Source organism: Somniosus microcephalus, unplaced genomic scaffold (genome assembly GCF_052327205.1).
Source record: "Somniosus microcephalus isolate GS21.2 unplaced genomic scaffold, FLI_Smic_1.0 unresolved_chr9, whole genome shotgun sequence".
Taxonomy (NCBI): Eukaryota; Metazoa; Chordata; class Chondrichthyes; order Squaliformes; family Somniosidae; genus Somniosus; species Somniosus microcephalus.
In genome coordinates this window covers 20,826,371-20,898,043 of record NW_028225187.1, presented here as the reverse complement: position 1 = coordinate 20,898,043, position 71,673 = coordinate 20,826,371, and the positions used below count along the sequence as shown (strand labels likewise).

Genomic DNA, 71,673 nt, shown 5'->3' with positions numbered 1-71,673 from the left:
CTATTCTCTATAATATACACAGGGGCTGCTATTCTCTATAATATACACAGGAGCTGCTATTCTCTATATTATACACAGGGGCTGCTATTCTCTATAATATACACAGGGGATGCTATTCTCTATGATATACACAGGGGCTGCTATTCTCTATATTATACACAGGGGCTGCTATTCTCCATAATATACACAGGGGCTGCTATTCTCTATAATATACACAGGGGCTGCTATTCTCTATAATATACACAGGGGCTGCTATTCTCTATAATATACACAGGGGCTGCTATTCTCTATATTATACACAGGGGCTGCTATTCTCTATAATATACACAGGGGCTGCTATTCTCTATAATATACACAGGAGCTGCTATTCTCTATAATATACACAGGAGCTGCTATTCTCTATAATATACACAGGAGCTGCTATTCTCTATAATATACACAGGGGCTGCTATTCTCTATAATATACACAGGGGCTGCTATTCTGTATAATATACACAGGGGCTGCTATTCACTATAATATACACAGGGGCTGCTATTCTCTATAATATACACAGGGGCTGCTATTCTCTATAATATACACAGGGGCTGCTATTCTCTATAATATACACAGGGGCTGCTATTCTCTATAATATACACAGGGGCTGCTAATCTCTATAATATACACAGGGGCTGCTATTCCCTATAATATACACAGGGGCTGCTATTCTCTATAATATACACAGGGGCTGCTATTCTCTATAATATTCACAGGGGCTGCTATTCTCTATAATATACACAGGGGCTGCTATTCTCTATAATATACACAGGAGCTGCTATTCTCTATAATATACACAGGGGCTGCTATTCTCTATAATATACACAGGGGCTGCTATTCTCTATAATATACACAGGGGCTGCTATTCTCTATAATATACACAGGGGCTGCTATTCTCTATAATATAGACAGCGGTTGCTATTCTCTATAATATACACAGGGGCTGCTATTCTCTATAATATACACAGAGGCTGCTATTCTCTATAATATACACAGGGGCTGCTATTCCCTATAATATACACAGGGGCTGCTATTCTCTATAATATACACAGGGGCTGCTATTCTCTATATTATACACAGGAGCTGCTATTCTCTATAATATACACAGGGGCTGCTATTCTCTATAATATACACAGGAGCTGCTATTCTCTATATTATACACAGGGGCTGCTATTCTCTATAATATACACAGGGGCTGCTATTCACTATAATATACACAGGGGCTGCTATTCTCTATAATATACACAGGGGCTGCTATTCTCTATAATATACACAGGGGCTGCTATTCTCTATAATATACACAGGGGCTGCTATTCTCTATAATATACACAGGGGCTGCTATTCTCTATAATATACACAGGGGCTGCTATTTATAATATACACAGGGGCTGCTATTCCCTATAATATACACAGGGGCTGCTATTCTCTATAATATACACAGGGGCTGCTATTCTCTATATTATACACAGGAGCTGCTATTCTCTATAATATACACAGGGGCTGCTATTCTCTATAATATACACAGGAGCTGCTATTCTCTATATTATACACAGGGGCTGCTATTCTCTATAATATAAACAGGGGCTGCTATTCCCTATAATATACACAGGGGCTGCTATTCTCTATAATATACACAGGAGCTGCTATTCACTATAATATACACAGGGGCTGCTATTCTCTATAATATACACAGGGGCTGCTATTCTCTATAATATACACAGGGGCTGCTATATTCTATAATATACACAGGGGCTGCTATTCTCTATAGTACACACAGGGGCTGCTATTCTCTATAATATACACAGGAGCTGCTATTCTCTATAATATACACAGGGGCTGCTATTCTCTATAATATACACAGGGGCTGCTATTCTCTATAATATACACAGGGGCTGCTATTCTCTATAATATACACTGGGGCTGCTATTCTCTATATTATACACAGGGGCTGCTATTCTCTATAATATACACAGGGGATGCTATTCTCTATAATATGCACAGGGGCTGCTATTCTCTATAATATACACAGGGGCTGCTATTCTCTATAATATACACAGGGGCTGCTATTCTCTATAATATACACAGGGGCTGCTATTCTCTATATTATACACAGGGGCTGCTATTCTCTATAATATACACAGGGGCTGCTATTCTCTATAATATACACAGGAGCTGCTATTCTCTATAATATACACAGGAGCTGCTATTCTCTATAATATACACAGGAGCTGCTTTTCTCTATAATATACACAGGGGCTGCTATTCTCTATAATATACACAGGGGCTGCTATTCTCTATAATATACACAGGGGCTGCTATTCTCTATAATATACACAGGGGCTGCTATTCTCTATAATATACACAGGGGCTGCTATTCTCTATAATATACACAGGGGCTGCTATTCTCTATAATATACACAGGGGCTGCTAATCTCTATAATATACACAGGGGCTGCTACTCTCTATAATATACACAGGGGCTGCTATTCTCTATAATATACACAGGGGCTGCTATTCTCTATAATATACACAGGGGCTGCTATTCTCTATAATATACACAGGGGCTGCTAATCTCTATAATATACACAGGGGCTGCTATTCCCTATAATATACACAGGGGCTGCTATTCTCTATAATATACACAGGGGCTGCTATTCTCTATAATATACACAGGGGCTGCTGTTCCCTATAATATACAAAGGGGCTGCTATTCTCTATAATATACACAGGGGCTGCTATTCTCTTTTTTATACACAGGAGCTGCTATTCTCTATAATATACACAGGGGCTGCTATTCTCTATAATATACACAGGAGCTGCTATTCTCTATATTATACACAGGGGCTGCTATTCTCTATAATATACACAGGGGCTGCTATTCACTATAATATACACAGGGGCTGCTATTCTCTATAATATACACAGGGGCTGCTATTCTCTATAATATACACAGGGGCTGCTATTCTCTATAATATACACAGGGGCTGCTATTCTCTATAATATACACAGGGGCTGCTATTCTCTATAATATACACAGGGGCTGCTATTTATAATATACACAGGGGCTGCTATTCCCTATAATATACACAGGGGCTGCTATTCTCTATAATATACACAGGGGCTGCTATTCTCTATATTATACACAGGAGCTGCTATTCTCTATAATATACACAGGGGCTGCTATTCTCTATAATATACACAGGAGCTGCTATTCTCTATATTATACACAGGGGCTGCTATTCTCTATAATATACACAGGGGCTGCTATTCCCTATAATATACACAGGGGCTGCTATTCTCTATAATATACACAGGAGCTGCTATTCACTATAATATACACAGGGGCTGCTATTCTCTATAATATACACAGGGGCTGCTATTCTCTATAATATACACAGGGGCTGCTATATTCTATAATATACACAGGGGCTGCTATTCTCTATAATATACACAGGGGCTGCTATTCTCTATAATATACACAGGAGCTGCTATTCTCTATAATATACACAGGGGCTGCTATTCTCTATAATATACACAGGGGCTGCTATTCTCTATAATATACACAGGGGCTGCTATTCTCTATAATATACACTGGGGCTGCTATTCTCTATAATATACACTGGGGCTGCTATTCTCTATAATATACACAGGGGCTGCTATTCGCTATAATATACACAGGGGCTGCTATTCTCTATAATATACACAGGGGCTGCTATTCTCTCTAATATACACAGGAGCTGCTATTCTCTATATTATACACAGGGGCTGCTATTCTCTATAATATACACAGGGGATGCTATTCTCTATAATTTCCACAGGGGCTGCTATTCTCTATATTATACACAGGGGCTGCTATTCTCTATAATATACACAGGGGCTGCTATTCCCTATAATATACACAGGGGCTGCTACTCTCTATAATATACACAGGGGCTGCTATTCTCTATAATATACACAGGGGCTGCTATTCTCTATATTATACACAGGGGCTGCTATTCTCTATAATATACACAGGGGCTGCTATTCTCTATAATATACACAGGAGCTGCTGTTCTCTATAATATACACAGGAGCTGCTATTCTCTATAATATACACAGGAGCTGCTTTTCTCTATAATATACACAGGGGCTGCTATTCTCTATAATATACACAGGGGCTGCTATTCTCTATAATATACACAGGGGCTGCTATTCACTATAATATACACAGGGGCTGCTATTCTCTATAATATACACAGGGGCTGCTATTCTCTATAATATACACAGGGGCTGCTATTCTCTATAATATACACAGGGGCTGCTATTCTCTATAATATACACAGGGGCTGCTATTCTCTATAATATACACAGGGGCTGCTAATCTCTATAATATACACAGGGGCTGCTATTCCCTATAATATACACAGGGGCTGCTATTCTCTATAATATACACAGGAGCTGCTATTCTCTATAATATTCACAGGGGCTGCTATTCTCTATAATATACACAGGAGCTGCTATTCCCTATAATATACACAGGGGCTGCTATTCTCTATAATATACACAGGGGCTGCTATTCTCTATAATATACACAGGGGCTGCTATTCTCTATAATATACACAGGGGCTGCTATTCTCTATAATATAGACAGGGGTTGCTATTCTCTGTAATATACACAGGGGCTGCTATTCTCTATAATATACACAGGAGCTGCTATTCTCTATAATATACACAGGGGCTGCTATTCTCTATAATATACACAGAGGCTGCTATTCTCTATAATATACACAGGGGCTGCTATTTTCTATAATATACACAGGGGCTGCTATTCTCTATAATATACACAGGAGCTGCTATTCTCTATAATATACACAGGGGCTGCTATTCTCTACAATATACACAGGGGCTGCTATTCTCTATAATATACACAGGGGCTGCTATTCTCTATAATATACACAGGGGCTGCTATTCTCTGTAATATACACAGCGGCTGCTATTCTCTATAATATACACAGGGGCTGCTATTCTCTATAATATACACAGGAGCTGCTATTCTCTATAATATACACAGGGGCTGCTATTCTCTATAATATACACAGGAGCTGCTATTCTCTATAATATACACAGGGGCTGCTATTCTCTATAATATACACAGGGGCTGCTATTCTCTATAATATGCACAGCGGCTGCTATTCTCTCTAATATACACAGGAGCTGCTATTCTCTATAATATACACAGGGGCTGCTATTCTCTATAATATACACAGGGGCTGCTATTCTCTATAATATACACAGCGGCTGCTATTCTCTATAATATACACAGGAGCTGCTATTCTCTATAATATAAACAGCGGCTGCTATTCTCTATAATATACACCGGGGCTGCTGTTCTCTGTAATATACACAGGAGCTGCTATTCTCTAATATACACAGGGACTGCTATTCTCTATAATATACACAGGGGCTGCTATTCTCTATACTATACACAGGGGCTGCTATTCTCTAATATACACAGGGACTGCTATTCTCTATAATATACACAGGGGCTGCTATTCTCTATAATATACACAGGAGCTGCTATTCCCTATAATATACACAGGGGCTGCTATTCTCTATAATATACACAGGAGCTGCTATTCTCTATAATATACACAGGGGCTGCTATTCTCTATAATATACACAGGGGCTGCTATTCTCTACAATATACACAGGAGCTGCTATTCTCTATAATATACACAGGGGCTGCTATGCTCTATAATATACACAGGGGCTGCTATTCTCTACAATATACACAGGGGCTGCTATTCTCTATAATATACACAGGGGCTGCTATTCTCTATAACATACACAGGGGCTGCTATTCTCTATAATATACACAGGGGCTGCTATTCTTTATAATATACACAGGGGCTGCTATTCTCTATAATATACACAGGGGCTGCTATTCTCTATCATATACACAGGGGCTGCTATTCTCTATAATATACACAGGGGCTGCTATTCTCTATAATATACACAGGGGCTGCTATTCTCTATAATATACACAGAGGCTGCTATTCTCTATAATATGCACAGGGGCTGCTATTCTCTATAATATACACAGGGGCTGCTATTCTCTATAATATACACAGGGGCTGCTATTCTCTATAATATACACAGGGGCTGCTATTCTCTATAATATACACAGGGGCTGCTATTCTCTATAATATACACAGGGGCTGCTATTCTCTATAATATACACAGGGGCTGCTATTCTCTATCATATACACAGGGGCTGCTATTCTCTATAATATACACAGGGGCTGCTATTCTCTATAATATACACAGGGGCTGCTATTCTCTATAATATACACAGGGACTCCTATTCCCTATAATATACACAGGGGCTGCTATTCTCTATAATATACACAGGGGCTGCTATTCTCTATAATATACACAGGGGCTGCTATTCTCTATAATATACACAGGGGCTGCTATTCTCTATAATATATACAGGGGCTGCTATTCTCTATAATATACACAGGGGCTGCTATTCTCTATAATATACACAAGGGCTGCTATTCTCTATAATATACACAGGGGCTGCTATTCTCTATAATATACACAGGAGCTGCTATTCTCTATAATATACACAGGGGCTGCTATTCTCTATAATACACACAGGGGCTGCTATTCTCTATAATATACACAGGGGCTGCTATTCTTTATAATATACACAGGGTCTGCTATTCTCTATAATATACACAGGGGCTGCTATTCTCTATAATATACACAGGGGCTGCTATTCTCTATAATATACACAGGGGCTGCTATTCTCTATAATATACACAGGGGCTGCTATTCTCTATAATATACACAGGGGCTGCTATTCTCTATAATATGCACAGGGGCTGCTATTCTCTATAATATACACAGGGGCTGCTATTCTCTATAATATACACAGGAGCTGCTATTCCCTATAATATACACAGGGGCTGCTATTCTCTATAATATACACAGGAGCTGCTATTCTCTATAATATACACAGGGGCTGCTATTCTCTATAATATACACAGGGGCTGCTATTCTCTATAATATACACAGGAGCTGCTATTCTCTATAATATACACAGGGGCTGCTGTGCTCTATAATATACACAGGGGCTGCTATTCTCTACAATATACACAGGGGCTGCTATTCACTATAATATACACAGGGGCTGCTATTCTCTATAATATACACAGGGGCTGCTATTCTCTATAATATACACAGGGGCTGCTATTCTTTATAATATACACAGGGGCTGCTATTCTCTATAATATACACAGGGGCTGCTATTCTCTATCATATACACAGGGGCTGCTATTCTCTATAATATACACAGGGGCTGCTATTCTCTATAATATACACAGGGGCTGCTATTCTCTATAATATACACAGAGGCTGCTATTCTCTATAATATACACAGGGGCTGCTATTCTCTATAATATACACAGGGGCTGCTATTCTCTATAATATACACAGGGGCTGCTATTCTCTATAATATACACAGGGGCTGCTATTCTCTATAATATACACAGGGGCTGCTATTCTCTATAATATACACACGGGCTGCTATTCTCTATAATATACACAGGGGCTGCTATTCTCTATCATATACACAGGGGCTGCTATTCTCTATAATATACACAGGGGCTGCTATTCTCTATAATATACACAGGGGCTGCTATTCTCTATAATATACACAGGGACTCCTATTCCCTATAATATACACAGGGGCTGCTATTCTCTATAATATACACAGGGGCTGCTATTCTCTATAATATACACAGGGGCTGCTATTCTCTATAATATACACAGGGGCTGCTATTCTCTATAATATACACAGGGGCTGCTATTCTCTATAATATACACAGGGGCTGCTATTCTCTATAATATACACAAGGGCTGCTATTCTCTATAATATACACAGGGGCTGCTATTCTCTATAATATACACAGGAGCTGCTATTCTCTATAATATACACAGGGGCTGCTATTCTCTATAATATACACAGGGGCTGCTATTCTCTATAATATACACAGGGGCTGCTATTCTTTATAATATACACAGGGGCTGCTATTCTCTATAATATACACAGGGGCTGCTATTCTCTATAATATACACAGGGGCTGCTATTCTCTATAATATACACAGGGGCTGCTATTCTCTATAATATACACAGGGGCTGCTATTCTCTATAATATACACAGGGGCTGCTATTCTCTATAATATACACAGGGGCTGCTATTCTCTATAATATACACAAGGGCTGCTATTCTCTATAATATACACAGGGGCTGCTATTCTCTATAATATACACAGGGGCTGCTATTCTCTATAATATACACAGGGGCTGCTATTCACTATATTATACACAGGGGCTGCTATTCTCTATAATATACACAGGGGCTGCTATTCTCTATAATATGCACAGGGGCTGCTATTCTCTATAATATACACAGGGGCTGCTATTCTCTATAATATACACAGGGGCTGCTATTCTCTATAATATACACAGGGGCTGCTATTCTCTATAATTTTCACAGGGGCTGCTATTCTCTATAATATACACCTCCTCCAGCCCTACAATTCTCATCCTCCTGTTCAAATCCCTCCATGGCCCCTCGCCCACTCCCTATCTCTGTAACCTCCTCCAGCCCTACAATTCTGATCCTCCTGTTCAATCCCCTTCATGGTCCTCGCCCCCTTCCTATCTCTGTAACCTCCTCCAGCCCTACAATTCTCTTCCTCCTGTTCAAACCCCTCCATGGCCCTCGCCCCCTCCCTATCTCTGTAACCTCCTCCCTTTCTCTGTAACCTCCTCCAGCCCCTACAATTCTCATCCTCCTGTTCAAATCCCTCCATGGCCCTCGCCCACTCCCTATCTCTGTAACCTCCTCCAGCCCTACAATTCTCATCCTCCTGTTCAAGCCCCTCCATAGCCCTCGCCCCCCTCCCTATCTCTGTAACCTCCTCCAGCCCTACAATTCTCATCCTCCTGTTCAAATCCCTCCATGGCCCTCACCCCCTCCCTATCTCTGTAACCTCCTCCAGCCCCTACAATTCTCATCCTCCTGTTCAAATCCCTCCATGGCCCCTCGCACCCCTCCCTATCTCTGTAACCTCCTCCAGTCCCTGCAACCTTCCGAGATCTCTGCGCTCCTCCAATTCTGCCCTCTTGAGCATCCCCGATTTCCATCGCTCCACCATTGGCGGCCGTGCCTTCAGCTGCCTGGGGCCCTGAGCTCTGGAATTCCCTCCCTAAACCTCTCCGCCTCTCTCTCCTCCTTTAAGACGCTCCTTAAAACCGACCTCTTTGACCCAGCGTTTGGTCACCTGTCCTAATATCTCCTTATGTGGCTCCGTGTCAAATTCTGTTTGATAATCGCTCCTGTGAAGTGCCCTGGGGCGTTTTACTATGTTAAAGGCGGGGTATATATGCAAATTGTTGTTAATCTTCAAGTTCTGTTGATGCCCTCCCTCCCTGACAGTGCTGAGGGAGACCCACTCGCTACACGGTTCAAGAAGGTGGCTCACCACCACCTTTTCGAGGGCAACTAGGGATGGGCAATAAATGCTGGGCCTCGCCAGCGATGCCCACACCCCACAACTATAATTCCACATCGCTTGTGCCCGAGACTGATTCTCTCTCTCTCTCTTCATTCTTCCGCAGAGATGAACGCGGTCGATATCCGTCGGAGGTCCGCTCTCTGCCACTCGACGATCTGGCATCAAGGATTGGTGCAGACTTTTATGCCACTGCTTTGAAGATTCCCCGTCATTGATTTTACTGCCATTTAAGTGCTCTGAATTAAAGAGCAAGATATTATTGAAAGTCAGTGCGGCGTGTCTCAAATCATTGCACGCGCGACTTTGAAGGAGGCAGGGCAGGTTGAGAAAGCGGTTAAAAAGGCACACGGGATCCTGGGCTTCATGAATAGAGGCATCGGGCAGGATTTTCATCGGGCCCTGGAGGCGGGATTGGAGGCGTGTGGGGGGGTTTATAATCCCCAAATCGGGGGTCCCGACACCATCCCGCCCCCAACCCGCCTTCATGCCAGTTTCAAAGGAAGCGGGTACCCGCCCCGCACTGGGACCCGCCTCCCCGTGGCAGGAAGGGGATTAGTGCCAATTAACTGCTTGTTAACAGGTAGTTTTTAGCCTAATCCCTATTTTTATCCCGGAAGCGTGGGATTCCCGACGGCTCCAAACCACGCCAAGTTAGCGAGGCGGACCGTCGGGCTGAAGGGCTTGGAGGGTTCGAGATGTCCGGTGTTCGGGTGAGTGATGGGTGCATGAGTGCAGAGGTTGTTGAGTCTGTGCTTTCAAATGTAGTTATGCTGAATAACTGGACACAGACTACAGAAATAATTAAACAGGTCTTTAGTAACTGAGGGTCAGGGCTGAACTGGAATACACTTTGCTCCACAGGGTTTATATACCGGTGTGGTCACCACCGGTACTACAATGTGCAGGAGCCATCAAAAAGTAGTCCATCACCTTAAGGTATCCTCTTAAGGTGGTACAGGTTACATACACTGCAATTCCTCCCCTTTTAGCTTAACAGTGCACACCCCAATTTAAACATTACATGGATAACATATATACAACTTTCACACAAAACTGTTCAAAGATTCAGTCTCTGAGGAGGCCTCCTGATCCGGGCCGGATAATGCCTTTCAGGGGTCTCTGGTTCTCGTTGCTGGGGTGACTCATTCATTTGATCTCCTATGGATTGAACATCATCATGTACGTTCGAGTCTGAGGTAGATGCTACAGGCTCAATAACTTCTTCAACTGGTGTCTCTGCCGTAGACATGGGGTCGACCCTTGTTCTCGATTCCACAAGTTGGTCAGCATGACGTCGTATTACGTTCTCTCCAACGTCTACCGTGTACATCAAGGGTCCTTGTCGGGCACGAATTGTTCCGGATTGCCATTTATCATCCCTATAGTCCCTGGCCAACACTGGTTGTCCTATTTCGAAACTCCGAGTGGCCTTGTTATTTACGTGCTGGAATTGCTTGTTTTCGACTTCCCTACGCACATTGGGTTTTAACAAATCCAACCGGGACCGCAACCTCCTGTTATAAAACATTATGGCAGGGCTTTGGTTTGTCACTGCATGCGTGGCGTTTCGATATGCCATCAGGAAATTGTCCACCTTGTGTTGTAGTGGAATATGGTCTTCGCTCATGGCCTTTATCGCCTTTTTGAACGTTTGTACAAATCTCTCGGCCAACCCATTGGTAGCCGGATGATATGGGGCAGATGTATAGTGCTTCACCCCATTCTTTTTCATGAATTTCTGGAATTCTTCTGACACGAACTGTGGTCCGTTGTCTGAACATATTTGTTCCGGCAACCCATTCCTTGCAAATATGGTTCTTAGAACTGCGATCGTCTTTTCAGAGGTAGTGGTCGACATCTTAATCACTTCTGGCCATTTAGAATGTGCGTCTACCGCTATCAAAAACATGGAATCCATGAATGGACCTGCAAAGTTGATATGCACACGTTGCCATGGGGTTGACGGCCATTCCCACGGATGCAGCGGTGCAATTGGAGGTGCATTTTGAACTTTTTGGCACCCTGAGCAGCTTTTAGTCAGATCCTCTATTTGTTTGTCGATACCTGGCCACCACACATAAGCCCTAGCAAGGCTTTTCATCTTGACTCCCCCCAGATGACCTTCATGCAGTTCCTTCAGAACTCTCTCTCTTAATTTAGGAGGAATAATCACCCTTGTTCCATACATCAATGTTCCTTGACAGACGGACAGCTGTTCTCGTCTGGCTGAGAATGCTGGTAACAGTGGGTCGCCATGTGCTGGCCATCCCTTCACTGTCAAATCGTAGACCCGAGACAGTGTCGGGTCATTTCGGGTCTCTCTCTCAATACTCGCATTGGTGACTGGTAAGCATTCGATGATGGTCGAGTGAAATATCTCGACAGGGTCAACTGCCGGTGCCTCTTCCGCTGTAGGTAGTGGCAGGCGCGACAGCCCATCAGCATTACCATGTTGCTTTGTACCCTTGAATTCGATATCATATTGATGTGCCCCTAGGAAAAGGGGCCATCTCTGAAGCCTCTGCGCCGTCATAACCGGAACACCCTTCTTAGGGTTAAAAATGGAAACCAACGGCTGGTGATCTGTCAGCAGCGTAAACTTTTGGCCTTGCAGGCAATGGTTAAATTTCTTAACTCCCCACACGAGGCTGAGAGCCTCCCTATCTATCTGAGCATAGTTGCGCTCTGCGGAGGTCAATGATCTGGATGCGAACGCGACTGGCCTTTCCAAGCCATTTGGCAACTTATGTGAGAGCACTGCCCCGATACCATATGGAGAAGCATCACAAGCTAAGCGAATAGGCAGCGTTGGGTTAAAGTGAGCCAACACTTCCTTAGAGGCGATCAGTGCCTTGCTTTTTTGAAAAGCCCGCTTACAGTCCTCGCTCCACTTCCATGGTACTCCCATTTGCAAAAGAGTGTTCAGCGGGTGTAGCACCGTGGATAAATTTGGAAGAAACTTGTGGTAATAGTTAACCAACCCCAAGGAACGACCTCAACTGGGATACATTTTCCGGAGCGGGAGCCTTCACAACAGCTTCGATCTTGTCAGGTGACTTATGGAGCCCCTCCTGGTCAATGACGTGGCCGCAGTACGAGATTCGCTTTTGAAAGAACTCACATTTCTGGCGATTAACTCTGAGTCCATATTCTTTCAATCTGGTGAGCACCTGCTCCAAATTCGCGAGGTGCTCCTCATCATCATCTCCTGTAATCAGAATGTCGTCCAGGTAGCATTGTGTGCCTGGAATTCCCTGCAATACCTGCTCCATGGCCCTTTGCCAAATCGCTGGAGCCGATGCCACTCCAAAAACCAGTCTATTATACCGATATAAGCCCTTATGTGTGTTGATCGTGAGATACTGGCGTGACGCTTCATCAACTTCCATCTGTAGGTACGCCTGCGCCAGGTCTATCTTGGTGAAGTGTTTCCCGCCAGACAGCGAAACGAAGATATCTTCAATCCGCGGAAGCGGATATTGCACCGTGTGAAGAACCGGATTAACAGTGATCTTGAAATCTCCACGGATGCGAACCTTCCCCGGTTCCCCCGGCTTGTTGCTCAACGAACGCTTCATGACGGGAACAATGGGTGTGGCCCATTCGCTCCAGTCCACCTTTGACAGTACTCCTGAACGTTCTAGCCCTTCCAGCTCTGCTTCCACAGCAGGTCGTATCACATAAGGTACTGGTCTGGCTTTGAAAAATTTTGGGTTTGCATGTTCTTCAACCTTGATATTTGCCGTAATTCCTTTCAGTGTTCCCAGTCCCTGTTGGAACACCTTCTTAGCATCGTCCAATATTTTGGACAGTCGTTTAGGTTTGACGTCGTCCTCTTTACAGGAATCTACAGTTAGTGCTTGTAAGGAATGCCAGTCCACTGTTCTCTGTCACCTTGTGTACTTTTTTGTACTTCTCCTGCGGCGACTTTTTGCTGCTGGTCTTCTTTCCTGACCGGCATACTCTCGCTATGTGACCAAATTTGCCACATTGCCTGCATTCTTTATCTTTGAACCAGCACTGGTTCTGGTCATGCGTTGTCCTTCCACAACGATAGCACTTTACTGCGCCCAATGCCATTTCATTGGTGCTGAATTCCAATGGCCTTTGCTGCATTTCTGCAGTGCCTCGTGCTGCTGCCTCGTGCGATGCTGCAATGCTGAAAGCTTTGTCCAGCGTAAGATCCTTTTCCTCTAGCAGTCGCTTCTGGGTTCCTTCCCTTAGGAGCCCACACACAAACTTATCTCTCAGTGCGTCTGCTAGTCCTGTACCGAACTGACAGTACTTTGATAACTTGCGCAGTTTGATTAAGAATTCAGCGTTGCTTTCCTCTTTAAGTTGAATTCTTTTGTAGAATTTAAATCGTTCCGCTATCAGCAGCGGCGTGGGGTTTAAATGCTCTTGCAGGATAGTAACAATATCCGCAAAACTCTTTCCTACCGGTTTATCTGGTGTTACAAGGTTCCTTAATAACCCGTACGTCTTCGCACCCATCGAGTTTAATAGGGTTAGTGCTTTCTTATCCACCGGTACCTCATTCGCTGTACAGTAAACTTCAACGCGTTCCACATAAGTGGCCCAATCTTCCACATCGCTATCAAAAGCAGTGATGTTACCCGTTTTTGGCATCCTTGTTGAGCTTCCTTTCCTTCGGATTATGATTATTATTTTATTTTATTTTTCAAAATGGCGGCTTCCCGCGCTTGGCGGCTTTTCCCGCGCTTGTCTTCTTCCCCCGCCGACTAAAAATGGCGATTACTGCGCTGTTGCCGTTCTCGCCTCCCAGCGGTCCTTTATTTTCCCCGACGCTGCTGCTCTTGTTCCCCGCCGCTCCCGCGGTCCTTGTGGACATAAACGCTTTTCTGGCTGCTGCGCGTCTCTGCCCCGATTGCAGTCCGGCCCCTGACATCGGCTGCGGTCGTGTTCTCCGCCCTTTTCGTCGTTTCCCTCCCCTTCTCTTACTGACAACTCGGCCGACTTCCCCCCCCGTGCCGCTCGATCGGGCTTACCCGCCGCTGTCGTCGAAGGGATGTTCACTGATGTTTGACTTCGTGGCCAGAAACCAACCCGGGTTCCCGATTGCCTCCCGTGCTATGCAGTGCCCAGCAGGATGTTGAGGGTGGATGTCCTTGATCGACGCCCGTTTCAGAGGGCGAAGCTTCCTTTGATGCAACTGCCGCTAGGTAAGATCAGACTCGTCGCCACTGTTGAGTCTGTGCTTTCAAATGTAGTTATGCTGAATAACTGGACACAGACTACAGAAATACCTAAACAGGTCTTTAGTAACTGAGGGTCAGGGCTGAACTGGAATACACTTTGCTCCACAGGGTTTATATACCGGTGTGGCCACCACCAGTACTACAATGTACAGGAGCCATCAAAAAGTAGTCCATCACCTTAAGGTATCCTCTTAAGGTGGTACAGGTTACATACACTACAGAGGTAAGTGTGTTTGGTGTGTGTAAAGTGTTTAAAGAAGTTTTACTTACCTTTACAGCCTTCCTTCCCTCAGGTCTCGGGAGTCCCTCATCTCACCGGCACAGAAAGCAGAATGGCCGCGAGCTGTCAAAATCTGCAGCCTCTGCTTTCTGTTCTGGAGAGATCTCTAAATCAGCCTGAGAGGAAGGAATTAACTTAGTGTACAGATTGTCAGTGTTTGACAGCTTCAAACAGCTGTGAAATGCTGATATTTCATCTGTCAAAAGGTTTTGACAGATGAAATGTCAATCTGTGACGTCACCTGTTGCCGGGTGGCCCTTAATTGGCCTGCTGAGCCCGCTGGGCGGGCTCGACAAGGTCAGTCAAGGGAAAATCGCGTGGGTTGGCCACAACTCGATGGAGGCGGGACTACAAACCCCAAAATTTGTAGTCCCGCCTCCTACCCGCCTCCTCAATAAAAATCCAGCCCATAGAGGACAAAAGCAAGGAAGTTATGATGAACCTTTATAAAACACTGGTTCGGCCTCAACTGGAGTATTGTGTCCAATTCTGGGCTCCGCACTTTAGGAAGGATGTGAAGGCTTTAGAGAGGGCGCAGAAGAGATTTAATTGGGAGCAGGAGTGGGCCATTCAGCCCCTCAAGCCTGCTCCGCCATTACAATAAGATCATGGCTGATCATCGACCTCAACGCCACTTCCCCGCCCGATCCCCATTTCCCTCGATTCCCTGAGAGTCCAAAAATCTATCGATCTCAGCCTTGAATATACTCAACGACTGAGCCTCCACAGCCCTCTGGGGCAGAGAATTCCAAAGATTCACCGCCCTCTGAGTGAAGAAATTCCTCCTCATCTCAGTCCTCAATGGCCGACCCCTTATCCTGAGACTGTGACCCCTGGTTCGAGATTCTCCAGCCCAGGGGGAAACAGCCTCTCAGCGTCTACCCTGTCAATCCCCCTCAGAATCTTGTATGTTTCAATGAGATCACCTCTCATTCTTCTAAACTCCAGAGAGTATCGGCTGCAATGGTACCAGGGATGACTTCAGTGATGTGGAGAGACTGGAGAAGCTGGGGTTGTTCTCCTTGGAGCAGAGAAGGTTAAGGGGAGATTGACCAGAATGGTACCAGGGATGAGGGACTTCAGTGATGTGGAGAGACTGGAGAAGCTGGGGTTGTTCTCCTTAGAGCAGAGAAGGTTAAGGGGAGGTTGACCAGAATGGGACCAGGGGATGAGGGACTTCAGTGATGTGGAGAGACTGGAGAAGCTGGGGTTGTTCTCCTTAGAGCAGAGAAGGTTAAGGGGAGATTGACCAGAATGGTTCCAGGGATGAGGGACTTCAGTGATGTGGAGAGAGTGGAGAAGCTGGGGTTGTTCTCCTTAGAGCAGAGAAGGTTAAGGGGAGGTTGACCAGAATGGGACCAGGGATGAGGGACTTCAGTGATGTGGAGAGACTGGAGAAGCTGGGGTTGTTCTCCTTAGAGCAGAGAAGGTTAAGGGGAGGTTGACCAGAATGGGACCAGGGGATGAGGGACTTCAGTGATGTGGAGAGACTGGAGAAGCTGGGGTTGTTCTCCTTAGAGCAGAGAAGGTTAAGGGGAGGTTGACCAGAATGGGACCAGGGATGAGGGACTTCAGTGATGTGGAGAGACTGGAGAAGCTGGGGTTGTTCTCCTTAGAGCAGAGAAGGTTAAGGGGAGATTGACCAGACTGGGACCAGGGATGAGGGACTTCAGTGATGTGGAGAGACTGGAGAAGCTGGGGTTGTTCTCCTTAGAGCAGAGAAGGTTAAGGGGGAGATTGACCAGAATGGTACCAGGGGATGAGGGACTTCAGTGATATGGAGAGACTGGAGAAGCTGGGGTTGTTCTCCTTAGAGCAGAGAAGGTTAAGGGGAGATTGACCAGAATGGGACCAGGGATGAGGGACTTCAGTGATGTGGAGAGACTGGAGAAGCTGGGGTTGTTCTCCTTAGAGCAGAGAAGGTTAAGGGGGAGATTGACCAGAATGGTACCAGGGGATGAGGGACTTCAGTGATGTGGAGAGACTGGAGAAGCTGGGATTGTTCTCCTTAGAGCAGAGAAGGTTAAGGGGAGATTGACCAGAATGGTACCGGGGATGAGGGACTTCAGTGATGTGGAGAGACTGGAGAAGCTGGGATTGTTCTCCTTAGAGCAGAGAAGGTTAAGGGGGAGATTGACCAGAATGGTACCAGGGATGAGGGACTTCAGTGATGTGGAGAGACTGGAGAAGCTGGGATTGTTCTCCTTAGAGCAGAGAAGATTAAGCGGAGAGCTTTAATGGGCCAAGGTTTTCGAGGGTTGGGGAGTAGGTGTGGGCAGGATGACATCATCTAAGAGAGAGGATCCCCAAGGGGAGAGATTGTGACATCACACAGGCCTGGAAATCCCCCACCCATTTTCTGACATCAGCGGTCTGGAAATCCCTCCCTTTGTGACATCAGAGTGCTGGAATTCCCTCCCTTTGTGACATCGCCCAGCAACCAGTTGGAAGGAGGGGGAGGGACGGAGGGTGGGAGAGGGGTGTGAGGAGGGCGAGAACTTTGGATCCTTAGCAAGTTGATATCCGTCGGCAAGGATCCAAATTGAATGGTTGTAGACGTCTTGTATGCAATATTTCCCTGGATTCCACAAGCTCGTCGAGGGGTTGTCCCGGTTCACTCCCCGGAGCGGTGATGTGCTCTCTCGCTGGGCTCGCGCTGTCCCTGTGTCTTATTCTCCACAATTCACATCAGGCCGGTGAGCGCGACAGATTCAACCCACTCTCCGCCCACCCTCCGATTCAATCACGGCCCCCCTTCATGAGTCAGGGACCCTTTAAGATTTGAGGCGGTCTGTCGGAGGGGCAGTACTGAGGGAGCGCCGCACTGTCAGAGGGGCAGTACTGAGGGAGCACTGTACTGTCAGAGGGGCAGTACTGAGGGAGCACCGCACTATTGGAGGGGCAGTACTGAGGGAGGGAGTGCTGCACTGTCGGAGGGTGAGTACTGATAGGGTGCTGCACTGTCGGAGGGGCAGTACTGAGGGAGCGCTGCACTGTCGGAGGGGCAGTGCTGAGAGAGCGCCGCACTGTCGGAGGGGCAGTACTGAGGGAGCGCCGCACTGTCAGAGGGGCAGTACTGAGGGAGCACCGCACTATTGGAGGGGCAGTACTGAGGGAGGGAGTGCTGCACTGTCGGAGGGTGAGTACTGATAGGGTGCTGCACTGTCGGAGGGGCAGTACTGAGGGAGCGCTGCACTGTCGGAGGGGCAGTGCTGAGAGAGCGCCGCACTGTCGGAGGGGCAGTACTGAGGGAGCGCTGCACTGTCGGAGGGGCAGTACTGAGGGAGCGCTGCACTGTCGGAGGGGCAGTACTGAGGGAGCGCCGCACTGTCGGAGGGGCAGTACTGAGGGAGCGCTGCACTGTCGGAGGGGCAGTACTGAGGGAGCGCTGCACTGTTGGAGGGGCAGTACTGAGGGAGCGCTGCACTGTCGGAGGGGCAGTACTGAGGGAGCGCTGCACTGTCGGAGGGGCAGTACTGAGGGAGCGCCGCACTGTCGGAGGGGCAGTACTGAGGGAGCGTTAAAAGAGTCTATGCTTTAAGCAGATACCAGCTCCACAGCAGTTTATACAGACTCCGTTCCTTCTATCTCCTGATGACCCAGGAGCAGTGTTTGTGGAATCTGCACGTCAACAACAACAACAACTATCACTTATCCCGCGCCTTTAACATAGTAAAACGTCCCAAGGTGCTTCACAGGAGCGATTATCAAACACAATCTGATCCCGAGCCACGTAAGGAGATATTAGGACAGGTGACCAAAAGCTGGGTCAAAGAGGTCGGTTTTAAGGAGCGTCTTAAAGGGGGAGAGAGAGGCGGAGAGGTTTAGGGAGGGAATTCCAGAGCTCAGGGCCCCAGGCAGCTGAAGGCACGGCCGCCAATGGTGGAGCGATGGAAATCGGGGATGCTCAAGAGGCCAGAATTGGAGGAGGGCAGAGATCTCGGAGGGTTGTAGGGCTGGAGGAGGTTACAGAGATAGGGAGGGGGCGAGGGCCATGGAGGGATTTGAACAGGAGGATGAGAATTGTAGGGGCTGGAGGAGGTTACAGAGATAGGGTGGGGGCGAGGGGCCATGGAGAGATTTGAACAAGAGGATGAGAATTGTAGGGCTGGAGGAGGTTACAGAGATAGGGAGAGGGCGAGGGCCATGGAGGGATTTGAAGAGGAGGATGAGAATTGTAGGGGCTGGAGGATGTTACAGAGATAGGGAGAGGGCGAGGGCCATGGAGGGATTTGAAGAGGAGGATGAGAATTGTAGGGGCTGGAGGATGTTACAGAGATAGGGAGGGGGCGAGGGGCCATGGAGGGATTTGAAGAGGAGGATGAGAATTGTAGGGGCTGGAGGATGTTACAGAGATTACATACAGTGGTAGTGAATGGGAAGGGCTTTGAGTAGATTATGACTGTGTACAACTGGAGTGAATGGGAAGAAGTTTGGGACCATTGGGATTGTGTACAATGGGAGTGAATGGGAAGGGGTTTGGGTCCATTGGGATTGTGTACAGTGGGAATGAATGGGAAGGGGTTTGGGTCCATTGGGATTGTGTACAGTGGGAGTGAATGGGAAGGGGATTGTGTCCATTGGGATTGTGTACAGTGGGAGTGAATGGGAAGGGGTTTGGGTCCATTGGGATTGTGTACAGTGGGAGTGAGTGGGAAGGGGTTTGGGTCCATTGGGATTGTGTACAGTGGGAGTGAATGGGAAGGGGTTTGGGTCCATTGGGATTGTGTACAGTGGGAGTGAATGGGAAGGGGTTTGGGCCCATTGGGATTGTGTACAATGGGAGTGAACGGGAAGGGGTTTGGGTCCATTGGGATTGTGTACAGTGGGAATGAATGGGAAGGGGTTTGGGTCCATTGGGATTGTGTTCAGTGGGAGTGAATGGGAAGGGGATTGTGTCCATTGGGATTGTGTACAATGGGAATGAATGGGAAGGGGCTTGTGTCCATTGGGATTGTGTGCAGTGGGAGTGAATGGGAAGGGGTTTGTGTCCATTGGAATTGTGTACAGTGGGAGTGAATGGGAAGGGGTTTAGGTCCATTGGGATTGTGTGCAGTGGGAGTGAATGGGAAGGGGTTTGGGTCCATTGGGATTGTGTACAGTGGGAGTAAATGGGAATGGGTTTGGGTCCATTGGGATTGTGTACAGTGGGAGTGAATGGGAAGAGGTTTGGGTCAATTGGGATTGTGTACAGTGGGAGTGAATGTGAAGGGGTTTGGGTCCATTGGGATTGTGTATAGTGGGAGTGAATGGGAAGGGGTTTGGGTCCATTGGGATTGTGTACAGTGGGAGTGAATGGGAAGGGGTTTGGGTCCATTGGGATTGTGTACAGTGGGAGTGAATGGGAAGGGGTTTGGGTCCATTGGGATTGTGTACAGTGGGAGTGAATGGGAAGGGGTTTGGGTCCATTGGGATTGTGTACAGTGGGAGTGAATGGGAAGAGGTTGGGGTCCATTGGGATTGTGTACAGTGGGAGTGAATGGGAAGGGGTTTGGGTCCATTGGGATTGTGTACAGTGGGAGTGAATGGGAAGGGGTTTGGGTCCATTGGGATTGTGTACAGTGGGAGTGAATGGGAAGGGGTTTGGGTCCATTGGGATTGTGTACAGTGGGAGTGAATGGGAAGGGATTGGACCATTGGGATTGTGTACAGTGGGAGTGAATGGGAAGGGGTTTGTGTCCATTGGGATTGTGTACAGTGGGAGTGAATGGGAAGGGGTTTGGGTCCATTGGGTTTGTGTACAGTGGGAGTGAATGGGAAGGGGTTTGGGTCCATTGGGATTGTGTACAGTGGGAGTGAATGGGAAGGGGTTGGGATGTATTGGGATTGTGTACAGTGGGAGTGAATGGGAAGGGATTTGGTCCATTGGGTTTGTGTACAATGGGAGTGAATGGGAAGGGGTTTGGGTCCATTGGGTTTGTGTACAGTGGGAGTGAGTGGGAAGGGGTTTGGGTCCATTGGGATTGTGTACAGTGGGAGTGAATGGGAAGGGGTTGGGATGTATTGGGATTGTGTACAGTGGGAGTGAATGGGAAGGGATTTGGTCCATTGGGTTTGTGTACAATGGGAGTGAATGGGAAGGGGTTTGGGTCCATTGGGATTGTGTACAATGGGAGTGAATGGGAAGGGGTTTGGGTCCATTGGGATTGTGTACAGTGGGAGTGAATGGGAAGGGGTTTGGGTCCATTGGGATTGTGTACAATGGGAGTGAATGGGAAGGGGTTTGGGTCCATTGGGATTGTGTGCAGTGGGAGTGAATGGGAAGGGGTTTGGGTCCATTGGGATTGTGTACAGTGGGAGTGAATGGGAAGGGGTTTGGGTCCATTGGGATTGTGTACAGTGGGAGTGAATGGGAAGGGGTTTGGGTCCATTGGGATTGTGTACAGTGGGGGTGAATGGGAAGGGGTTTGGTTCTATTGGGATTGTGTACAGTGGGAGTGAATGGGAAGGGGTTTGGGTCCATTGGGATTGTGTACAGTGGGAGTGAATGGGAAGGGGTTTGGGTCCATTGGGATTGTGTACAGTGGGGGTGAATGGGAAGGGGTTTGGGTCCATTGGGATTGTGTACAGTGGGAGTGAATGGGAAGGGGTTTGGGTCCATTGGGATTGTGTACAGTGGGAGTGAATGGGAAGGGGTTTGGGTCCATTGGGATTGTGTACAGTGGAAGTGAATGGGAAGGGGTTTGGGTCCATTGGGATTGTGTACAGTGGGAGTGAATGGGAAGGGGTTTGGGTCCATTGGGATTGTGTACAGTGGGAGTGAATGGGAAGGGGTTTGGGTCCATTGGGATTGTGTACAGTGGGAGTGAATGGGAAGGGGTTTGGGTCCATTGGGATTGTGTACAGTGGGAGTGAATGGGAAGGGGTTTGGGTCCATTGGGATTGTGTACAGTATTGTTGAGTTCTCATGTCATTGATGATTCAGTTTCCAAATTGTGTTTGATTTGAAGGGTCTAAGCTGATGTCAAAATTTGCAGAATTCTTCGCTCCGATGAGTGAGTATTGAAGATTAATGACACATTTTTATGATTCTGATAGATGCATAAGCTGTATAAGGACAAACCTTCTGAAGACGAGCAAAACATATATCAGCTAAAAACTGTTATATCGCAGATTAAAGTTCCAATGTCCCATCAAACACTCCCAGAACAGGTACAGCACGGGGTTAGATACAGAGTAAAGCTCCCTCTACACTGTCCCCATCAAACACTCCCAGAACAGGTACAGCACGGGGTTAGATACAGAGTAAAGCTCCCTCTACACTGTCCCATCAAGCACTCCCAGGGCAGGTACAGCACGGGGTTAGATACAGAGTAAAGCTCCCTCTACACTGTCCCGTCAAACACTCCCAGGGCAGGTACAGCACGGGGTTAGATACAGAGTAAAGCTCCCTCTACACTGTCCCATCAAACACTCCCAGGGCAGATACAGCACGGGGTTAGAGACAGAGTAAAGCTCCCTCTGCACTGTCCCATCAAACACTCCCAGGGCAGGTACAGCACGGGGTTAGATACAGAGTAAAGCTCCCTCTACACTGTCCCATCAAACACTCCCAGGGCAGGTACAGCACGGGGTTAGATACAGAGTAAAGCTCCCTCTACACTGTCCCATCAAACAGTCCCAGGGCAGGTACAGCACGGGTTAGATACAGAGTTAAGCTCCCTCTACACTGTCCCATCAAACACTCCCAGGGCAGGTACAGCACGGGGTTAGATACAGAGTAAAGCTCCCTCTACACTGTCCCATCAAACACTCCCAGGGCAGGTACAGCACGGGGTTAGATACAGAGTAAAGCTCCCTCTACACTGTCCCCATCAAACACTCCCAGGGCAGGTACAGCACGGGTTAGATACAGAGTAAAGCTCCCTCTACACTGCCCCATCAAACACTCCCAGGGCAGGTACAGCACGGGGTTAGATACAGAGTAAAGCTCCCTCTACACTGTTCCATCAAACACTCCCAGGGCAGGTACAGCACGGGGTTAGATACAGAGTAAAGCTCCCTCTACACTGTCCCATCAAATACTCTCAGGGCAGGTACAGCACGGGGTTAGATACAGAGTAAAGCTCTCTCTACACTGTCCCATCAAACACTCCCAGGGCAGGTACAGCGCGGGTTAGATACAGAGTAAAGCTCCCTCTACACTGTCCCATCAAACACTCCCAGGGCAGGTACAGCATGGGGTTAGATACAGAGTAAAGCTCCCTCTACACTGTCCCCATCAAACACTCCCAGGGCAGGTACAGCACGGGGTTAGATACAGAGTAAAGCTCCCTCTACACTGTCCCATCAAACACTCCCAGGGCAGGTACAGCACGGGGCTAGATATAGAGTAAAGCTCCCTCTACACTGTCCCGTCAAACACTCCCAGGGCAGGTACAGCACGGGGTTAGATACAGAGTAATGCTCCCTCTACACTGTCCCATCAAACACTCCCAGGACAGGTACAGCACGGGGTTAGATACAGAGTAAAGCTCCCTCTACACTGTCCCATCAAACACTCCCAGGTCAGGTGTGGTGTATGTAACCTGTACCACCTTAAGAGACTACCTTAAGAGATGGACTACTTTCTCTTGGCTACTGTATATTGTAGTACCGGTGGTGACCACACCGGGATATAAACTCTGTGTAGTAATTTGCTAAGCAGTTCAGCCCTGACCTTCGATTCGTAAAGACCTGTTTAAGTTATTCTTGTTGTCTGTGTCCAGTGATTTAGAATAAACATATCTGGGACACTCAGACTCAACAGTGGCGATGAGTCCGATCTTACCCTGCGGCAGTTTTGCATCCAAGGCAGCTTCGTCCTCAGAACGGGCGTCGAGAAGAGGCATCCGCCCTCATCATCCTGCTGAGCACCGCATCGCACGGGAGGCATCGAGAACCCGGGTTGAAATTACTGGCCACGAAGTCCTCCATCAGCGACAGGCAGTGATCATCCTTCTACCACGGTGGTGGGTAAGCCGATCTAGCGACACGGGCAGAAAGTCGGCCGCGTTGTCAGTGGAGAAGGGGAGGGAAACCGGAGGAAAAAGGGCGGAGAACTCGACCGCAGCCGGTGAAAAGGGCCGGGCTGCAATCGGGGCCGAGAGGCGCAGCGACAAGGGCAGCGTTAATGCCACGAGAACCGCGGAGAACTCGACCGCAGCCGGTGTAAAGGGCCGGGCTGCAATCGGGGCTGAGAGGCGCAGCAACGAGGGAAGCGTTAATGCCCATGAGAACCGCAGGGGAACAAAAGCAGCGTCGGTGAAATTAAGAACCGCTGGGAGGCGAGAACGGCAACAGCGCGGTAATCGCCATTGTAGCCAGCGGGGGAAGAAGACCAGCGCGGGAAGCCGCCATTTTAGTCGGCGGGGGAAGAAGACAAGCGCGGGAAAAGCCGCCAAGCGCGGGAAGCCGCCATTTTAGTTGGGGGGGGGAAGAAGACAAGCGCGGGAAACCGCTATTTTGGGAAAATAAAATATTTAAAGAAACTCTCAAGGATGCCTAAACACGGTAACATCACTGCTTTTGATAGCGATGTTGAAGATTGGGCCACGTATGTAGAACGCATTGGAGTTTATTGTACAGCAAATGCGGTACCAGATGATAAGAAAGCAATAACCTTATTAAACTCAATGGGTGCGAAGACGTACGGGTTATTGAGGCACCTTGTAACACCAGATAAACCGGCGGATCAGACTTTCGCGAATATTGTTACTATCCTGCAAGAACATTTAAACCCCACGCTGCTGCTGATAGCGGAACGATTTAAATTTTACAGAAGAACGCAGCTGAAAGAGGAAAGCAACGCTGAATTCTTAATTGAACTGCGCAAGCTATCAAAGTACTGTCAGTTTGGTACAGGACTAGCAGACGCTCTGAGAGATAAATTCGTGTGTGGATTACTAAAAGAAGGAACTCAAAAGCGACTGCTAGAGGAAAAGGACCTTACGCTTGATAAAGCTGTCACCATTGCAGCATCGCACGAGGCCGCAGCAAGAGGCACCACGGAAATGCAGCTAAGGTCATCGGAACTCAGCACCAATCGGATGGCATTGGGTGCAGTAAAGTGTTATCGTTGCGGAAGGACAACGCACGATCAGAACCAGTGCTGGTTCAAAAATCAGGAATGCAGAAAATGTGGCAGGCTAGGTCACATAGCTAAAGTATGCCGGTCAGGAAAGAAGACCAGCAACAAAAAGTCACCACAGGAAAAGTGCAAAAAGGTACACAAGGTGACAGAGAACAGTTCGGATGAACAGAAAACGGATTCAGACTCCAGCAGTAAGGAACTGGGTTGTCTAAGAATACATAATGTGGGTAACACAGCAGACCACCAAACTATCTGGGTCACACTTCAGATAGCAGGAGTCCAAGTGAAGATGGAATTGGACACTGGATCGGCATTGACGGTCATGAATAAGCAAGATTACAAAAGGTTATTTCCACACATTCCCCTAAGGGATACAGAGATTGTATTGAAAACATACACGGGGCAAAGAGTATACCCCATCGGAAAGATAAAGGTAAAGGTGGTCCACAAGGGTAAAGAAAGCCGAGGAATGGACTTATATGTGTTACCTGAGGGAGGTCCACCACTACTGGGACGGGAATGGATCAGGAGAATAAATATGGACTGGCATTCCTTAAAAGCACTAACTGTAGATTCCGGTAAAAAGGACAATGTCAAACCTAAATGACTGTCCAGAATATTGGACGATGCTAAAGAGGTGTTCCAGCAGGGACTGGGAACACTGAAAGGAATTACGGCAAACATCAAGGTTGAAGAACATGCAAACCCGAAATTTTTCAAAGCTAGACCGGTACCTTATGCGATACGACCTGCTGTGGAAGCTGAGCTGGAGGGACTAGAACGTTCCGGAGTACTGTCAAAGGTGAACTGGAGTGAATGGGCTACGCCCATTGTTCCCATCATGAAGCGTTCATCGAGTAACAAGCCGGGGGAACCGGGGAAGGTTCGCATCTGTGGCGATTTCAAGATCACTGTTAATCCGGTGCTTCACACGGTGCAATATCCGCTTCCACGGATTGAGGATATTTTCGCTTCGTTGTCTGACGGGAAACACTTCACCAAGATAGACCTGGCGCAGGCGTACTTACAGATGGAAGTTGATGAAGCCCAACGCATTACCGGCACCCGGCTACCGACCATAGAACATATATATCAGAAACGCTGCCTACGGAGGGCACGGTCCATCATCAAAGACCCTACCCACCCCAGCCACAGTCTGTTCGCCCTCCTACCATCTGGAAGACGCTACAGATGCATTCGCACCCGTACGACCAGATTTAGGAACAGCTTCTTTCCCAGGGCTGTCATCCTACTGAACTCCACAAATAAACACTAAAGCCTGCACATCTGCCGATGCACTTTATTATGGTCATATTTATGCTAATACATATGTACAAATGTATGTTGAAATGTTTAAGTGTCCTAATCCAAATTGTACACTCTCGGGAGCCGCAAGCCTACATTTCGTTGTACTGCACTTGTGCACTAACAATGACAATAAAAGTTGATTCGATTTGATTTGATTTTGATTTCATAAGGGCTTATATCGGTATAATAGACTGGTTTTTGGAGTGGCATCGGCTCCAGCGATTTGGCAAAGGGCCATGGAGCAGGTATTACAGGGAATTCCAGGCACACAATGCTACCTGGACGACATTCTGATTACAGGAGATGATGATGAGGAACACCTTACTGTTAAGTCTGTGAGTTGTTCAAGTAATTAATACTCAGACTTAATCAGTAACAATAAAACAGGTCTTTACTGGTTGGAGGTAGGGACTATACTGAATACAAGATTACTGCACAGTGCTTATATACCGGTGTGTTCACCCCCGGTACTACGTCTACAGCAGCCTGAGAAAGTAGTACATCTCTTAAGGTGGAACAGGCTTAAGCTCTCTTAAGGTGGAACAGGTTACATACACAACACTCCTCCCTTCTTAGCTTTATAGTCACCCCCCCATTTAACATAACGTAATAACATATATACATAGATAACTTCATGTTTAACGTAACATATCACAGATTCAGTCTCTGCGGAAAACAGTTCAATCTCTGTGGTGTAGTCGGTTCACGTTACTCATTCAATAGTCCTTTCATGGATTTAACAGCTTGAACTTCCGAACTGATTTGGCTCCGTTCGGAGGGACCACGTGTGTGATCTGGTAGAGGTGATAATGGTTCAGATGGGTCATCTTCTGTTTTTACTTTTCCTTTTCTGCTCCTTGGAGACTCTCTGGGCTCCATTGTCAGCTGCCACAGCTGCCAGCTGCATGCGCAGTTCCTCCTTCTCTTCCTCCTGTTTCCGTCGTAGAGCCAGCTTCTCCCGATGTTCCGTAGACTTTTGGTGCTCCTCCATGATTTCTGCACTTTGGGAGTCGAAGTTACAAGCTGGGCAGGACAGGACATCGTAATATTCGGTGTCGTCCACCAGGTCATGGTAATATTCGGTGTCGTCCAGAGCTAGACCAGTGAGAGGGTCGTCTATTTCCTCCATACCCAGCTGGACGTTAGCCAGCTCTTGAAGCCGCCATCTTGGATAGCAGTAAAAAAAAAAAATCTGAGAAAGTAGTACATCTCTTAAGGTGGAACAGGCTTAAGCTCTCTTAAGGTGGAACAGGTTACATACACAACACTTACAAATTTGGAACAGGTGCTCACCAGATTGAAAGAATATGGACTTCGAGTAAATCGCCAGAAATGTGAGTTCTTTCAGAAGCAAATCTCGTACTGTGGTCACGTCATTGACCAGGAGGGGCTTCATAAGTCTCCTGACAAGATCGAAGCTGTTGTGAAGGCTCCCGCTCCGGAAAATGTATCCCAGTTGAGGTCGTTCCTAGGGTTGATTAACTATTACCATAAGTTTCTGCCAAATTTATCCACGGTGCTACACCCGCTGAACGCTCTTTTGCAGAAGGGAGTGCCATGGAAGTGGAGCGAGGACTGTAAGCGGGCCTTTCACAAAGGCAAGGCACTGATCACCTCTAAGGAAGTGTTGGCTCACTTTAACCCAACGCTGCCTATTCGTTTAGCTTGTGATGCTTCTCCATATGGTATTGGGGCAGTACTCTCACATAAGTTGCCAAATGGCTTGGAAAGACCAGTCGCGTTCGCATCCAGATCATTGACCTCCGCTGAGCGCAACTATGCTCAGATAGATAGGGAGGCTCTCAGCCTCGTGTGGGGAGTAAAAAAATTTAATCATTACCTGCAAGGGCAAAAGTTTACGCTGCTGACAGACCACCAGCTGTTGGTTTCCATTTTTAACCCTAAGAAGGCTGTTTCGGTGATGACAGCACAGAGGCTCCAGAGATGGTCCCTTTTCCTAGGGGCACATCAATATCAGATCGAATTCAAAGGTACAAAGCAACATGGTAATGCTGATGGGCTGTCGCGCCTGCCACTACCTACAGCGGAAGAGGCACCGACAGTTGACCCTGTTGAGTTATTTCACTCGACCATCATCGAATGTTTACCAGTCACCAATGCAAGTATTGAAAGAGAAACCAGGAACGACCCGACACTGTCCCGGGTCTACGAAGTGACAGTGAAGGGATGGCCAGCACATGGTGATCCACTGTTACCGGCATTCTCAGCAAGACGAGAACAGCTGTCCGTCTGTCAAGGAACATTGATGTATGGAACAAGGGTGATTATTCCTCCTAAATTAAGGGAGAGAGTTCTAAAGGAACTGCATGAAGGTCATCTGGGGGGAGTCAAGATGAAAAGCCTTGCTAGGGCTTATGTGTGGTGGCCAGGTATCGACCAACAAATAGAGGATCTGACTAAAAGCTGCTCAGGGTGCCAAAAAGTTCAAAATGCACCTCCAATTGCACCGCTGCATCCACGGGAATGGCCTTCAACCCCATGGCAACGTGTACATATTGACTTCGCAGGTCCATTCATGGACTCCATGTTTTTAATTGCGGTGGACGCACATTCTAAATGGCCAGAAGTGATTAAGATGGCGACCACTACCTCGGAAAAGACGATCGCAGTTCTAAGAACGATATTCGCAAGAAATGGATTGCCAGAACAAATATGTTCAGACAACGGACCGCAGTTCGTGTCAGAAGAATTCCAGAAATTCATGAAGAAGAATGGGGTGAAACATTATACCTCTGCCCCATATCATCCGGCTACAAATGGGTTGGCCGAGAGATTTGTACAAACGTTCAAAAAGGCGATAAAGGCCATGAGCGAAGACCAGATTCCACTACAACACAAGGTGGACAATTTCCTAATGGCATATCGAAACGCCACTCATGCAGTGACAAATCAAAGCCCTGCCATGATGTTCTATAACAGGAGGTTGCAGTCCAGGTTGGACTTGTTAAAACCAAATGTGCGGAGGGAAGTCGAAAACAAACAGTTCCAGCATATAAATAACAAGACCACTCGGAGTTTCGAAATAGGACAACCAGTGTTAGCCCGGGACTATAAGAATGATAAATGGCAATCTGGAACAATTCGTGCCAGACAAGGACCCCTGATGTACACGGTGGATATTGGTGAAAACGTAATACGACGTCATGCTGACCAACTTGTAGAATCGAGAACAAGGGTCGAACCCATGACTACGACAGAGACACCAGTGGAAGAAGTTAGTGAACCTGAAGCATCTACCTCAGACGCCAATGTACCTGATGATGTCCAATCCAAAAGAAATCAACTAGATGAGTCACCCCAGCAACGAGAATCAGAGACCCCTGAAAGGCGTTATCCAACTCGGATCAGGAGGCCTCCTCAGAGACTGAATCTTTGAACAGTTTTGCATGAAGTTGTATATATGTTATCCATGTTATGTTTAAATTGGGATGTACACTGTTAAGCTAAAAAGGGAGGAATTGTGGTGTATGTAACCTGTACCACCTTAAGAGACTACCTTAAGAGATGGACTACTTTCTCTTGGCTACTGTATATTGTAGTACCGGTGGTGACCACACTGGTATATAAACTCTGTGTAGTAATTTGCTAAGCAGTTCAGCCCTGACCTTCGATTAGTAAAGACCTGTTTAAGTTATTCTTGTTGTCTGTGTCCAGTGATTTAGAATAAGCATATCTGGGACACTCAGACTCAACAGCAGGTACAGCACGGGGTTAGATACAGAGTAAAGCCCCCTCTACACTGTCCCGTCAAACACTCCCAGGGCAGGTACAGCACAGGGTAAGATACAGAGTAAAGCTCCCTCTACACTGTCCCATCAAACAATCCCCAGGGTTCCCAGAGTGCGAGTGGACAATGCCTGGCCCAGTGCCTCGTCCATCAGGGTGCGGACCCCTCTGTACCTTCTGTCTGGGGGGCAGGAATCGAACACCAGCTCGCGTAGAGTGAACGCCGATTGCGCTGATGATGAACGTGATGATGTGCCTGATGAGATCCTTCCCTCTCCTCCAGAATGCGGTTTTGCCAACACGTCCACTTCCTGTGGCGAAGGTCAAGGCAACAATCATGAGCTTGTGTGCAACAACATTGGATGCTGTTTTGCCAATCACACCTGCTACAAGAAGTCGATTAACAGTAAGTCCCATCCAACCGCCACTGATTGTCTCCTTCATCTGCGGTCAGGGATAACACTGGGTGCAAGGGCATCTCAAAGACCATATTGTGTGGGGATAGGGAATTGAAGAGTTGTATCATCTCTGATCAGGTGTCAGCCTTGATTCAATGGCTCGCAAAAGGTCGGGGCTTCAAGCCTCCACTCCAGAGGCTCGAGCCCCATAATCCAGGCCCACACTCCCCGGTGCCAGTACTGAGGGAGCGCTGCACTGTCGGAGGTAGATGTATATACTCGAGGACTTGAGCTCCATAATCCAGGCCCACACTCCCCGGTGCCAGTACTGAGGGAGCGCTGCACTGTCAGAGGTAGATGTATATACTCTAGGACTCGAGCCCCATAATCCAGGCCCACACTCCCCGGTGCCAGTACTGAGAGAGCGCTGCACTGTCGGAGGTAGATGTATATACGCTAGGACTCGAGCTCCATAATCCAGGCCCACACTCTCCGGTGCCAGTACGGAGGGAGCGCAGCACTGTTGGAGATAGATGTATATACTCCAGGACTCGAGCCCCATAATCCAGGCCCACACTTCCCGGTGCCAGTACTGAGGGAGCGCTGCACTGTCGGAGGTAGATGTATATACTCTAGGACTGGAGCCCCATAATCCAGGCCCACTATCCCGGGTGCCAGTACTGAGGGAGCGCTGCACTGTCGGAGGTAGATGTATATACTCTAGGACTCGAGCTCCATAATCTAGGCCCACACTCCCCGGTGCCAGTACTGAGGGAGCGCTGCACTATCGGAGGTAGATGTATATACTCTAGGACTCGAGCCCCATAATCCAGGCCCACACTCCCCAGTGCCAGTACTGAGGGAGCGCTGCACTGTCGGAGGTAGATGTATATACTCTAGGACTCGAGCTCCATAATCCAGGCCCACACTCCCCGGTGCCAGTACTGAGGGAGCGTTGCACTGTCGGAGGTAGATGTATATACTCTAGGACTCGAGCCCCATAATCCAGGCCCACACTCCCCGGTGCCAGTACTGAGGGAGTGCTGCACTGTCGGAGGTAGATGTATATACTCTAGGACTCGAGCCCCATAATCCAGGCCCACACTCCCCGGTGCCAGTACTGAGGGAGCGCTGCACTGTCGGAGGTAGATGTATATACTCTAGGACTCGAGCTCCATAATCCAGGCCCACACTCCCCAGTGCCAGTACTGAGGGAGCACTGCACTGTCGGAGGTAGATGTATATACTCTAGGACTCGAGCCCCATAATCCAGGCCCACACTCCCCGGTGCCAGTACTGAGGGAGCGCTGCACTGTCGGAGGTAGATGTATATACTCTAGGACTCGAGCCCCATAATCCAGGCCCACACTCCCCGGTGCCAGTACTGAGGGAGCGCTGCACTGTCGGAGGTAGATGTATATACTCTAGGACTCGAGCCCCATAATCCAGGCCCACACTTCCCGGTGCCAGTACTGAGGGAGCGCTGCACTGTCGGAGGTAGATGTATATACTCTAGGACTCGAGCCCCATAATCCAGGCCCACACTCCCCGGTGCCAGTACTGAGGGAGCGCTGCACTGTCGGAGGTGCCGCCTTTCAGATGAGATGTTAAACCGAGGCCCTGTCTGCTCTCTCAGGTGGACGTAAAAGATCCCACGGCCACTATTGGAAGAAGAGCGGGGGAGACTAGTAAATGTTGGTGTTCAGAGAGATTTGGGTGTCCTCGTGCAAGAAACACAGAAAGCGAGCATGCAGGTACAGCGAGCAATAAGGAAGGCAAATGGCATGTTGGCCTTTATTGCAAGAGGGTTGGAGTATAAGAGTGAGGAAGTCTTGCTACAATTGTACAGGGCCTTGGGGAGACCACACCTGGAGTACTGTGCACAGTTCTGGTCTCCTTATCTAAGGAAGGAGATACTTGCCTTGGAGGCGGTGCAACGAAGGTTCACTAGATTGATTCCTGGGATGAGAGGGTTGTCCTATGAGGAGAGATTGTGTAGATTGGGCCGATACTCTCTGGAGTTTAGGAGAATGAGAGGTGATCTCATTGAAACGTACAAGATTCTGAGGGGGATTGACAGGGTCGATGCTGAGAGGCTGTTTCCCCCCTGGCTGGAGAGTCTCGAACCAGGGGTCACAGTCTCAGGATAAGGGGTCGGCCATTGAGGACTGAGATGAGGAGGAATTTCTTCACTCAGAGGGCGGTGAATCTTTGGAATTCTCTGCCCCAGAGGGCTGTGGAGGCTCAGTCATTGAGTATATTCAAGGCCGAGATCGATAGATTTTTGGACTCTCGGGGAATCGAGGGATATGGGGATCGGGCAGGAAAGTGGAGTTGAGGTCGAAGATCAGCCGCGATCTTATTGAATGGCGGAGCAGGCTCGAGGGGCCGAATGGCTGACTCCTGTTTCTATGTTTTTTTAAATCGTTTCTGGGATGTGGGCATCGCTGGCAAGGCCAGCATTTATTGCCCATCCCGAGTTGCCCTCGAGAAGGTGGTGGTGAGCCGCCTTCTTGAACCGCTGCAGTCCGTGTGGTGAAGGTACTCCCACAGTGCTGTTAGGGAGGGAGTTCCAGGATTTGGACCCAGCCACAATGAAGGATCGGCCGATATATTTCTAAGTCAGGATGGTGTGTGACTTGGAGGGGAACTTGGAGGTGGTGGTGTTCCCATGCGCCTGCTGCCCTTGTCCTTCGAGGTGGAAGAGGTGGCGGGTTTGGGAGGTGCTGCCGAAGAAGCCTTGGCGAGTTGCTGCAGTGCATCTTGTAGATGGTCCACACTGCAGCCACGGTGCGCCGGTGGTGGAGGGAGTGAATGTTTAAGGTGGTGGATGGGGTGCCGATCAAGCGGGGCTGCTTTGTCCTGGATGGTGTCGAGCTTCTTGAGTGTTGTTGGAGCTGCACTCATCCAGGCAAGTGGAGAGTATTCCATCACACTCCTGACTTGTGCCTTGTAGATGGTGGAAAGGCTTTGGGGAGTCAGGAGGTGAGACACTCGCCGCAGAATACCCAGCCTCTGACCTGCTCTTGTAGCCACAGTATTTATATGGCTGGTCCAGTTCAGTTTCAGGTCAACGGTGACCCCCAGGATGTTGATTGTGGGGCATTCGGCGATGGTAATACCTACTTCATATGCTTTTATCTAAATCTAAGAGAATGGATTCAACAAGATATTGGTCGCGGGAGAAGGTGATTTTCTGTTGGCGCTAAGTTCTTGGTGTTTGTGTTTCTCCTCAGGTGAGAAGATGCTTCTCCACTATGGGGTCATGGTTGCCGTAGCTATCTTGGTGACAGCCTGTAGCTGTTGCATAATGTACCTGAGGTGAGTGTCCCGTGACGTTGGGTCCATTGCTTTAGTCGTGCTCTGGTTCACAACATCACCCATCGATTAAGCACGAGACTCTTGATGCTGAAGTAGACTGAACAGGCTTAATTCATAGAGTTGTTGTGGGGTGTTTTAAACCAACAGTCGACACAAGGTTTTACATCGATAGTCAACATAGAAACATAGAAGATAGGAGCAGGAGTAGGCCATTCGGCCCCTCGAGCCTGCTCCGCCATTCAATGCGATCATGGCTGATCATCCAAATTCAGTCCCCTGTCCCTGCTTTCTCCCCATATCCCTTGATCCCTTTAGCCTTAAGAAGTATATCTAACTCCTTCGGGAATATATTTAATGAATTGGCCTCTACTGCCTTCTGTGGTAGAGAATTCCACAGGTTCACCACTCTCTGGGTGAAGAAATTCCTCCTCATCCCTGTCCTAAATGGCTTACCCCTTATCCTTAGACTGCGACCCCTGGTTCTGGACTCCCCGACCATCGGGAACATCCTTCCTGCATCTAGTCTGTCTAGTCCTGTTAGAATTTTGTAAGTTTCAATGAGATCCCCTCTCATTCTTCTAAACTCTAGCGAATACAAGCCCAATCGACCCAATCTCTCCTCATACGTCATTCCTGCCATCCCAGGTATCAGTCTGGTGAATCTTCGCTGCACTCCCTCCATGGCAAGAACACCCTTCCTCAGATAAGGCGACCAAAACTGCACACAATACTCAAGGTGTGGTCTCACCAAGGCCCTGTACAACTGCAGCAAGACATCCTTGTTCCTGTACTCGAACCCTCTCGCTACGAAGGCCAACATACCATTTGCCTTCTTAACCGCCTGCTGCATCTGCATGCTTACCTTCAGCAACTGGTGCACAAGGACACCCAGGTCTCGTTGCACTTCTCCTTCTCCCAATCTATTGCCGTTCAGATAATAATCTGCCTTCCTGTTTTTGCCACCAAAGTGGATAACCTCGCATTTATCCACATTATACTGCATCTGCCATGCATCTGCCCAATCACCCAGCCTGTCCAAATCATACTGGAGTTTCTCGGCATCCTCCTCACAGCACACACGCCCACCCAGCTTTGTGTCATCTGCAAACTTGGAGATATGACATCTAGTTTCCTCGTCTAGATCATTAATATATATTGTGAATAGCTGGGGTCCAAGGACCGATCCTTGCAGTACCCCACTAGTCACTGCCTGCCACTCGGAAAAAGACCCGTTTATTCCACCTCTTTGCTTCCTGTCTGCCAACCAGTTCTCTATCCAAGTCAGTACCTTGCCCCCAATCCCATGTGCCTTAACTTTACACGCTAATCTCTTATGTGGGACCTTATCGAAAGCCTTCTGAAAGTCCAAATACACCACATCCACTGGTTCTCCCTTATCTATTTTACCAGTTACATCCTCAAAAAATTCCAGTAGATTAGTCAAGCACGATTTACCTTTTGTAAATCCATGTTGACTTTGTCTGATCCTGTCACTGTTTTCCAAGTGCTCTGCTATTACATCTTTTATAATGGACTCTACTGACAATTGCAAATAGCCGGATGTGGAACCATAAGAGGCCTAGGAGGATGTAAGTTCTGTTCTGGCAGGAAGGTAAAACAATGAGTTGGAAGTAAAGAGGCCGAGAGAGGCAGGAAAGGAGGACAATGAGTCAGAAGTACAATGTTGGTGAGACCCCAGCTGGCATAAACAAAGGTCATAGGTGCAACACCAGCTTGAGGGATAACGGACATATACTTTTCCGGTAATAGAGACGGTACTTTAATGTAACGCGGCATAGGCAACCAATCAGTGAAGATGCATGCGGGCCAAGGTCCAATCAGGTGGCAGGATTAAATTTTGAATGAGCTGGACATGTGAGTTGTAATGTATAAAAATGTTGTGTTTGCTGTACCAAGTTGGAAAAGTCTGGCTAGAGACAGAGCAGAGTGTCTCCCCACCGGTGCAATAAAGACAACTTGAGGAAGGATGTTCTCCTTACCTGAGGAAGGATGTTCTTGCCATGGAGGGAGTGCAGCGAAGATTCACCAGGCTGATACCTGGGATGGCAGGAATGACGTATGAGGAGAGATTGGGTCGATTGGGCTTATACTCACTGGAGTTTAGAAGAATGAGAGGGGATCTCATTGAAACTTATAAAATTCTAACAGGACTAGACAGACTAGATGCAGGAAGGATGTTCCCGATGGCGGGGGAGTCCAGAACCAGGGGTCACAGTCTGAGGATAAGGGGTAAGCCATTTAGGACTGAGATGAGGAGGAATTTCTTCACCCAGAGAGTGGCGAACCTGTGGAATTCTCTACCACAGAAGACAGTTGAGGCCAATTCATTAAATATATTCAAGAAGGAGTTAGATATATTTCTTAAGGCTAAAGGGATCAAGGGATATGGGGAGAAGGCAGGGACCGGGAACTGAATTTGGATGATCAGCCATGATCGCATTGAATGGCGGAGCAGGCTCGAGGGGCCGAATGGCCTAATCCTGCTCCTATCTTCTATGTTTCTATGTTTCTATGAATCCCGACAAGTGGGAGTCCCACCTCCAAAGGCTCCCCATTGGCAGAATCACCCCCATAGTTTCTGTGCTAGCCCTTGTTGTACGAAAGGAAGGAATTGTCCAGCTGGGAATAGGATGTAAATGAGGATGTGCCGTGTTATAAATCTCATCATCATGAAGAAACGACTCATGAAATAACACTGGGCGGCCAGCTGGTGGCGCCGTCCAAGGAGTATAAATACTCGGGCGTGGGCCCAGCTTGCTCAGGGTTAGAAACATAGAAACATAGAAGATAGGAGCAGGAGTAGGCCATTCGGCCCTTCGAGCCTGCTCCGCCATTCAATGAGATCATGGCTGATCATCCAAATTCAGTACCCTGTCCCTGCCTTCTCCCCATATCCCTTGATCACTTTAGCCTCAAGAAATATATCCAACTCTTTCTTGAATATATTTAATGAACTGGCCTCCACCACCCTCTGTGGTAGAGAATTCCACAGGTTCACCACTCTCTGGGTGAAGAAATTCCTCCTCATCTCAGTCCTAAATGGCTTACCCCTTATCCTTAGACTGTGACCCCTGGTTCTGGACTCCCCGGCCATCGGGAACATCCTTCCTGCATCTAGTCTGTCCAGTCCTGTTAGAATTTGATAAGTTTCAATGAGATCCCCTCTCATTCTTCTAAACTCCAGCGAGTATAAGCCCAATCGACCCAATCTCTCCTCATACGTCATTCCTGCCATCCCAGGTATCAGCCTGGTGAATCTTCGCTGCACTCCCTCCATGGCAAGAACATCATTCCTCAGATAAGGTGACCAAAACTGCACACAATACTCAAGGTGTGGTCTCACCAAGGCCCTGTACAACTGCAGCAAGACATCCTTGTTCCTGTACTCGAACCCTCTATTTTGTAAACAGGAACTAGTGAAGGACAACTAGACCTCCATGTTTTGAAACGAGTTGATTAAAGCCTTGCTTTATACTCGGATCAAGTGAGTTTTATTACGTCATCCTGTATGAGCCCCACAAGCACAGACAGTTGGCCAACTCGCTAACCGTCCTTTCTGTGACTCCGCCTTTTTGCAGGAAGTTCAGGAAACTGGGATCGAAGATGCAACAACTGGAGTGTCTGGAGAAGAGGATCCATCGCATTTTTGGCAGGAGGGTCCATTCCTGCAGGAGTTGTGCGTGCGAGGTGAGCGCGGGGCGCGGACCGGGACTCTTGGCTCCCAGGACGTGAGCGTCGCTGCGCAGGACAAAGAAAGAAGCAGAGCATTTTTGGAAATGGTGAGAGATTGGGGAATGTCGGTGTTCAGCGGGACCCGGGTGTCCCTGTCCACGAATCGCGGAAAGTTAGCAGGCAGGTGCAGCTAGCAATTCGGAAAGCAAATGGTATGTTGGCCTTCATTGCAAGAGGATTTGAGTACAGGAGCAAGGATGTCTTGCTACAGTTATACAGGGCCTTGAGTACTGTGGAGTACTATGCCAGGCATTGACTATCTCCAACAAACGAGAGTCTAACCATCTCCCCTTGACATTCAACGGCATTACCATCGCCGAATCCCCCACCATCAACATCCAAGGGGTCACCATTGACCAGAAACTTAACTGGACCAGCCACATAAATACTGTGGCAACAAGAGCAGGTCAGAGGCTGGGTATTCTGCAGCGAGTGTCTCACCTCCTGACTCCCCAAAGCCTTTCCACCATCTACAAGGCACAAGTCAGGAGTGTGATGGAATACTCTCCACTTTGCCTGGATGAGTGCAGCTCCAACAACACTCGAGAAGCTCGACACCATCCAGGACAAAGCAACCCGCTTGATCGGCACCCCATCCACCACCTTAAACATTCACTCCCTCCGCCACCGGCGCACCGTGGCTGCAGTGTGTACCATCTACAAGATGCACTGCAGCAACTCGCCAAGGCTTCTTCGGCAGCACCTCCCAAACCCGCGACCTCTTCCACCTCGAAGGACGAGGGCAGCAGGCGCACGGGGAACACCGCCACCTCCAAGTTCCCCTCCGAGTCACACACACACACCATCCTGACTTGGAAATATATCGGCCGATCCTTCATCGTCGCTGGGTCCAAATCCTGGAACTCCCTCCCTAACAGCGCTGTGGGAGCACCTTCACCACACGGACTGCAGCGGTTCAAGAAGGCGGCTCACCACCACCTTCTCGAGGGCAACTAGGGATGGGCAATAAATGCTGGGCTTGCCAGCGATGCCCACATCCCAGGAATGAATATATATTATAAGAAGATTTGAGTATAAGAGTAAAGATGTCATACTGCAATTATATAGGGCCCTGGTGAGACCACACCTGGAGTACTGTGTACAGTTTTGGTCTCCTTACCTAAGGAAGGATATACTTGCCATAGAGGGAGTGCAGCGAAGGTTCACCAGACTGGTTCCTGGGATGGGGGGATTGTCCTATGATGAGAGATTGAGTAGACTCGGCCTATATTCTCTAGAGTTTAGAAGAATGAGAGGTGATCTCATTGAAACATACACAATTCTTACAGGGCTTGACAGGGTCGATGCTGAGAGGCTGTTTCCCCCTGGACTGGAGAGTCTCGAACCAGGGGTCACAGTCTCAGGATAAGGGGTCGGCCATTGAGGACTGAGATGAGGAGGAATTTCTTCACTCAGAGGGCGGTGAATCTTTGGAATTCTCTGCCCCAGAGGGCTGTGGAGGCTCAGTCTATACTTGCATTGGAGGCAGTTCAGAGACGATTCACGAGGTTGATTCCGGAGATGAGGGGGTTTGACTTATGAAGAAAGGTTGAGCAGGTTGGGCCTATACTCATTGGAGTTTAGAAGAATGAGAGGGGATCTCATTGAAACATATAAGATTCTGAGGGGGCTCGACAGGGTAGATGCAGAGAGGATGTTTCCTCTCGTGGGGGAAGCTAGAACTCGGGGGCATAGTTTCAGAATAAGGGGCCACCCTTTTAAATCGGCAATGAGGAGGAATTTCTTCTCTGAGAGGGTCGTAACTCTGTGGAATCCTCTACCCCAGAGAGCTGTGGAGGCGGAGTCGCTCAATATATTCAAGGTGGAGACAGACAGATCTTTGAACGATAAGGGAGTCAAGGGTCAAGGGAAGTGGAGTTGAGGCCCAGATCAGATCAGCCATGATCTTATTGAATGGCGGAGCAGGCTCGAGGGGCCGAATGGCCGACTCCTGCTCCTACATCTTATGAGTCTTTGAGTGTATTCGAGACAGAGAGCAATCGATTCTTGAATATTAAGCGAATCAAGGGATATGGGGAGAGTGCAGGACAGTGGAGATGAGGCAGAAGATCAGCCAGGGTCTCACTGAATGGCGGAGCAGGCTCGAGGGGCCGAATGGTCGACTCCTGCTCCTATCTCTTAAGTTCTTAGGTTCTGAAGGCCGGCCTTTAGCTGGCTTTCGAGAAGGTGGTGGCGGGGGGCCTTCATCAGCAGTCCCGAGCGGTGAGGCGTTGCAGGACCAAGAGCCAACAATGGCGGACGAACGGGACTCGGTGTGAGTAAAACCGCGGGGCTGCAGAGTTCTTCAACTCTGTCACTGCAGAGTATTATATAAATGGTGCTAGATTGGGAAATGTTGATGGATAGAGGGACCTGGGTGTCCTTGTGCACCGGTCACTGAAAGCAAACATGCAGGTGCAGCAAGCAGTTAGGAAGGCCGATGGTATGTTGGCCTTCGTAGCGAGAGGATTCGAGTACAGGAACAAGGCAACATAGAAGATAGGAGCAGGAGTAGGCCATTCGGCCCCTCGAGCCTGCTCCGCCATTCAATGTGATCATGGCTGATCATCCAAATTCAGTGCCCTGTCCCTGCTTTCTCCCCATATCCCTTGATCCCTTTAGCCTTAAGAAATATATCCAACTTCTTCTTGAATATATTTAATGAATTGGCTTCTACTGCCTTCTGTGGTAGAGAATTCCACAGGTTCACCGCTCTCTGGGTGAAGAAATTCCTCCTCATCTCTGTCCTAAATGGCCTACCCCTTATCCTTAGACTGTGACCCCTGGTTCTGGACTCCCCGACCATCGGGAACATCCTTCCTGCATCTAGTCTGTCCAGTCCTGTCAGAATTTTATAAGTTTCAATGAGATCCCCTCTCATTCTTCTAAACTCCAGCGAGTATACGCCCCATCAACCCAATCTCTCCTCATACGTCATTCCTGCCATCCCAGGTATCAGTCTGGTGAATCTTCGCTGCACTCCCTCCATGGCAAGAACATCCTTCCTCAGATAAGGCGACCAAAACTGCACACAATACTCAAGATGTGGTCTCACCAAGGCCCTGTACAACTGCAGCAAGACATCCTTGTTCCTGTACTCGAATCCTCTCGCTACGAAGGCCAACATACCATTTGCCTTCTTAACCGCCTGCTGCACCTGCACAAGAAGGAGGTCTTACTACAGTTATACAGGGCCTTGGTGAGACCACACCTGGAGTACTGTGTGCAGTTTTGTTCTCCTTACCTAAGGAAGGATGTTCTTGCCATAGAGGGAGTGCAACGAAGGTTCACCAGACTGATTCCTGGGATGGCAGGACTGTCGTATGAGGAGAGATTGGGTCGAGTAGGCCTGTATTAGTAGAGTTTTGAAGAATGGTGAAGTCAAGATGGCGGCCGTGACGGTCCGGTGCTGAGATCGCTCTCCTTGTTTCGGGCGGCCAGCTCTCGCCGCTCGCTCCCGCAACCGGAGCGAGGTGCTCGGCGAGTCCGGCAGAGACAGCGCAGCGCGGTGAACAGCAGCAGCAGCCAAGCCGACCCGCTGGAGCACATCGGCCGGCGGCTCCTCGGCGGGAAGGAATTCCGACTGGGAGGAGGGGAGCCGAGCATGGCGGCCAGAGGCCGACCCGCGAAGAGAGAGAAGTAGGCCCCGGGGCCGTGGAGCGTGGAGCCGGCGAACGGTGAAGAGGAGGACGGAGCGGCTGAGGGACATCGTGCTCCCACTGCCACGGGAAGCCATTGTATTGACGCTGAACGCGGCGCTGTATGTATAGCTGACGCGTCCCGACGGGGAAGAAGCATTCCATTGTACTTGTTACATATGGCAAATGAATCTAATCTGAATCTGAATCTGAGAGGGGGATCTCGTGGAAACGTATAAAATTCTGACAGGGCTAGGCAGACTGGATGCAGGGAGGATGTTTCCCCTGGCTGGGGGGGTCTAGAACGAGGGGGTCACACAGTCTCAGGATACGGGGTGGGACATTTAGGACTGAGATGAGGAGAAATTTCTTCACTCAGAGGGTGGTGAACCTGTGGAATTCTCTACCACAGAAGGCTGCGGAGGCCAAGTCACTGAATATATTTAAGAAGGAGATCGATAGATTTCTAGACACAAAAGGCATCAAGGGGTATGGGGGAGAGAGCGGGAATATGGTATTGAGATAGAGGATCAGCCATGATCATATTGAATGGCGGAGCAGGCTCGAAGGGACGAATGGCCGACTCCTGCTCCTATTTTTCCATGTTTCCATGTTTCTCTGATCCAATATCTCTTTGATTTGCAGTAACGATTCACAACCAGCCAACAGATGACTTGCCCACATCGAGACAGAGATGGACATGGACGTCGTGGAACTGTGCTGATATATATTGGCATCGCTGAATGTCTATCCCTCTCTATAGCTCAATAAACTGAGAAATCTATCGCAAAGACTAACCGAGTGTCTGTCTGATGTGCAGTTATTCTACTGAGCAGAATTTATTTGTAATTTGTTCCTGGGATGTGGGCGTCGCTGGCAAGGCCCAGCATTTATTGCCCATCCCTAGTTGCCCCTTGAGAAGGTGGTGGTGAGCCACCTTCTTGAACCGCTGCAGTCCGTGTGGTGAAGGTGCTCCCACAGAGCTGTTAGGGAGGGAGTTCCAGGATTTTGACCCAGCGACGATGAAGGATCGGCCGATATATTTCCAAGTCAGGATGGTGTGTGTGACTTGGAGGTGGAACTTGGAGGTGGTGGTGTTCCCATGCGCCTGCTGCCCTTGTCCTTCGAGGTGGAAGAAGTCATGGGTTTGGGAGGTGCTGCCGAAGAAGCCTTGGCGAGTTGCTGCAGAGCATCTTGTAGATGGTACACACTGCAGCCATGGTACACCGGTGGTGGAGGGAGTGAATGTTTAAGGTGGTGGATGGGGTGCCAATCAAGCGGGGCTGCTTTGTCCTGGATAGTGTCGAGCTTCTTGAGTGTTGTTGGGAGCTGCACTCATCCAGGCCAGTGGAGAGTATTCCATCACACTCCTGACTTGTGCCTTGTAGATGGTGGAAAGGCTTTGGGGAGTCAGGAGGTGAGACACTCGCCGCAGAATACCCAGCCTCTGACCTGCTCTTGTTGCCACAGCATTTATGTGGCTGGTCCAGTAAAGTTTCTGGTCAATGGTGACCCCCCAGGATGTTGATGGTGAGGGATTCGGCGATGGAGATTAGAAGAATGTGAGGTGATCTCATTGAAACGTACAAGATTCTGAGGGGGATTGACAGGGTAGATGCTGAGAGGCTGTTTCCCCCTGGCTGGAGAGTCTCGAACCAGGGGTCACAGTCTCCGGATAAGGGGTCGGCCATTGAGGACTGAGATGAGGAGGAATTTCTTCACTCAGAGGGCGGTGAATCTTTGGAATTCTCTGCCCCAGAGGGCTGTGGGGGCTCAGTCGTTGAGTATATTCAAGGCTGAGATCGAGAGATTGTTGGGCTCTCGGGGAATCGAGGGATATGGAGATTGGGCGGAGAAAGTGGAGTTGAGGTCGAAGATCAGCCATGATCTCATTGAATGGCGGAGCAGGCTCGAGGGGCCGAATGGCCGACTCCTGCTCCTAATTCTGATGTTCCTTTGTATGCATGAACATCAAGGTCAGTTCAGTGGGTGTGAACTCACTGCAGTTCAGCTACACTAAGTGTTTTCTGCATAGCAGGATCCAACACAGAGAAGTCAGATGAATAACCAGTCACAACAGCAACAACTTTTATTTATCCCGCACCTTTAACATAGTAAAACGTCCCAGGGCGCTTCACGGGAGCGATTATCAAACACAATTTGACACCAAGCCACATAAGGAGATATTAGGACAGGTGACCAAACGCTGGGTCAAAGAGGTTGGTTTTAAGGAGCGTCTTAAAGGAGGAGAGAGAGGCGGAGAGGTTTAGGGAGGGAATTCCAGAGCTCAGGGCCCCAGGCAGCTGAAGGCACGGCCGCCAATGGTGGAGCGCTGGAAATCGGGGATGCTCAAGAGGGCAGAATTGGAGGAGCGCAGAGATCTCGGAGGGTTGTAGGGGCTGGAGGAGGTTACAGTGATAGGGAGGGGGCGAGGGGCCATGGAGGGATTTGAACAGGAGGATGAGAATTGTAGGGCTGGAGGAGGTTACAGAGATCGGGAGGGGGGCGAGGGGCCATGGAGGGATTTGAACAAGAGGATGAGAATTGTAGGGGCTGGAGGAGGTTACAGAGATAGGGAGGGGCGCGAGGGGCCATGGAGGGATTTGAACAGGAGGATGAGAATTGTAGGGGCTGGAGGAGGTTACAGAGATAGGGAGGGGGCGAGGGCCATGGAGGGATTTGAACAGGAGGATGAGAATTGTAGGGCTGGACGAGGTTACAGAGATAGGGAGGGGGGCGAGGGGCCATGGAGGGATTTGAACAGGAGGATGAGAATTGTAGGGGCTGGAGGAGGTTACAGAGATAGGGAGGGGGCGAGGGGCCATGGAGGGATTTGAACAGGAGGATGAGAATTGTAGGGCTGGAGGAGGTTACAGAGATAAGGAGGGGCTGAGGGCCATGGAGGGATTTGAACAGGAGGATGAGAATTGTAGGGGCTGGAGGAGGTTACAGATATAGGGAGGGGGCGAGGGCCATGGAGGGATTTGAACAGGAGGATGAGAATTGTAGGGACTGGAGGAGGTTACAGAGATAGGGAGGGGGGCGAGGGGCCATGGAGGGATTTGAACAGGAGGATGAGATTTGTAGGGGCTGGAGGAGGTTACAGAGATAGGGAGGGGGCGAGGGCCATGGAGGGATTTGAACAGGAGGATGAGAATTGTAGGGGCTGGAGGAGGTTACAGAGATAGGGAGGGGGGCGAGGGGCCATGGAGGGATTTGAACAGGAGGGTGAGAATTGTAGGGGCTGGAGGAGGTTACACAGATCGGGAGGGGGCGAGGGCCATGGAGGGAATTGAACAGGAGGATGAGAATTGTAGGGCTGGAGGAGGTTACAGAGATAGGGAGGGGGGCGAGGGCCATGGAGGGATTTGAACAGGAGGATGAGAATTGTAGGGCTGGAGGAGGTTACAGAGATAGGAAGGGGGTGAGGGCCATGGAGGGATTTGAACAGGAGGATGAGAATTGTAGGGGCTTGAGGAGGTTACAGAGATAAGGAGGGGGCTGAGGTCCATGGAGGGATTTGAACAGGAGGATGAGAATTGTAGGGGCTGGAGGATGTTACAGAGATAGGGAGGGGGCGAGGGCCATGGAGGGATTGAACAGGAGGATGAGAATTGTGGGGCTGGAGGAGGTTACAGAGATAGGGAGGGGGCGAGGGTCATGGAGGGATTTGAACAGGAGGATGAGAATTGTAGGGGCTGGAGGAGGTTACAGAGATAGGGAGGGGAGCGAGGGGCCATGGAGGGATTTGAACAGGAGGGTGAGAATTGTAGGGGCTGGAGGAGGTTACAGAGATAGGGAGGGGGCGAGGGGCCATGGAGGGATTTGAACAGGAGGATGAGAATTGTAGGGGCTGGAGGAGGTTACAGAGATAGGGAGGGGGCGAGGGGCCATGGAGGGATTTGAACAGGAGGATGAGAATTGTAGGGGCTGGAGGAGGTTACAGAGATCGGGAGGGGGCGAGGGCCATGGAGGGATTTGAACAGGAGGATGAGAATTGTAGGGGCTGGAGGAGGTTGCAGAGATAGGGAGGGGGCGAGGGCCATGGAGGGATTTGAACAGGAGGATGAGAATTGTAGGGGCTGGAGGAGGTTACAGAGATAGGGAGGGGGGCGAGCACAGCGGGTGATGGGTGAAGGGGACTTGGTGCGAGTTAGGACACGGGGCAGCCGAGTTTTGGATGACCTCGAGTTTACGTAGGGTGGAATGTGGGAGGCCAGCCTGGAGTGCGTTGGAATAGACGAGTCTGCAGGTAACAAAGGCAGGGATGAGGGTTTCAGCAGTGGATGAGCTGAGCGAAGGGTGGAGACAGGTGATGGTACAGGGTTAAACTGTACATTCCTGATTTTGGATGAGGCCCCAGGGCACCGGGGAGAACTCCCCCCTGCTCTTCTTCCAATAGTGCCTGTGGGATCGAAAATGTCCTCCTGATACTGCAAACCGGGCTCTCGGTTTAACATCTCATTTGAAAGACGGCACCTCCGACAGTGCAGCACTCCCTCAGTACTGGCACAGATGGAGTGTGGGCCTGGATTATGGGGCTCGAGTCCTAGAGTATATACATCTACCTCCGACAGTGCAGCGCTCCCTCAGTACTGGCACCGGGGAGTGTGGGCCTGGATTATGGGGCTCGAATCCTAGAGTATATACATCTACCTCCGACAGTGCAGCGCTCACTCAGTACTGGCACCGGGGAGTGTGGGCTGGATTATGGAGCTCGAGTCCTAGAGTATCTACATCTACCTCTGACAGTGCAGCGCTCCCTCAGTACTGGCACCGGGGAGTGTGGGCCTGGATTATGGAGCTCGAGTCCTAGAGTATGTACATCTACCTCCGACAGTGCAGCACTCCCTCAGTAGTGGCACCGGGGAGTGTGGGCCTGGATTATGGGGCTCGAGTCCTAGAGTATATACATCTACCTCCGACAGTGCAGTGCTCCCTCAGTACTGGCACCGGGGAGTGTGGGCCTGGATTATGGGGCTCGAGTCCAACATTATATACATCTACCTCCGACAGAACAGCGCTCCCTCAGTACTGGCACCGGGGAGTGTGGGCCTGGATAAAGGGGCTCGAGTCCTAGAGTATGTACATCTACGTCCGAAAGTGCAGCGCTCCCTCAGTACTGGCACCGGGGAGTGTGGGCCTGGATTATGTAGCTCGAGTCCTCGAGTATATACATCTACCTCTGACAGTGCAGCGCGCCCTCAGTACTGGCACCGGGGAGTGTGGGCCTCGATTATGGAGCTCGGGTCCTAGAGGATATACATCTACCTCCGATGGTGCAGCTTTCCCTCAGTACTGCCACCGGGGAGTGTGGGCCTGGATTATGGGACTCGAGTCCTAGAGTATATACATCTACCTCCAACAGTGCAGCGCTCCCTCAGTACTGGCACCGGGGAGTGTGGGCCTGGAATATGTAGCTCGAGTCCTCGAGTATATACATCTACCTCTGACAGTGCAGCGCGCCCTCAGTACTGGCACCGGGGAGTGTGGGCCTCGATTATGGAGCTCGGGTCCTGGAGTATATACATCTACCTCCGATGGTGCAGCTTTCCCTCAGTACTGCCACCGGGGAGTGTGGGCCTGGATTATGGGACTCGAGTCCTAGAGTATATACATCTACCTCCGACAGTGCAGCGCTCCCTCAGTACTGGCACCGGGGAGTGTGGGCCTGGATTATGGAGCTCGAGTCCTAGAGTATATACATCTACCTCCGACAGTGCAGCGCTCCCTCAGTACTGGCACCGGGAAGTGTGGGCCTGGATTATGGGGCTCGAGTCCTAGAGTACATACATCTACCTCCGACAGTGCAGCGCTCCCTCAGTACTGGCACCGGGGAGTGTGGGCCTGGATTATGGGGCTCGAGTCCTAGAGTATATACATCTACCTCCGACAGTGCAGCGCTCCCTCAGTACTGGCACCGGGAAGTGTGGGCCTGGATTATGGAGCTCGAGTCCTAGAGTATATACATCTACCTCCGACAGTGCAGAGCTCCCTCAGTACTGGCACCGGGGAGTGTGGACCTGGATTATGAGGATCAAGTCCTACAGTATATACATCTGCCTCCGACAGTGCAGAGCTACCTCAGTACTGGCACCGGGGAGTGTGGGCCTGGATTATGGGACTTGAGTCCTAGAGTATATATATCTACCTCCGACAGTGCAGCGCTCCCTCAGTACTGGCACCGGGGAGTGTTGGCCTGGAATATGGGGCTCGAGTCCTAGAGTATATACATTTACCTCCGACAGTGCAGCGCTGCCTCAGTACTGGCACCGGGGACTGCGGGCCTGGATTATGGGGCACGAGTCCTAGAGTATATACATCTACCTCCGACAGTGCAGCGCTCCCTCAGTACTGGCACCGGGGAGTGTGGGCCTGGATTATGGGGCTCGAGTCCTACAGTATATACATCTACTTCCGACAGAGCAGCGCTCCCTCAGTACTGGCACCGGGGAGTGTGGGCCTGGATTATGGGGCTCGAGTCGTAGAGTTTATACGTCTACCTCCGATAGTGCAGCACTCCCTCAGTACTGGCACCGGGGAGTGTGGGCCTGGATTATGGGGCTCGAGTCCTAGAGTATGTACATCTACGTCCGACAGTGCAGCGCTCCCTCAGTACCGGCACCGGGGAGTGTGGGCCTGGATTATGTAGCTCGAGTCCGCGAGTATATACATCTACCTCTGACAGTGCAGCGCGCCCTCAGTACTGGCACCGGGGAGTGTGGGCCTGGATTATGGAGCTCGGTTCCTAGAGTATATACATCTACCTCCGATGGTGCAGCGTTCCCTCAGTACTGGCACCGGGGAGTGTGGGCCTGGATTATGGGACTCGAGTCCTAGAGCATATACATCTACCTCCGACAGTGCAGCGCTCCCTCAGTACTGGCACCGGGGAGTGTGGGCCTGGATTATGGAGCTCGAGTTCTAGAGTATATACATCTACCTCCGACAGTGCAGCGCACCCTCAGTACTGGCACCGGGGAGTGTGGGCCTGGATTATGGGGCTCGAGTCCTGGAGTATATACATCTACCTCCGACAGTGCAGCGCTCCCTCAGTACTGGCACCGGGGAGATTGGGCCTGGATTATGGGGCTCGAGTCCTAGAGTATATACATCTACCTCCGACAGTGCAGCGCTCCCTCATTACTGGCACCGGGGAGTGTGGACCTGGATTATGAGGCTCAAGTCCTAGAGTATATACATCTACCTCCGACAGTGCAGAGCTCCCTCAGTACTGGCACCGGGGAGTGTGGGCCTGGATTATGGGACTCGAGTCCTAGAGTATATACATCTACCTCCGACAGTGCAGCGCTCCCTCAGTACTGGCACCGGGGAGTGTTGGCCTGGAATATGGGGCACGAGTCCTAGAGTATATACATCTACCTCCGACAGTGCAGCGCTGCCTCAGTACTGGCACCGGGGAGTGTGGGCCTGGATTATGGTGCTCGAGTCCTGGAGTATATACATCTACCTCCGACAGTGTAGCGCTCCCTCAGTACTGGCACTGGGGAGTGTGGGCCTGGATTATGGGGCTCGAGTCCTAGAGTATATACATCTACCTCTGACAGTGCAGCGCTCCCTCAGTACTGGCACCAGGGAGTGTGGGCCTGGATTATGGAACTCGAGTCCTGGAGTATATACATCTACCTCCGACAGTGCAGCACTCCCTCAGTAGTGGCACCGGGGAGTGTGGGCCTGGATTATGGGGCTCGAGTCCTAGAGTATATACATCTACCTCCGACAGTGCAGTGCTCCCTCAGTACTGGCACCGGGGAGTGTGGGCCTGGATTATGGGGCTCGAGTCCTACAGTATATGCATCTACCTCCGACAGAGCAGCGCTCCCTCAGTACTGGCACCGGGGAGTGTGGGCCTGGATTATGGGGCTCGAGTCCTAGAGTATATACATCTACCTCCGACAGTGCAGCACTCCCTCAGTACTGGCACCGGGGAGTGTGGGCCTGGATAATGGGGCTCGAGTCCTAGAGTATGTACATCTACGTCCGAGAGTGCAGCGCTCCCTCAGTACTGGCACCGGGGAGTGTGGGCCTGGATTATGGGGCTCGAGTCCTAGAGTATATACATCTACCTCTGACAGTGCAGCGCTCCCTCAGTCCTTGCACCGGGGAGTGTGGGCCTCGATTATGGAGCTCGGGTCCTAGAGTATATACATCTACCTCCGATGGTGCAGCTTTCCCTCAGTACTGCCACCGGGGAGTGTGGGCCTGGATTATGGGACTCGAGTCCTAGAGTATATACATCTACCTCCGACAGTGCAGCACTCCCTCAGTACTGGCACCGGGGAGTGTGGGCCTGGATAATGGGGCTCGAGTCCTAGAGTATGTACATCTACGTCCGAGAGTGCAGCGCTCCCTCAGTACCGGCACCGGGGAGTGTGGGCCTGGATTATGTAGCTCGAGTCCTCGAGTATATACATCTACCTCTGACAGTGCAGCGCGCCCTCAGTACTGGCACCGGGGAGTGTGGGCCTGGATTATGGGGCTCGAGTCCTGGAGTATATACATCTGCCTCCGACAGTGCAGCGCATCCTCAGTGCTGGCACCGGGGAGTGTTGGCCTGGATTATGGAGCTCGAGTCTCTGGAGTGGAGGCACTCGAACACACGCCGTTCTGAGTCGGAGTCGGGAGAGGGGCTGTTTGAGAGGGAATGGAGCTAGGGGGACACACAGGAGGGAGACGAGGGGGTGAGGATTGTGATTTCACAGAGGGGGACTGGAACTCTCTGTGACACCCGAAGGATTGTGACATCAGCCAGCCTCTTGTCTCCTTTACTTACCCTCAGCTTTGTGCTTCAGGTTTTCAGTTGATGCAATGTTAAACCCTTAAAAATAAACCTTCGAATGATATTTTAAGGCTAGATTTTCTTTTTGATGAGGGGTTCTGTTTTGAAAGATCTGTCGATCAATAGTAAGGACTTCCTATGAGACTGTGACATTGAGGGATTTACTCTCTCCGGGCTCTCTATCGCTGATGGTCTCCGCCCCTGGATTAATGCTATCGCTGTGTTTAATTCTCTACTATCTGGATCATCCTGGTGAGTTCCACAGTTGCTGGCCCGTCTCCCACTGCCACCCCCGCCCGCTTTCCCTGAATTCCCCTTTGATAAGGCAGGCCGCCTTTAAGAGTTAAAGGGGCCTCGTATCTCCCCAAACTTCCCCTCTCCCAGACCTCAGTTGGTGTCAAATCAAGGGAACCGAGGAGGTCCCATAGTCCAGGCCCACACTCCCCGGTGCCAGTACTGACGGAGCGCTGCACTGTCGGAGGTAGATGTATATACTCTAGGACTCGAGCCGGATAATCCAGGCCCACACTCCCCGGTGCCAGTACTGAGGGAGCACTGCACTGTCGGAGGTAAATGTATATACTCTAGGACTGGAGCCCCATAATCCAAGGCCACACTCCCCGGTGCCAGTACTGAGGGAGCGCTGCACTGTCGGAGGTAGATGTATATACTCTAGGACTCAAGTCGCATAATCCAGGCCCACACTCCCCGGTGCCAGTACTGAGGGAGTGCTGCACTGTCGGAGGTAGATGTATATATTCTAGGACTCGAGCCCCATAATTCAGGCCCACACTCCCCGGTGCCAGTACTGAGGGAGCGCTGCACTGTCGGAGGTAGATGTATATACTCTAGGACTCGAGCCCCATAATCCAGGCCCACACTCCCCGTTGCCAGTACTGAGGGAACGCTGCACTGTCGGAGGTAGATGTATACTCTTGGACTTGAGCCCCATAATCCAGGTCCACACTCCCCGGTGCCAGTACTGAGGGAGTGCTGCACTGTCTCAGAGTGACAGAGAGAGAGACAGAGAGAGAGAGACAGAGAGGGAGACAGAGACAGAGACAATGAAAGAGACAGAGAGACAGAGACAGAGAGAGAGGGAGAGAGACAGAGAGGGAGAGAGAGAGGGAGAGAGGCAGAGATAGAGAGACAGAGAGAGAGACAGAGAGAGAGAGACAGAGAGAGAGAGAGAGAGACAGAGAGAGGGACAGAGAGAGACAGAGACAGAGAGAGACAGAGAGAGACAGAGAAAGAGAGAGAGACATAGAGGGTGAGAGAGAGAGAGAGAGACTGTACAATGGGAGTGAATGAGAAGGGGATGGATCCATTGGGATTGTGTACAGTGGGTGTGAATGGGAAGGGTCTGGGTCCATTGGGATTGTGTGCAATGGGAGTGAATGGGAAGGGGTTTGGATCCATTGGGATTGTGTACAGTGGGAGTGAATGGGAAGGGGTTTGGGTCCATTGGGATTGTGTACAATGGGACAGAATGGGAAGGGGTTGGGTCTATTGGGATTGTGTACAGTGGGAGTGAATGGGAAGGGGTTTGGGACCATTGGGATTGTGTACAGTGGGAGTGAATGGGAAGGGGTTGGGTCCCATTGGGATTGTGTACAGTGGGAGTGAATGGGAAGGGGTTTGGGTCCATTGGGATTGTGTACAATGGGACAGAATGGGAAGGGGTTGGGTCTATTTGGATTGTGTACAGTGGGAGTGAATGGGAAGGGGTTTGGGACCATTGGGATTGTGTACAGTGGGAGTGAATGGGAAGGGGTTGGGTCCCATTGGGATTGTGTACAGTGGGAGTGAATGGGAAGGGGATTGGATCCATTGGGATTGTGTACAATGGGAGTGAATGGGAAGGGGTTTGGGTCCATTGGGATTGTGTACAATGGGAGTGAATGGGAAGGGGTTTGGGTCCATTGGGTTTGTGTACAGTGGGAGTGAATGGGAAGGGGTTTGGGTCCATTGGGATTGTGTACAGTGGGAGTGAATGGGAAGGGGTTTGGGTCCATTGGGATTGTGTACAGTGGGAGTGAATGGGAAGGGGTTTGGGTCCATTGGGATTGTGTACAGTGGGAGTGAATGGGAAGGGGTTTGGGTCCATTGGGATTGTGTACAATGGGAGTGAATGGGAAGGGGTTTGGGTCCATTGGGATTGTGTTCAGTGGGAGTGATTGGGAAGGGATTTGGGTCCATTGGGATTGTGTGCACTGAATCATGGAGGTTGGTGTTTGGGGTCAGTCAGCATTGCGTGACCTTTGGCACCTGCAGCCATTGGGCCGTTGACTGGGATCGGCGTTAACGATGTATTCTCTGATTGGTTCAAAGGGCCGGCCGGAGCCAATCTCGTGAAAGATTTCTTCAAACCCATGAGTGAGTAAACCTGCCATCCCTCCCACCGTTTGTAAAGCTTTTGGGTCTCAATCTAATGCATTCAGGAGCTGCGAGCTATCAGCGGGGTCTTATTACGATAGACCATAGTTGCACCTGGTGTAGGAATGAGGAGAGGCAATAGGGACGATAAGGTCCATTTATAATTGGGCTAAAGGAATGAGCGACCTGGGGGTGTACGTAGACAAATCTTGGAGGGTGGCAGAACAATTTGAGAAGGCTGTTAAAAAAGGCAGACGGGATGCTGGGCTTTATTAATAGGTTCCTAGAGTACCACAGCAAAGAAGTTATTGATCAGCCCTTTATAAAAGGCTGGTTAAGCACCAGCTGGAATATTGTGTCCAATTCTGGGCCCCGCACTGAATGAAGGAACTCAAGGCCTTGGAGAGACTGCAGAGGAGGTTGATCAGGATGGTACCGGGGATGTGGGACTTCAGTGATGTGGAGAGACTGGAGAAGCTGGGATTGTTCTCCTTAGAGCAGAGAAGGTTAAGGGGGAGATTGACCAGAATGGTACCAGGGATGAGGGACTTCAGTTATGTGGAGAGACTGGAGAAGCTGGGGTTGTTCTCCTTAGAGCAGAGAAGGTTAAGGGGAGATTGACCAGAATGGTACCAGGGATGAGGGACTTCAGTTATGTGGAGAGACTGGAGAAGCTGGGGTTGTTCTCCTTAGAGCAGAGAAGGTTAAGGGGGAGATTGACCAGAATGGGACCAGGGATGAGGGACTTCAGTGATGTGGAGAGACTGGAGAAGCTGGGGTTGTTCTCCTTGGAGCAGAGAAGGTGAAGGGGAGATTGACCAGAATGGTTCCAGGGATGAGGGACGTCAGTGATGTGGAGAGACTGGAGAAGCTGGGGTTGTTCTCCTTAGAGCAGAGAAGGTGAAGGGGAGATTGACCAGAATGGGTCCAGGGATGAGGGACTTCAGTGATGTGGAGACACTGGAGAAGCTGGGGTTGTTTGCCTTAGAGCAGAGAAGGTTAAGGGGAGATTGACCAGAATGATACCAGGGATAAGGGACTGGATAACCTTGGATGGAATGATTTGAACACAAGGATGAGAATTGTAGGGTTGGAGGAGGTTACAGAGATAAGGAACGAGCGAGGGCCATGGAGGGATTTGAACAGGAGGATGAGAATTGTAGAGGCTGGAGGAGGTTACAGAGATAGGGAACGAGCGAGGGCCATGGAGGGATTTGAACAGGAGGATGAGAATTGTAGGGACTGGAGTAGGTTACAGAGATAGCGAGGGGACGAGGGCCATGGAGGGATTTGAACAAGAGGATGAGAATTGTAGGGGCTGGAGGAGGTTACAGAGATAGGGAGGGGGCGAGGGCCATGGAGGGATTTGAACAGGAGGAAGAGAATTGTAGGGGCTGGAGGAGGTTACAGAGATAGGGAGGGGCGAGTCCCATGGAGGGATTTGAACAGGAGGATGTGAATTGTAGAGGCTGGAGGAGGTTACAGAGATAGGGAGGGGGCGAGGGGCCATGGAGGGATTTGAACAGGAGGATGAGAATTGTAGGGCTGGAGGAGGTTACAGAGATAGGGAGTGGGCGAGGGGCCATGGTGGGATTTGAACAGGAGGATGAGAATTGTAGGGCTGGAGGAGGTTACAGAGATAGGGAGGGGGCGAGGGCTATGGAGGGATTTGACCAGGAGGATGAGAATTGTAGGGCTGGAGGAGGTTACAGAGATAGGGAGGGGGCGAGGGGCCATGGTGGGATTTGAACAGGAGGATGAGAATTGTAGGGCTGGAGGAGGTTACAGAGATAGGGAGGGGGCGAGGGGCCATGGTGGGATTTGAACAGGAGGATGAGAATTGTAGGGCTGGAGGAGGTTACAGAGACAGGGGGGTGCGAGGGGCCAGGGAGGGATTTGAACAGGAGGATCAGAATTGTAGGGGCTGGAGGAGGTTACAGAGATAGGGCGGGGGCGAGGGGCCATGGAGGCATTGGAATGATGGTGATGGAGGCGATCTCGCTGACTGCATTTCCTCTTCGCTCCTGTCTCTCCAGAATGCGGCCCCTCCTCCCGTTCCACGCGGTGCGGTGGAACCGACACCATCGTTCGGGAGAAAGTGTGCCGAGACTTTGGCTGCTGCTATGCCAACTCCACCTGCTACAAGCATGTTGCAAACCGTAAGTAATTGAGAACCTGCAGCGAAGCGCCCTGCATCACAGCTCTGGTCATACACTGGATCAAACATCTCACGGTCCGTATTTGCGGGTAGGGGAGAAGGAAAGAGAGAAAGAGAGAAAGAGAGAAAGAAAGAAAGAGAGAGATAAAGTGAGACTCGCATTTCGAGAATCACAGAATCATAGAAAGTTATAGCACGGAAGGAGGCCATTTCGGCCCATCGTGTCCACGCCGGCCAACAAAGAGCTATCCGGCCTAATCCCACTTCCCAGCTCTTGGTCCGTAGCCCTGTAGGTTCGAGCATCCCAAGTGCACATCCTTATGTTCATTAATAAATAGACATTCTTATTATGAACACAGCTAGCTTTTGCTAGACACTTTATTGAGCACATGTGGACTAGGTACAGTATCTGTAGAGGCATCCATCTTGACTGCTGCCTTGTGGGGAGCCTAGTGCCTCATGGGTAATGTCGTCTTAATAGACATACAGCTGGGTAGTGTAGTCTTGTGTACATACAGCTCTACACAGCGCTACGGCTCCACCTGGTGTCCACTATGGAATGACATGTTATTGATCATTACATCCAAGTACTTTTTAGATGTGGTTAGGGTTCCTGCCTCTACCACCCTTTCAGGCAGTGAGTTCCAGACCCCCACAACCCTCTGGGTGAAGAAATTTCCCCTCAAATCCCCTCTAAACCTTCCCCCCAATTACTTTCAATCTGTGCCCCCTGGTTTTTGACCCCTCTGCTAAGGGAAATAGATCTTTTCTATCCACTTTATCAAGGCCCCTCATAATTTTATACACCTCAATAAGGTCTCCCCTCAGTCGTCCCTGTTCCAAGGGAAACAGACCCAGCCTATCCAGTCTTTCCTCGTAGCTAAGATTCCCTACTCCCGGCCACATCCTTGTAAATCTCCTCTGCACCCTCTCTAGTGCAATCACATCTTCCCTGTAATGTGGTGACCAGAACTGCACGCAGTACTCCAGCTGAGGCCTAACTAGTGTTTTATACAGTTGAAGCATAACCCCCCCCCCCCGCTCTTGTATTCTATGCCACGGCTAATAAAGGCAAGCATTCCGTATGCCTTCTTAACCACCTTATCTACCTGGCCTGCTGTCTTCAGGGATCTGTGGACATGCACTCCAAGGTCCCTCTGTATGGAACTCAAGTCCTAGGGGGAGAAATTCGGTTGTTAGCGCCACCGATTAATGCCTAAAGAGGCCGAGAAGTGGGGCGCTAGCCAATTTCCGGGCAGGTGCAAGGCACCTAGCGCCTCGCCCCATATTGAGCATGCATTTAGCGCCGGCAGCGCCCGCTCATGGGCGCAGGCTGATTATGATGTCATTTGAGTGTGCAACGCCTTTTGGGCGCCCCAGACCGGAAATTCAGTGGCGCCCCCCTCCGTAGCGCCTGGCGCTATTAGTGACAGCTTACCTGGAACCTTACCAAGTCACTCTCGGGCTGGAGGAGCGTTATTTAAAGGGGACTGGCGTGGTTTAAAAGCGGCAGCCATTTTTGGAGCACAACTTCCTCGAGAGCTACAAAGAGTTGCTGAGCTGCACACTGAGAGCCATTTGACCACTGAGCCAGCGCAGGCAGACGATCTTCAGCCTTCTGACCATCACCTTGCTGTTGGTGAGCCCTGACAACGGGGGACCTTCCTGTGGGCACTTATTATGGGGGCTGCATTGGAGGGGAACGTCCTGCTGCTGAATCATCTGGAAAGGGCACTGAGACGCTGGGAGAGGGGGGCGGGCATGGCCAGACGGAGGAGGGCCAACAGACGTCGCCACAGCAGACCTTACGCTGAGCAGTTTTCCTACATGAACATTGTAAAGTCTGTGTGTTATATGGCGAATTAATACACAGACTACAAGAGTAACTTTAACAGGACTTTACTATTCGAAGGTCAGGGCGAATCTGCCCAATAAATCCTTACACAGCACGGTGGCATAGTGGTTAGCACTGTTGCCTCACAGCACCAGGGACCCGGGTTCGAATCCGGCCTCGGGCGACTGTCTGTGTGGAGTTTGCACATTCTCCCTGTGTTTGCGTGGGTTTCCTCCGGGTGCTCCGGTTTCCTCCCACAGTCCAAAGATGTGCGGGTTAGGTTGATTGGCTATGATAAATTGACCCTTAGTGTTAGGGGGATTAAATACGTGGGGTTACGGGGATAGAGTGGGATATGTGTTGGTGTAGGGGTTACGGGGATTGGGTGGGATATGTGTCGGTGCAGGCTCAATGGGCCGAAATGGCCTCTATCTGCACTGTGGGGATTCTGTGATTCTGAGCACTTATATACCGGTGTGGTCACCACCGGTATTACAGTATACAGTAGCCAAGATAAAGTAGTGCAACCCTTAAAATAGTTCTCTTAAAGGTGGAACGTTACATACACTACAATCCTCCCTTTTTAGGTTAACAGTATATATATATTCCCATTAATATAACATCATAACACATATACAACTTTATGTAAAACAGTTCACAGATTCAGTCTCTCTGGAGGCTTCCTGACTCTGTCCGGATAACGCCTTGGTGGTGTAGTAGTTTTCGGTGGTGTAGTAGGTTCTTCTGGCAAGGTCGATTCTGCTTGAAGGACAGTGTCAGGTTCATCTGATTCCAGTATTACCGGATCGGAGGTAGATGCTCTGGGTATCTCTGCTTCAACATTAGGCGTATAGAGTTGTGGAGTAGGTTGGCCCTTTGTGGATGACTCTATGATCTGGTCAACATGGCGCCTTATTATGCTTTCACCAATGTCCACGGTATACATCAGCGGTCCTAGCCTTTTTCCAATAGTTCCAGGCTGCCATTTCTCGGTACGGTAGTCCCGGGCCAAAACTTGTTGACCTATCTGGAAGGTTCTAGTTGGCCTTTCATTCATGCCTTGAAATTGCCGGTTCTCTACGTCCCTTCTGACGTTTGGCTTAATCAAATCCAGCCGGCATCTTAGTCTTCTATTGAAAAACATCATGGCGGGAGTTTGGTTTGTGACCGCATGTGTTGCATTCCTGTACGCCAACAAGAAGTTATCTACCTTATGTTGTAGATTTATGTCTTCATTACCCATGGCCTTTATGGCCTTCTTGAAGGTCTGGGCAAACCTTTCAGCTAATCCATTGGTGGCGGGATGGTATGGGGCGGACGTGTAGTGCTTAACCCCATTGCTTTTTAAGAACTTCCTGAATTCTTCGGACACAAATTGCGGTCCATTATCAGAACAGATCTGTTCCGGCAGCCCATTCCTGGCAAATATGGTCCTTAATACTGTGATGGTTTTTTCCGTGGTGGTGGAGGACATCTTTATTACCTCCGGCCACTTGGAGTGTGCATCCACCGCGATTAAAAACATTGAGTCCATAAATGGACCAGCAAAGTCGATATGTACCCTTTGCCATGGAGATGAGGGCCACTCCCATGGATGCAGAGGAGCTTGTGGTGGGGCGTTTTGGACCTTCTGGCATCCTAGACAGCTCTTGGTTATTTCTTCGATGTCTCCATCAATACCTGGCCACCACACAAACGCTCTGGCTAGGTTCTTCATTTTCACTCCACCCAGATGCCCCTCATGAAGCTCCTTTAGCACTTTATGCTGGAGTTTGGGTGGAATCACCACTCTGGATCCACACATCAAGGTTCCTCGGCACACTGACAGCTGTTCTCTTCTTTGCGAAAATGCTGGCAACATTGGTTCGCCATGTGCTGGCCATCCCTCCACCGTTAAATCGTAGACTCGTGAGAGAGTCGGGTCATTTCTTGTTTCCTTTTCGATCATAGAATTTGTTACTGGTAGACATTCCACTATGGTTGAGTGGAACATCTCCACTGGGTCCACTGTAGTCGCCTCTTCTACCACTGGCAACGGTAGGCGCGATAACCCATCAGCATTTCCATGCTGTTTGGACCTTTTGTATTCGATGTCATATTGGTGTGCCCCTAGTAACACAGACCACCTCTGTAGCCTTTGCGCTGTCATAGTGGAAACGGCCTTGTTAGGGTTGAATATGGACACCAACGGCTGGTGGTCTGTCAGCAGTGTAAGCTTCTTGCCCTGCAGGTAATGATTGAACTTCTTTACTCCCCACACCAGGCTGAGAGCCTCCCTATCTATCTGAGCATAATTGCGCTCAGCGGAGGTCAATGATCGGGATGCAAATGCGACTGGCCTTTCCGAGCCATTTGGCAACTTGTGTGAGAGTACTGCTCCAATACCATAAGGGGAAGCATCACAAGCTAGACGAAGAGGTAACGTTGGATTGAAGTGAGCCAACACTTCCTCAGAGGTGATCAATGCCTTGCTTTTGCGAAAGGCCTTCTTACAGTCCTCGCTCCACTTCCATGGCACTTCTTTCCGCAACAGAGCATTCAGCAGGTGCAGCACCGTGGATAGATTTGGCAGAAACTTATGGTAATAGTTAATCAACCCCAGAAACGACCTCAACTGTGATACATTTTCCGGAGCGGGGGCCTTCACGACAGCTTCGATCTTTTCAGGTGACTTGTGCAGGCCCTCTTGGTCAATGACATGACCACAGTACGAGATCCGTTTCTGGAAGAACTCACATTTCTGGCGGTTAGCTCGAAGGCCATATTCCTTCAACCTGGTGAGCACCAGTTTCAAATTTGTGAGGTGTTCCTCCTCGTCTTCTCCCGTAATCAGGATATCATCCAAGTAACACTGCGTGCTTGGAATACCCTGTAAGACCTGCTCCATGGCCCTCTGCCAAATTGCTGGAGCCGAAGCTACTCCAAAAACCAGTCTATTATAACGATACAAGCCTCTGTGCGTGTTGATTGTGAGATATTGGCGCGACTCTTCCTCAACTTCCATCTGTAAGTATGCTTGCGCCAGGTTTATCTTGGTGAAGTGTTTCCCGCCAGACAATGAAGCAAAGATATCCTCAATCCGCGGAAGCGGGTATTGTACCGTTTGAAGAACCGGATTAACTGTGATCTTGAAGCCTCCGCAGATGCGGACCTTTCCCGGTCCCCCTGGCTTGTTACTCGACGAAGGCTTCATGACGGGAACAATGGGCGTGGCCCACTCACTCCAGTCCACCTTAGACAGTACCCCTGAACGTTCAAGTTCTTCCAGTTCTGCCTCCACAGCAGGTCGTATCGCGTAAGGTACCGATCTGGCTTTGAAAAATTTTGGGCTTGCATGTTCTGCAATCTTGATTTTTGCCTTAATTCCTCTCAGTATTCGCAGTCCCTGCTGGAATACCTCTTTAGCCTCGTCCAATATTCTGGACAATCGTTCAGGTTTGACATCTTTTTTTCCGGAATCTACCGTCATTGTGTTTAGGGAGTGCCAGTCTATCTTTATTTTCCTGATCCACTCCCGCCCCAGAAGTGGTGGACCTCCCTCGGGTAGTACATATATATCCATTCCTTGGTGTTCTTTGCCCTTGTGTCTCACCTTGACTTTTATCTTTCCGATGGGGTATACTTTATGCCCCGTGTATGTCTGCAATACTATCTCCGTATCCCGTAGGGGAATATGTTTGAATAACTTTTTGTAATCTTGTTTATTCATGACCGTCAACGCCGATCCGGTGTCCACTTCCATCTTCACTTGGACTTTTGCAATCTGTAGTGTGACCCAGATAGTTTGTCGGTCAGTTTCCTTACTCACATTGTGAATCCTCAGACTACCCAGTTCCTTGCTGTTGGAGTCTGAATCTGAATTCTGTTCATCTGAACTCTTCACAGTCACCTTATGTACCTTTCTGTACTTCTTCTGCGGTGACTTATTGTTGCTGGTCTTCTTTCCTGACCGGCATACTTTAGCTATGTGACCAAGCTTGCCACATTTTCTACATTCCTGGTTTTTAAACCAGCATTGGTTCTGGTCGTGTGTTGTCTTCCCACAACGATAACATTTCGTTGTACCCGAAGTCATTTGATCCACGCTGAGTACCGCTGTCTTCAGCTGCATTTCCGCCGTGCCTCTCGCTGCGGCTTCGTGCGATGCTGCAATAAGGACAGCCTTATCAAGTGTAAGATCGTTCTCTTCGAGCAGTCGCTTTTGTGTTTCTTCCTTCGACATCCCACGCACGAACTTGTCTCTCAGTGCCTCTGTCAGATTTTCCCCAAACTGACAGTATTTTGCTAGCCTACGCAGTTCAACCAAGTACTCCGCGTTGCTTTCCTCTTTTAGTTGCGTTCTCACGTAAAATTTAGATCGTTCCGCTAACATCAGCGGTGTGGGGTTCAAATGATCCTTCAGGACAGCAACAATATTAGCGAAAGACTGATCCGCCGGTTTAGCTGGTGATAGAAGATGCTTCAATAGCCCGTATGTCTTCGCACCCATTGAGTTTAGTAAGGTTAGAGCTTTATCATAATTTGCTATCTTATTGACCTTACAATATATCTCGATGCGTTCTACATACGTGGCCCAATCTTCCACATCGGAATCGAAATCGTTAATGTTACCACGCTTAGGCATCTTCACAATCTTTCTGAGAACAACGAAATGTTTCTTTACTTTTTAACTTTTTTTTTCAAAAATGGCGGTTTCCCGCGCTTATCTTCTTCCCCGCCTCCGAGGATGGCGGTTTCCCACGCTTGTCTTCCTCTGGCGGGGGGTAAGCTTTGCCCTCGGGCGACGACCGCTGGCTTTCGGGTTTCGCAGCCTGCGCGCCGGCTTCAGTTTATTCTGAAGCTCTCCCGCTCGCTCGGGCTCTGTCTCTCCCTCAGCGGCTTTCAATCGCGCCTCCCCAGCCCTCTCGCAGTCCGGTCCTTTCCTCCCCCGGCTGCGGCTGAGTTCTCCGCGGTTTTATTTATTTATTTCTTCCCGTGCCTTACGATCCTGGTCGCAGCGCCTCGCGGCCTCGGTAGCTGCCCGGCCTTTTTCGCCGGTCGCGGTCGAGCTGTCTCACGACGCTGTTGCGTCTCCCAGCCCGCTTGTAGCCCGGTCTCTCACACCGGCTGCGTTCCCACTTGTAGCCCGGTCTCTCACACCGGCTGTGTTCCCGCTTGTACCGCAGCTTCCGTGCCCTATGCTGCCCCAGTCTCAGCGTCTCTGGCCCCGACTTCTGTCCGGCTCCTTTCCCCCGACCGTGGTCGAGTTCACCGCCCTTATCCTCTGTTTCTTTTTATTTCCCCCCTACTCACAGTCAACATGGCCGACTTGCTTCTTGTGGCTGATCGGCTCACTCACCGACGTGACAGAAGGGACGATCACTGCCTGTTGCTGATGGAAGGCTTCGTGTCTGAATTCTTCCTTCTTCCTTGCTCTGCAGACTCAAGTCTTCTCTCAGCAGAACGACGAGGGCGGATGCCTCTTCTCGACGCTCGTTAACTGCTTCGGATGTATCGCTGCCGCAGGGTAAGATCGAACCCGTCGCCACTGTAAAGTCTGTGTGTTATATGGCGAATTAATACACAGACTACAAGAGTAACTTTAACAGGACTTTACTATTCGAAGGTCAGGGCGAATCTGCCCAATAAATCCTTACACAGCACTTATATACCGGTGTGGTCACCACTGGTATTACAGTATACAGTAGCCAAAATAAAGTAGTGCAACCCTTAAAATAGTTCTCTTAAAGGTGGAACGTTACATACACGACAAACATGCCGGAGGAGCAGTGTGTCAGAAGGCTGCGATTTAGAAAGGAGGTGGTGACTGAGCTGTGCCAGCTGCTTCAGCCAGATCTGCAGCCTCAGATAAGGTGCAGGACATCTCTGTCGGTGGCTGAGAAGATGGCTGCTGGCCTGAACTTCTACGCGAGCGGCTCTTCTCAGGCTGCGCGTCAGAGGCTGATCAGAAGTAGCTTCTAGGCCCCTCTCACGGAATGCTTGCTGCCATTCCAAGAACAGGAATGGAACCGGTCTGATACCCCCAAGCCTGTGAAGGGCAAGATGCATGTAAATAGCAGGCATGGCCATTGTAAATGAAGAAAGTGTTTCATTACACAAAATGTGGTTCCTTCAAACATGAGAAAGCAATGGCAACAGAAAGCAAAACTAATACACTGACACATAACTGACTCTCACACCCGGGAGACTGTCCAAAACATAAATCACATTCCGACCATCTTCCTTGGCTTTGATTCCACTGCACCAACCAAAGCATCCAATGCCCCATCAGTGAGGCATTCCGCCCTCTGCCTCACCCTTTCCATGTCTTGCTAGGCTGGTGCGCCACAGGTAGGCTCCCACCGCTTTGAAGGCCTACAAGGCAGTGAGTGTGTCTGGTGATGCCAATTGACCTGCCTCTTTAAGAGCTGACGGGCGCCAGTGTGTCGCGGGGAAAGTGATTATTGACAGCACCCTCGCTGCACCCCGCCGCCGCGAAATTGGGTTGCGCAGCCGGGTTAGCGCCTTAAGAGTAGCGTGCAGCGCCTGATTTAGCACCGCAGTCACCTTCAGGGGCTCTGCAACCCAATATCGCGCCAGGTGGTGCTAAATTGCATCTGGCGCGAAACTTTACGCATCGCCAGGACTATCGCCCCAAACGCGGCTATACCCAATTTCTAGGCCTTAGAGCATATACATTTACCTCCGACAGTCCAGTGCCTTTCATGATCTCAGGACGTCCCAAAGTGTTTGACAGCTGTTAAGTCTGTGAGTTGTTCAAGTAATTAATACTCAGACTTAATCAGTAACAATAAAACAGGTCCTTACTGGTTGGAGGTAGGGACTACACGTAGGTCTTTACTTCATGCCCACAGGCGGGAACTGAGGGGAGATCAGTACCCACAGTACTATTTATACCCCTATGGCCAGGAGTGGTACTGCGTATCACTACGCCGTACAAGTAGTGCAGTCCTGTCCATAGGTTCAAAGTAGCACACATATTACATACACAACATTCCTCCCTTCCTAGCTTTACAGACATCTCCCCATTTAACATAACGTAATAACATATATACATATATAACTTCAGGTTTACATAACAGAATAACATAGATACATAGATAACTTCATGTCAAAACAGATCACAGATTCAGTCTCTGCGGAAAACAGTTCACAGATTCAATCTCTGTGGTGTAGTCGGTTCACGTTGCTGGAGTGACTCATTCAATAGTCCTTCCATGGATTTAACAGTTTGAACTTCCGAACTGAATTGGCTCCGTTCGGAGGGACCACGTGTGTGATCTGGTAGAGGTAATAATGGTTCAGATGGGTCATCTTCTGTTTCGACTTTTCCTTTTCTGCTTCTTGGAGACTCTCTGGGCTCTGTCAGCTGCCAGCTGCATGCGCAGTTCCTCCTTCTCTTCCTCCTTTTTCCGCAGTAGAGCCACCTTCTCCCGATGTTCCGTAGACTTTCGGTGCTCCTCCATGATTTCTGTATGGTGGGAGTCGAAGTTACAAGTTGGGCAGGACAGGACATAGTAATATTCGGTGTCGTCCTGATCTAGGCCAGCGAGAGGGTCTTCTATTTCCTCCATACCCAGCTGGGCGTTAGCCAGCTTTTGTTCCAAGTCCAGACATCTTTCCTGAAGAGACTTCTTCATGCGTACCTCTTCATCCAGCTTTTTCTGGGCTTTCAGCAAGTCGTTTACTAATGACCTCATTTGAGATTTTACTACTTCAACTTCTTTTGGAGATTGATTGATCGGACTATTCAATCCCTCTACCGGAGCAGCTGTTTCAGCGGTCTGTTGTTCTACGTTGACGTGAGTCAGCGTACTTTTGGCATCCAAGGGCTGCTCTGTTGCAGTCATCTCAGTCTGTGTTGCCACCTCAGCTCTTCCAATAACCTTTGAGAGCTCCGAACCCCTTTCGTTTGAATATTGAAGTTCGTGTTCAAGTTTTTCCCATTTCAGAGTCCTGTCCTTCAGCATATGCAGGAGTTGGCTGACCGTTAACTCCTCTGACATCAGACGTTTTGTGTGCTCCTGCTCCATTTTCTCCATCAGCTGCTTCTGTTGTCTTTCCAGATTCTCCAACTCTATATCAAAGAACTCTTTCGTTGCATTCAACTCTTGCTCAAAACGGCGAAGCATTTGTTCTAATTGCTGTTGTAGTTTGAAATGGAGTTGAGTTCGAGCCCGGTGTCCCTCAGAAATGGGCACATCAGTAGACTTGCCAGACTCAGAATCCACAGTTAAACTATGTTGTTGTTGCTCAGTGGAATTCTGTGCTGAAACTTTGTCTTTTGCACCTGAGTTGGGCTTACCATCATCCGTTCCAGAGTCTGGGCCGACTATCTTCACCGAGTTCTCACTCATTATTGTTTGTAGGAAATGCCAGTCCATATTCATTTTCCTAATCCACTCCCGTCCTAGTAGTGGAGAACCTCCTTCAGATATCACATATAAGTCCATTATTTGACTGTCTTCGCCCTTGTGGACCACTGCTACCTCTATTTTCCCGATGGGGTACACTCTTTGCCCCGTGTATGTTTTCAATATAATCCCCGTATCCTGTAGGGGAATATGTTGGAATAACTTTCCGTAATCTTTCTTATTTATGACCGTCAATGCCGATCCAGTGTCCAATTCCAGTTTTACTTGGACTCCTTCTATCTGAAGAGTGACCCAAATTGTCTGGAGGTCTGCACCCTTACCAGCGTTGAGTACTCTTAAGCTAGCCAGTTCATTACAGCTTAAGCTAGCCAGTTCATTACTGCTAGCGTCTGAATCGGACTCCTGTTCGGTCACCTTGTGTACCTTTGCGTATTTTCCTTGCGGTGACTTCTTGTTGCTGGTCTTCTTCCCTGACCTGCATACTCTAGCTATATGTCCAAGCCTACCACAAGTTCTACATTCTTGGTTTTTAAACCAACACTGGTTCTGATCATGCGTTGTCTTTCCACAACGATAACATTTGCCAGAACTCACACCCAATTTGTGTGCACTGAGCTCCGGTGACCGTAGCTGCATTACTGCCGTGCCTCTCGCTGCGGCTTCGTGTGCTGCTGCCATAGTGACCGCCTTCTCAAGCGTCAGCTCATTCTCCTCGAGCAGTCGCTTTTGTGTATCTTGTTTAAATAAACCACACACAAATTTGTCTCGTAGTGCATCTGTCAGTCCCGTTCCAAACTGGCAATATTTCGCTAATTTACGCAATTCCAGCAAATATTCAGCATTGCTTTCATGCTGTAGCTGCCTTCTGTCATAAAATTTAAATAGTTCCGCTAGCATCAGCGGCGTGGGGTTTAGATGATCTTTCAGGACAGTAACAATCTCATCGAACGTCTTATCCACCGGTTCATCTGGTGATAACAGGTGTTTCAATTGCCCGTATGTCTTGGCACCCATTAAATTTAATAATGTTAGAGCTTTATCTTGGTCACGAATTTTATTGGCCTTACAATAATTTTTTACTCTTTCAACATATATGGCCCAATCTTCGAGGTCACTATCAAAGGTACTAATATTCCCGTGTTTAGGCATTGTAGATTTGCAATTTCTCAGATTTTATTTTCTTTACTTGTTATCAAAGATGGCGGCTTCCCGCTCTTGCCGTCGTCCTCCGCCCACAAAATGGCGGTTTTCCCGCGCTTGGCGGTCTTCACCCGTCCCCCGACGCCGTCTCCCTTCAGCCCCCGAGTGCGGCCCTTATCTTCTGTGCGATCGATAGCCCGCGCTGTGCACCGCGGCTCTCGCACCTTGAGCTTCTGCAGCCGCCGCGCCTTTCAGTCCGAGTGCGGCCCTTATCTTTAGTCCCGATCGCTGGCCCGCGCTGCGCCTCGCACTTGAAGCGGCTCCCGGCCTCTGGCTCACCCGCTCGCGCGGCTCTTGCTCGCTCCCTCCCGGGCTCTGGCTTACCCGCTCGCGCATTTCACCGCGGCTCTTATCAGGGATTGCGATCGCCCTTATCTTCTCCAACTTCCCCAGCCCTGTCTTTGCAGTCAACGCTGCACGGCTTACCCCACCACCTAGGTTGAACAAGGAAACTGCAGAAAGACTTCTGTCAGTCGCTGGAAGCTGTCAGGATGGCTGCTGCACTCCAGTGCTCAGTCGCTGATGGAGGCTTCAGAGTCCTAAAGCCTGTCGCTTCTAGTGGGGTGGTGATATTTGAAACCTCTCTTCAACTGCCGCAGGGTAAGAACCTGACTCGTCGCCAGTGTTAAGTCTGTGAGTTGTTCAAGTAATTAATACTCAGACTTAATCAGTAACAATAAAACAGGTCTTTACTGGTTGGAGGTAGGGACTACACGTAGGTCTTTACTTCATGCCCACAGGCGGGAACTGAGGGGAGATCAGTACCCACAGTACTATTTATACCTCTATGGCCAGGAGTGGTACTGCGTATCACTACGCCGTACAAGTAGTGCAGTCCTGTCCATAGGTTCAAAGTAGCACACATATTACATACACAACAACAGCCAATCAAGTACTTTTTGAAGTGTGGTCACTGCTGTAATGTAGGAAACATGGCAGCCAATTTGCGCACAGCAAGCTCCCACAAACAGCAGTGTGATAATGACCGGATCATCTGTTTCTAGTGATGTTGGTTGAGGGATAAATATTGGGCCCAGGAAACCAGGGAGAACTCACCCCTGCTCTTCTTCGAATAGTGACAGTGCAGCACTCCCTCAGTACTGGCACCGGGGAGTGTGGGCCTGGATTATGGAGCTCGAGTCCCAGAGTACATACATCTACCTCCGACAGTGCAGCGCTCCCTCAGTACTGGCACCGGGGAGTGTGGGCCTGGATTATGGGGCTCGAGTCCTACAGTATATACATCTACCTCCGACAGTGCAGCACTCCCTCAGTACTGGCACCGGGGAGTGTGGGCCTGGATTATGGAGCTCGAGTCCTCGAGTATATACATCTACCTCCGACAGTGCAGCACTCCCTCAGTACTGGCACCGGGGAGTGTGGGCCTGGATTATGGGGCTCGAGTCCTAGAGTATATACATCTACCTCCGACAGTGCAGCGCTCCCTCAGTACTGGCACCGGGGAGTGTGGGCCTGGATTATGGGGCTCGTGTTCTGCAGTGGGGGCTGGAGGAGGTTACAGAGATAGGGAGGGGGCGAGGGGCCATGGAGGGATTTGAACAGGAGGATGAGAATTGTAGGGGCTGGAGGAGGTTACAGAGATAGGGAGGGGGCGAGGGGCCATGGAGTGATTTGAACAGGAGGATGAGAATTGTAGGGGCTGGAGGAGGTTACAGAGATAGGGAGGGGGTGAGGGGCATGGAGGGATTTGAACAGGAGGATGAGAATTGTAGGGCTGGAGGAGGTTACAGAGATAGGGAGGGGGCGAGGGCCATGGAGGGATTTGAACAGGAGGATGAGAATTGTAGGGGCTGGAGGAGGTTACAGAGATAGGGAGGGGGTGAGGGGCAATGGAGTGATTTGAACAGGAGGATGAGAATTGTAGGGGCTGGAGGAGGTTACAGAGATAGGGAGGGGGGCGAGGGCCATGGAGGGATTTGAACAGGAGGATGAGAATTGTAGGGGCTGGCGGAGGTTACAGAGATAGGGAGGGGGCGAGGGGCCATGGAGGGATTTGAACAGGAGGATGAGAATTGTAGGGGCTGGAGGAGGTTACAGAGATAGGGAGGGGGCGAGGGCCATGGAGGGATTTGAACAGGAGGATGAGAATTGTCGGGCTGGAGGAGGTTACAGAGATAGGGAGAGGGCGAGGGCCATGGAGGGATTGGAACAGGAGGATGAGAATTGTAGGGGCTGGAGGAGGTTACAGAGATAGGGAGGGGTGAGGGGCCATGGAGGGATTTGAACAAGTGGATGAGAATTGTAGGGGCTGGAGGAGGTTACAGAGATAGGGAGGGGGCGAGGGGCCGTGGAGGGATTTGAACTGGAGGATGAGAATTGTAGGGGCTGGAGGAGGTTACAGAGATAGGGAGGGGACGAGGGGCCGTGGAGGGATTTGAACTGGAGGATGAGAATTGTAGGGGCTGGAGGAGGTTACAGAGATAGGGAGGGGGCGAGGGCCATGGAGGGATTTGAACAGGAGGATGAGAATTGTAGGGCTGGAGGTTGTTACAGAGATAGGGAGGGGGCGAGGGCCATGGAGGGATTTGAACAGGAGGATGAGAATTGTAGGGCTGGAGGTTTTTACAGAGATAGGGAGGGGGCGAGGGGCCATGGAGGGATTTGAACAGGAGGATGAGAATTGTAGGGGCTGGAGGAGGTTACAGAGATAGGGAGGGGGCGAGGGCCATGGAGGGATTTGAACAGGAGGATGAGAATTATAGGGCTGGAGGTTGTTACAGAGATAGGGAGGGGGCGAGGGCCATGGAGGGATTTGAACAGGAGGATGAGAATTGTAGGGCTGGAGGTTGTTACAGAGATAGGGAGGGGGCGAGGGGCCATGGAGGGATTTGAACAGGAGGATGAGAATTGTAGGGGCTGGAGGAGGTTACAGAGATAGGGAGGGGGCGAGGGCCATGGAGGGATTTGAACAGGAGGATGAGAATTGTAGGGCTGGAGGTTGTTACAGAGATAGGGAAGTTGATGCCTCTCGGTCTCCTTCATTTCAGATAAAAAGATGGTCTTGAACAACGGCATCTTCATCACTTTCGTGCTTCTACTTATTGGGTCCGTTGGCTGTGCCTGCTATATCAGGTAAGGTCCCTACAAACTCCACCCAGCACCGGATACAGAGTAAATCTCCCTCTACACTGTCCCATCAAACACTCCCAGGGCAGGTACAGCACGGGGTTATATACAGAGTAAAGCTCCCTCTACACTGTCCCATCAAACACTCCCAGGGCAGGTACAGCACGGGTTAGATACAGAGTAAAGCTCCCTCTACACTGTCCTATCAAACACTCCCAGGGCAGGTACAGCACGGGTTAGATACAGAGTAAAGCTCCCTCTACACTGTCCTATCAAACACTCCCAGGGCAGGTACAGCACGGGTTAGATACAGAGTAAAGCTCCCTCTGCACGGTCCTATCAAACACTCCCAGGGCAGGTACAGCACGGGTTAGATACAGAGTAAAGCTCCCTCTACACTGTCCCATTAAACACTCCCAGGGCAGGTGCAGCACGGGTTAGATACAGAGTAAAGCTCCCTCTACACTGTCCCATCAAACACTCCCAGGGCAGGTACAGCATGGGTTTAGACACAGAGTAAAGCTCCCTCTACACTGTCCCATCAAACACTCCCAGGGCAGGTACAACACGGGTTAGATACAGAGTAAAGCTCCCTCTGCACTGTCCCACCAAACACTCCCAGGGAAGGTACAGCACGGGGTTAAATACAGAGTAAAGCCCCCTCTACACTGTCCCATCAAACACTCCCAGGGCAGGTACAGCACGGGGTTAGATACAGAGTAAAGCTCCCTCTACACTGTCCCATCAAACACTCCCAGGGCAGGTACAGCACGGGCTAGATATAGAGTAAAGCTCCCTCTACACTGTCCCATCAAACACTCCCAGGGCAGGTACAGCACGGGTTAGATACAGAGTAAAGCTCTCTCTACACTGTCCCATCAAACACTCCCAGGGCAGGTACAGCACGGGGTTAGATACAGAGTAAAGCTCTCTCTACACTGTCCCGTCTCTTCCTTGTCGCTGTTTTGTTTGATCAGGCACCTGAAAAATTTGACGGATGAAGTTTCAAAGGTCAAGGAAGCGGACTTGACGCGCCTGCTGATGAAGTTGCTGAGCGAGGACAGCGAGACCGACTGACGGAGGGAGGCGGGAGGTGAGTGGCGGGGTGGGGGGTGGGTGCGGGCGCGCTGCTGTCCCCTCGAGCACCCGGGAGTCGCCCAGGAATGGCTGCATGGAGCAGCTGGCTCAATCTGGGCCCTTGATTTGGGATCTGCGGCCATTTTGTGCGTTGCCGTGGAGACGAGTGTGGCCCATGCACCCAGGCTCCAGCCCAGCCCTCAGCTGATTTAGCTGGGGCCCTCCGTAGGGTTTCAGGGAGAGATTCCTGCTCGGAAACGCTGCTGCTGTGAGACAGAGAGAGAGAGAGAGACAGAGGGAGAGGGACAGAGAGAGAGAGACAGAGAGAGAGAGACAGAGAGAGACAGAGAGAGAGACAGAGAGAGAGAGAGAGAGACAGAGAGAGAGGGACAGAGAGAGAGAGAGAGAGAGAGAGACAGAGTGAAATGCTGCCTGAGGGATGGTGTGTGTCAGCCTATCCCAGAAACACACTTTGATTTAAACATTTTCTAAGCAGAAACTAAGGGCAAAGACTAGAATTGGCGTATTAATGGTTTGGATATCTGCGGACTGACCTGTGTGTTGCGCACTCCCCATGGGGCGGTGTGGTGAGGAGGGCTGCGGTTAGAAACAGGCAGTCTCTCACTCAAATTCTGTCTGTCTCCAGACAGATCTGTTTCTTGGAAACTGCCTGCAGACACATCGCTGATTTGCAGCCCTGTGCTCCCCGAAGATCTCTTCGAAGACCTGACTCCGAGAAAGATCTGCGGAATGGAAAAGCTTCTGAAAAGCACTACATGGATTTCAGTCTCTCTTCTTTACTGTTTGGAAGCAGGTTACACACTGTGCAAGCCTAGTATTTCGTTGCGAGTTTTGTTCCTGCTTCCATTGCTATCTTATCTGTAAATAAATCCCACTGTTAGATTTAGCCTGAACACAATGGTCTCTGTGTGAGGGGAGGGGTGGGGGGCTGATTGAGACAGACAGTGCTCCCAAGATGGCACGCACCTGCTGAAGACAGATCGTAACAATGTCAATGCTTCCTTGTAGATTAAGAAATTGGATCTCTTAGCAAGCTCGGTCCATTGTATTGAGGTGTCAGCCATGACTCGGGGAGAGTGGGTATCACTCGAGCCCCATAATCCAGGCCCACACTCCCCGGTGCCAGTACTGAGGGAGCGCTGCACTGTCGGAGGTAGATGTATATACTCTAGAACTCGAGCCCCATAATCCAGGCCCACACTCCCTGGTGCCAGTACTGAGGGAGCGCTGCACTGTCGGAGGTAGATGTATATACTATAGGACTCGAGCTCCATAATCCAAGCCCACACTCCCCGGTGCCAGTACTGAAGGAGTGCTGCACTGTCGGAGGTAGATGTATATACTCTACGACTCGAGCACCATAATCCAGGCCCAAACTCCCCAGTGCCAGTACTGAGAGAGCGCT

General features: G+C 49.7%; 3 protein-coding genes across 5 annotated transcripts in view; all 3 read left to right on the top strand.

The window, feature by feature from the left end:
• The window catches only part of LOC147084895 (uncharacterized), a 51,430-nt gene extending 41,557 nt beyond the window's left edge, over positions 1–9,873 (top strand). The window contains exon 5 of the mRNA XM_085979285.1: positions 9,708–9,873. Coding sequence (XP_085835411.1) covers positions 9,708–9,713 — 6 coding nt within the window. The 3' untranslated portion in view covers positions 9,714–9,873. The remainder of the gene's footprint in view (positions 1–9,707) is intronic.
• A 7,727-nt stretch (positions 9,874–17,600) lies between these two features.
• LOC147084894 (uncharacterized) lies at positions 17,601–42,132 on the top strand. 3 transcript variants are annotated; one of them, XM_085979281.1, is made up of 6 exons: positions 17,601–17,799; positions 22,054–22,098; positions 30,514–30,636; positions 33,865–33,949; positions 37,549–37,657; positions 41,986–42,132. In XM_085979281.1, the coding sequence occupies exons 1-6, from the start codon at positions 17,736–17,738 to the stop codon at positions 41,986–41,988; spliced, it is 429 nt and encodes a 142-aa protein (XP_085835407.1). In that variant the 5' UTR covers positions 17,601–17,735; the 3' UTR covers positions 41,989–42,132. The 3 variants fall into 3 exon arrangements, with proteins under 3 accessions (XP_085835407.1, XP_085835408.1, XP_085835410.1); XM_085979282.1 differs by lacking the exon at positions 22,054–22,098; XM_085979284.1 differs by lacking the exon at positions 37,549–37,657.
• Positions 42,133–50,171: 8,039 nt separating this feature from the next.
• Positions 50,172–71,148, top strand: LOC147084893 (uncharacterized). Its single transcript, XM_085979280.1, has 6 exons — positions 50,172–50,392; positions 52,472–52,516; positions 54,553–54,675; positions 69,092–69,176; positions 70,148–70,263; positions 70,894–71,148. The coding sequence occupies exons 1-5, from the start codon at positions 50,329–50,331 to the stop codon at positions 70,245–70,247; spliced, it is 417 nt and encodes a 138-aa protein (XP_085835406.1). The 5' UTR covers positions 50,172–50,328; the 3' UTR covers positions 70,248–70,263; positions 70,894–71,148.
• The last annotated feature ends 525 nt before the right edge of the window (positions 71,149–71,673 follow it).

Bases quoted from the DNA above. Each gene is read 5' to 3' on its own strand.
- LOC147084894 (XM_085979281.1), top strand. From the start codon at position 17,736: ATGTGCTCTCTCGCTGGGCTCGCGCTGTCCCTGTGTCTTATTCTCCAC. The intron at 17,800-22,053 runs GTGAGCGCGACA...TTTGATTTGAAG, and splicing joins CCACAATTCACATCAGGCCG to GGTCTAAGCTGATGTCAAAA. The intron at 22,099-30,513 runs GTGAGTATTGAA...CCTCTCCTCCAG, and splicing joins AGAATTCTTCGCTCCGATGA to AATGCGGTTTTGCCAACACG.
- LOC147084893 (XM_085979280.1), top strand. From the start codon at position 50,329: ATGGTCTCCGCCCCTGGATTAATGCTATCGCTGTGTTTAATTCTCTAC. The intron at 50,393-52,471 runs GTGAGTTCCACA...ATTGGTTCAAAG, and splicing joins CTACTATCTGGATCATCCTG to GGCCGGCCGGAGCCAATCTC. The intron at 54,676-69,091 runs GTAAGTAATTGA...CCTTCATTTCAG, and splicing joins CTACAAGCATGTTGCAAACC to ATAAAAAGATGGTCTTGAAC.